Source organism: Hylobates moloch, unplaced genomic scaffold (genome assembly GCF_009828535.3).
Source record: "Hylobates moloch isolate HMO894 unplaced genomic scaffold, HMol_V3 SCAFFOLD_7, whole genome shotgun sequence".
Taxonomy (NCBI): domain Eukaryota; kingdom Metazoa; phylum Chordata; class Mammalia; order Primates; family Hylobatidae; genus Hylobates; species Hylobates moloch.
Genome location: NW_026652282.1, coordinates 101,647,991 through 101,720,079, shown reverse-complemented (window position 1 = coordinate 101,720,079; position 72,089 = coordinate 101,647,991). Strand labels below are relative to the sequence as shown.

General features: G+C 40.4%; 1 protein-coding gene across 3 annotated transcripts; it reads left to right on the top strand.

The window, feature by feature from the left end:
• Positions 1-26,220: 26,220 nt before the first annotated feature.
• LAMP2 (lysosomal associated membrane protein 2) lies at positions 26,221-69,481 on the top strand. 3 transcript variants are annotated; one of them, XM_032757544.2, is made up of 9 exons: positions 26,221-26,458; positions 39,191-39,309; positions 40,388-40,601; positions 46,527-46,685; positions 47,624-47,808; positions 49,215-49,337; positions 52,971-53,034; positions 53,740-53,904; positions 67,025-69,481. In XM_032757544.2, the coding sequence occupies exons 1-9, from the start codon at positions 26,395-26,397 to the stop codon at positions 67,165-67,167; spliced, it is 1,236 nt and encodes a 411-aa protein (XP_032613435.1). In that variant the 5' UTR covers positions 26,221-26,394; the 3' UTR covers positions 67,168-69,481. The 3 variants fall into 3 exon arrangements, with proteins under 3 accessions (XP_032613435.1, XP_032613436.1, XP_032613437.1); XM_032757545.2 differs by lacking the exon at positions 67,025-69,481 and adding an exon at positions 64,078-64,600 and having other exon boundaries at positions 26,258-26,458; XM_032757546.2 differs by lacking the exon at positions 67,025-69,481 and adding an exon at positions 56,347-58,220 and having other exon boundaries at positions 26,258-26,458.
• The last annotated feature ends 2,608 nt before the right edge of the window (positions 69,482-72,089 follow it).

Below are 72,089 nucleotides of genomic sequence, written 5' to 3'. Positions count from 1 at the left end.
ATCCCAAGGATATTTTTGCTCCATAAGTTTCTTAATTAAGAACATTATTTTTAACACATTCTTTCTCTGCTAAAATTTGTGTTCCTATTATCCCTGAAAAAAACCCAAGTCATTTTATATTCAGCATTAAACTTTGTTACTGAACTTACTGTTATCTTTAGAAAACACACAATTTATAAATTTAGAGGAGAGGAGACTTTATTTCTTATAAAAAGTTACAGCCTGCAAAATGGCCATCCCGCAGGCTGGAAAACACAGCTTCCAGCCAAGACCAGAGACAGGTAGTACTTGGAAGGAGGAAGGGTTGGGGTAGGAGCTTTACCTTAAAGAGGTTGGCAAAGTATCACGCCTGTAATCCCAGCACTTTGGGAGGCTGAGGCAGGTGGATCACGAGGTCAGGAGATCGAGACCATCCTGGCTGACATGGTGAAACCCCATCTCTACTAAAAATACAAAAAATTAGCCGGGCGTGTTGGCGGGCGCCTGTAGTCCTAGCTGCTCGGGAGGCTGAGGCAGGAGAATGGCGTGAACCCGGGAGGCTGAGCTTGAAGTGAGCCGAGATCGCGTCACTGCACTCCAGCCTGGGTGATAGAGCAAGACTCGGTCTAAAAAAAAAAAAAAAAAAAAAAAAAAAAAGAGGTTGGCAAAGTATATGTATTCAACAGGTTACAGGAGGAGCTATGAATATTCATGAAGGCGGTCTTGATGCATGCATATTGAACAAACATGCATATATGACCCATTTTCACTTTGGGGTGGAGACTTAACATTTATTTTATTTTATTTTGAGACAGAGTCTTGCTCTGTCGCCCAGGCTGGAGTGCAGTGGCGCAATCTCGGCTCACTGCAACCTCCGCCTCCTGGGTTCAAGTGATTCTCCTGCCTCAGCCTCCCAAATAGCTGAGATTACAGACATCTGTTACCATGCCTGGCTAAGTTTTGTATTTTTAGTAGAAACAGGGTTTCACCATGTTGGCCAGGCTGGTCTTGAACTCCTGACCTCAAGTAATCTGCCCGCCTTGACCTCCCAAAGTGCTGGGATTACAGGCGTGAGCCACCATGTTGCGCTGAGACTTAACATTTAAATGTATTACAATTAGGTCCTATACACAGAAGATCTTTTCAGGACACATAAGCATGCAAGTGCACAGCCTCTGTAAACCGGCCAGAACTCTCCCTTTCTCCTTTAAAACAAATGAAAGGAGGAGTAATGGGAGATACCCCATACTTTGAATATAAACCTGCAAGAAAACCATGCCCTAAAAATTTTGAGGGCCCATCTAAAACTTTAATTTAGGAAGATTGTGTTAACTCACATGCGGTAATATTAAAAAATGACTCATATAGTTTAGTAATAGACTAGGCACCAAAGGCTATTTAAAAAACAATTGCTCCTCTGGTGGACAAGAATGCCTGGAGGCTACTTATTTTATTTCTTATCAGGAGAAAGAGAATCATCATTCTACTTTGCATATGAGGATCAGCTCATTCTTTCCCTTAAAATAAGAAGATAAAGGCATTACCCCCCCTCCCCAGGCCTCATATGATACTCCCTATTCTGAGCCCAGAACACCCAGAACTTTAGAAATTGGCTATTGCCATGTCTGGGCTGCGAGTATAGGAAAGGAAAACTATTTTGACTGTTGTTCCCACTACAGTCCCACTCTCTCAGTATCAACGTAGACCCAGACATTCTGCTTTACTTACCTCCAACCTGACTGTTCCCATACAGAGTTGTGTTAAGCCTCCTTACATGCTATTAGTAGGAAATATCAGAATTTGGACGAATAATCAAACTGTCCAATGCATTGTCATCTATACGCTTGTATTAACTCCCATTTTAACTCCAAGAAAAGTGTAATGTTAGTTCGAGCTCAAGAAGAAATCTGGATTCCAGTAACTTTACCTAGACCTTAGGAATCCTCCCCCTCAATACATTTAATTAATGAAATGCTACAGCGAATTCTAAAAAGAGCTAAGAGATTTGTTTTCACTTTAATCGCTGTTATCATAGGCCTAATTACAGTCACTGCAATGGCCACGACTGCCAGAATAGCATTACACCAATCTATTCAAACAGCTCATTTTGTTAATGGTTGGCAAGCCAATTCCACCCAAATGTAGAATTCTCAACAAGGCATCGATCAGAAATTGGCAAATCAAATTAGTGATTTAAGACAGTCTGTTATTTAGCTTGGAGATCAGGTAGTGAGTCTCGAGCATCGCATGCATCGCATGCAAATGCAGTGCGATTAGAATACTTTGGATTTCGGCCGGGCGCAGTGGCTCACGCTTGTAATCCCAGCACTTTGGGAGGCCGAGGCGGGCGGATCACGAGGTCAGGAGATCGAGACCACGGTGAAACCCCGTCTCTACTAAAAATACAAAAAAAAAAAATTAGCCGGGCGTGGTGGCAGGCGCCTGTAGTCCCAGCTACTCGGAGAGGCTGAGGCAGGAGAATGGCGTGAACCCGGGAGGCGGAGCTTGCAGTGAGCCGAGATTGCGCCACTGCACTCCAGCCTGGGCGACAGAGTGAGACTTCGTCTCAAAAAAAAAAAAAAAAAAAAAAAGAATACTTTGGATTTCTGCATCACCCCATATTCCTATAACGAGACTGATCATTCATAAGAAATGGTCAAAGGACACCTTCTAGATAAAGAAGATAATTTATCATTAGACATAACTAAATTAAAGAAACAAATTTTTGAAGCCTCTCAAGCTCACTTATCCATCGTGCCTAGAGCTGAGGCGTTAGATCAAACCCCACGACTTAGATTAAGTCTATTAGAGGCTCCACTGTAGTAAATTTTGGAATTATGTTTCTCTGTTTAATCAGCTTGCTTTTAGTGTGCCGGACCAGTCAAAGAATCCTGCGTCAAAATCGAGAGAACGAACAAGCCTTCATCGCCATGGCACATTTATATAAAAAGAAAGGGAGAGATGTTGCGGGAAGTCAGGGACCCCAAACAGAGGGACCGGCTGAAGCCATGGCAGAAGAACGTGGATTGTGAAGATTTTATGGACGTTTATTAGTTCCCCAAATTAATACTTTTGTAATTTCTTACACCTGTCTTTACTCCAATCTCTAAACATAAACTGTGAAGATTTCATGGACACTTATCACTTCCCCAATCAATACCCTTGTGATTTCCTATGCCTGTCTTTACCTTAATCTCTTAATCCTGTTAGCTGAGGAGGATGTATATCGTTCCAGGACCCTGTAATAATTGTGTTAACTACAAAATTGTACAGCATGTGTGTTTGAGCAATATGAAATGTGGGCACCCTGAAAAAAGAACAGGATAACAGCAATTGTTCAGGGAATAAGAGAGATAACCTTAAACTCTGACTGCCGGTGAGCCGGGCAGAACAGAGCCATATTTCTCTTCTTTCAAAAGCAAATAGGAGAAATATTGCTGAATTCCTTTTCTCAGCATGGAATGTCCCTGAGAAAGAGAATGCGCACCTAGAGGTAAGTCTCTGAACTGGCCCCCCCGGGGCGTACCTGTCTCTTATGGTCGAGATTGCAGAGGTGAAATAAACTCCAGTCTCCCATAGCGCTCCCAGGCTTATTAGGAAGAGGAAATTCCCACCTAATAAATATTGGTCGGACCAGTTGATCTCAAAACCCTGTCTCCTGATAAGATGTTATCAATGGCAATGGTGCCCAAAACTTCATTAGCAATTTTAATTTCGCCTCAGTCCTGTGGTCCTGTGATCTCGCCCTGCCTCCACCTGCCTTGTGATATTCTATTACACTGTTAAGTACCTGATGTCTGTCACCCACACCTATTCGTGTACTCCCTCCCCTTTTAAAACTCCCTAATAAAAACTTGCTAGTTTTTGTGGCTTGTAAGGCATCGTAGATCCTACCAATGTGTGATGCCTCCCCTAGACGCCCAGCTTTAAAATTTCTGTCTTTTGTATTCTGTCCTTTTATTTCTCAAGCCAGCCGACGCTTAAGAAAATAGAAAAGAACCTACGTGATTATCAAGGCAAGTTCCCCGATAGATCTTATCAGGAGAAGGTTGCTAAAATCAGTCCGTTGTCCAATTAAAGCTGTAGTTACGGCTGGGGGAACAGAGGTTCAGTTAGTCAGGGTCTGTGAGCTAGATGAGTTGTAGTTGTTTTAATATTATCTCAAGACCAGTGCTTGTTTAGCTGCTAGAGAAGAAGCAAAACCTTGAGACAGAGCATAGTCATATATGCATGTTTGTTCAATATGCATGCGTCAAGACCACCTTCATGAATATTCATAATTCCTCCTGTAACCTGTTGCATACATATAACTTTAGCCAACCTCTGTAGCATAAAGCTCCTACCCCAACCCTTCCTCCTTAACCCTTGCATGGCATGGCCTTAGGTCCTGTTTATAATTTCATATCTTATTGCCACAGGGAGTGTATTCTGTCAGTCTTACAGTCTCTATTTTAACATTAGTGTTGGTTAGTTGTGTCTAAACCATATAAGGGAGAGGGTATAACAAAACGTGTCTGACCTATCATCCCATCATGGCCAGGAACTCAGTTTTAAGGTTTTTCTGGGGTCCTCTTGGCCAAGAAGGGGTCTGTTCATTTGGCAGGGGGCTTAGGATTTTATCTTAAGTTTATATTACAACAGCGTTTATGATGCTGTCAGATGTTTTGTCTTCATCAGAATTCAGTTCCAAAATTGTTATTTTGATTTCATACATTGGATGAAATAAATGTATCGCTATTAATTTAACTTCTCTCTGAAGCACCTGAGGACACCGATATAAGGTTGTCATCATTAAACTTTGGCTAATGCAGCCAACACCTTAATAGCTACAACTTCACTTTTTGTATGTGCACAAGGAAAGTTGGAATAAAAATTGAGCAAAATGAATTCAGAAGAACAGTCATTTGATCTACATGAGAATCACGTTGAATAGAGTTATATGTAAACCTGTGGTCCTTAAGCACATTCTTAAAATAACTACTGCCTTATGAGGTAGATGCTGATGCTTCCTCAACAGACCATTGCCTTCTGGGTTTTGTGTGGTCAGTTATATCACTGTGGCCCTCACAGTGGTAAACATCAATAGACATTTTGTGTGAGTTACATGTACATCACCAAATTTAGTACCTTTTTTTTTTTTTTTTAGAGATGGAGTCTTGCTCTGTTGCCCAGGCTGGGGTGCAGTGGTGCAATCATAGCTCACTGCAGCCTCAAACTCCTGGGTGCAAGCAAACCTCCAGCTTCAGCTTCCCAAAGCGCTGGGATTATAGGCATGAGCCACCATGCCCAGCCAGTACCTAAATTTTCAGTAAACATGTACTTTCATTTATTTGAGCTCATTACTGCTAAGAAGGTTTATAACAAAATAAAAAAGCATTATCAATCAATACATAGTTGTATATTTACACCATGCATAAATTATACAACCACTGTTGTGAGAATTTTCAGACTGCTCTCTATATCTTCTGTGGCTGGTCTGCTCAGCCTCAATTTCCTATGTCTATACAGGTGCAACTTACCTATAATTGCCCACATTTCCCATTGACCCTGCTAACTGGCAACCTGATGGCTTCTTTTCTTTCTTTTTTTTTTTAAACTTTAAGTTCTGGGATACATGTGCTGAACGTGCAGGTTTGTTACATAGGTATACATGTGTCATGGTGGTTTGCTGCACCTATCAACCCGTCATCTAGGTTTTAAGTCCCGCGTGCATTAGGTATTTGTCCTAATGCTATCCCTCCCCTTTCCCTCAACCGCTCAACAGGCCCCGGTGTGTGATGTTCCCCCCCCGTGTCCATGTGTTCTCATTGTTCAACTCACACTTATGAGTGAGAACATGTGGTGCATGGTTTTCTGTTCCTGTGTTAGTTTGCTGAGGATGATGGCTTCCAGCTTCATCCATGTCCCTGCAAAGGACATGATCTTATTCTTGTTTATGGCTGCATAGTATTCCATGGTGTATATGTGCCACATTTTCTTTATCTGGTCTATCATTGATGGGCATTTGGGTTGGTTCCAAGTCTGACCTGATGGCTTCTGAAACACACATGGAACTCACAGGCCAAAGAACCACTGGCCAGTACTCCAAGTGGCAGGCAGCTGAACAGTGTCAGATACTTCCTCCACCACTACATGAGATCTGAGGTTGTTAGCAGTCCCTAACTGCTGATGTCTGGGCATATTTCCTTTTATCAATGAGTTCTTCTGCCTGCTTTCCTTGATGGGGAGGTTAGTTATGTTATTTCTAGAAAGGGTAAGGAAAAGAGAGATTATCAGTGGTTGTTTTTCAGATTTAATCAGGTGAGAGCCAAAATGAGAACTCTGGGCTGGGCGCGGTGGCTCACGCTTGTAATCCCAGCACTTTGGGAGGCAGAGGCGGGCGGATCACGAGGTCAGGAGATCGAGACCACGGTGAAACCCCGTCTCTACTAAAAATACAAAAAAATTAGCCAGGCGTGGTGGCGGGTGCCTGTAGTCCCAGCTACTCGGAGAGGCTGAGGCAGGAGAACGGCGTGAACCCGGGAGGCGGAGCTTGCAGTGAGCCGAGACTGCGCCACTGCACTCCAGCCTGGGTGACAGAGCAAGACTCCGTCTCAAAAAAAAAAAAAAAAAAAAAAAAATGAGAACTCTGTAGAAACTGGACGTTCAAAGTGGAGATCTACTACACTCAAACCAAATTATTTTAGTGGAACTATTGAGAGTAATATTTAGTTCAAAAATGAAAAACATGTGAGACAAATGCTAAATTGGATGAGATGTGGGACAATGGATATAAACTGAGACTGTCCCACGCAAAATGAGAATGTAGTCATCCTGGTTATACTACTTCTCACTAGATTATCATTTCTTTTTGTTTGAGAAAAGGTCGTACTCTGTCACCCTGGCTTGAATGCAGTAGTAGGACCACGGCTCACTGCAGCCTCAACTTCCCAGGCTCAAGCCATCCTCTCACCTCAGCTTCCCCAGTAGCCGGGACTATAGATAGGCACATGCTACCATGGCTGGCTAGTTTTTATTTTATTTTTTGTAGAGATGGGGTCTCATTGTATTGTCCAGGCTGGTCTCGAAATCCTGGGCCCAAGCGATCCTCCCACCTCGGCCTCCCAAAGTACTGAGATTACAGGTGTGAGCCACCAGGCCCAGCCTATTATTTCTTAAACTGGGTCCCATTTAATAACTCCACATGGTCTTAACCAACATCCTAGAATAGTAATATCATGATGATGATGATGTGGATGATGAACTTTTGACCCAGTTGATTACACATCCTCCTTAAAATGTTCTTCCCTCTTTTCGCTTCTGGGGGGGCTTCATCCTTACTCTGATGTTCCTCCTCCTCTACCCAAGTCTAACTGTCAGGAGTGCTTCAAGGCTTGGATCCCGGGCCTGCCTCCCTTCTCTTCCTGCACTCACTCTTTTCTCTGTGGCAGCTGCTCTTACCGCACATGTACAGTTGTCTGGTACACAGACATTTCATCTCACTTTTCCTAATATCCTGTGTCAAGAGATGGCTGCTAGTCCTCCTCCTTACACGTTGAGATATAGTTGCAATTCACTGTTCAGGACATTCAACGGTTTGCCATGTGTTACTATACTGTTGGTTTGCCCCCGTTGTGGTGGACACAGGGAATATGCCATTCTGATCCCCCTGCAAAAAAGGACTTGCTGCTCAGCTGTGAAGGGTATGCTCAGAATCAGGCCCGGTGCGGTGGCTCACGCCTGTAATCCCAGCACTTTGGGAGGCCGAGGTGGGCGGAACAAAAGGTCAGGACTTCAAGACCAGCCTGGCCAATATGGTGAACCCTTGTCTCTACTAGAAATACAAAAACTAGCCGAGTGTGGTAGCATACGCCTGTAGTCCCAGCTACTCGGGAGGCTGAGGCAGAAGAATCACTTGAACCCGGAAGGAGGAGGTTGCAGTGAGCCAAGATCATGCCACTGCACTCCAGCCTGGGCAACAGCGCAAGACTCCGTCTCAAAAAATGAAAATAAAAAAGAATTAGCTGTCAGTGACTGCAGGGCCTGCCTCCACTTCAGGTCATTAGGTCATGCTCTCTCCAGGGCAGCCTGTGTCCAGTGATAGAGAGAGGGAGATGAAGGCCCAGCCTTATCAGCCCATTGTGGGACACTGATGGCAATAGTCACTCCAGACGTTCCTGTGGGGTTGGTCAAGGCTGTGTTGGGCTGGCATCCCGTTGTTGGGATGCATCCTGCCTCCCACCCCTTCCTTTCACAGGTATTGATTTCTAAATAAACATCTTTCACGTCAAATTCTACCTCAGTCTATTTTGGCAAAATCCAACCTGTGACACCCCACTTCCTTCCCTTATAGTAACTACAACTGAAGTGCACAAAGTCCAGGGCAACACGTCGGTGCAAGCTTAGATGCCTTCCTGCAGCTCAGTGCCAGCTGTGCCAACTCAGGTCTCCCACACTAGCCTGCACTTGGCAATGACGCTTCTCCCATCCAACCCCGTAGCCACAGGAAAGGCCACATGTGTTGACCTGGGAAATGTGAAGCAGGGAAAACTTCATGATGTAGGCTGAATTTGAGCTGAATGCTTCAAAGTAAGGGAGAGGGAAGTGGGAAGAAAATGAATACCGACTGAGCCTTATGTCTCAGGCTCTCTGCTAGGAACTCTACTTGCTTTTGTTCATTAATGCTCTGCTCACAATAATACTATCAGGTAGGTGGTTCGATCACCAATGAGAATAAAAAAAAAAATAAGTGCCATTGGTGGTGATTACACCACTGATGATAATGACAAAATAGAAATAAGTACCATTGATTACACAGTAGTATGTATCAGGTAGCGTTCTGGGCCTTCACATTCATTATTATCTCATTTAATCATTAAAAGTCCTCCAGGCCTGGGAAACTTTCAGTTTTTTGTTGTTTTTTTTTTTTTTTTTGAGATGGAGTTTCACTGTTGTTGCCAAGGCTGGAGTGCAATGGTGCGATCTCGGCTCACTGCAACCTCTGCCTCCCAGGTTCAAGTGATTCTCCTGCCTCAGCCTCCTGAGTAGCTGGGATGACAGGTGTGCACCACCATGCCTGACTACTTTGTGTATTATTAGTAGAGACAAGGTTTCACCATGTTGGCCAGGCTGGTCTCGAACTCCTGACCTCAGGTGATCCACCTGCCTCGGCCTCCCAAAGTGCTGAGATTACAGGCGTGAGCCACCATACTCGGCTGAAACTTTCAGATTTTAAGGACACTCACCGACCTCCTATTCTCTTACCTTCTAGTAGCAGGGCTGACAGATTTCACTTAGGATCAACTTTTGTGAGAATCATTCTCCCAGTAATTCCACACAAATTTATGATGAGACAGCAGCCCATATTTGAGGCCCACGTAGAGTTGAGCTTCCCCCCAAATTACTCTCCTTCTACTCCTCCCTTGCTGACCCTGATTCACTCAGGAACTCTGTGAGAAAGCCAGGGCTCAGAGAAAATGAGGAATTCAACTTAGCTCACACAGCTGGTATATGGTAGTTTCTGTTCAGACCGACGCTGGCCTGACCCCTTAGCCAGGGTTCCTGACCCCTGTGCCGGGCTATCTCCTATGGGGCTATGATCGTTTGTTTTCTTTCTTTTTTTCTTTTCTTTTTTGAAGAATAGTGGCTTTGTGTTTTCTTAGGTGTCAGGGCAATAGTAAATAAAATATTAATTAAATATCCTCAGGAAAAACTTTGCAAGTAAAACCACGTGCCTATATTTACAGAAATTAAAGGCTTTAAAATAAATGGCAGTTAAATTACGAAATTCGGCAATAGATGTGATTTTTTTTCTCTACTCGGTGATGTAGATAAAAGAAACACATTTTGTATTTTTATCAGTTACTTAATCTTAGTTATCATGTATTAATCTTCTGAATGTGCTTCTTTTAAACAACTTTATTGAGGCATAAGTGACATATAATAAGCTACATATATTTAAAGTGTACTATTTATTTGTTTTTAGGAAACTTCGCTAGCAGAAATAAAGTGTACAATTAATTAAATTTTGACAAGTGCATATGTGAAACAATTGTGTTTCTTTATGCCAATCAAAGTCATTTATAGCTACAGCGGCACCAACAGACATGCCAACCCAGGACAGGTACTAAGCCTAGTGGTTTTGGTGCAGGTTCATACTCGCATAAAGGCCACCAGGTGAGTAGGTTGGCTGAAGAAAGACTTGAAAGCACCTACTGCCAGCGAAGTCCGAAGCGCCACCTTTAGACATAAAGGGCAGCACTTCATCGGTCTTTTCGCGCAGAGGCCACAATTAACTGGCAAGTATTGCAAGCTACTCTTGGCGCCAAAGCCAAGAATAGAGCAGTATCCAACTGTAAAAACAAACTGCATTTAAAGCTGAGGCCTCCAGGGGGAGAAAGGTCCTGGAGGAATGCCTAGAAAGCTGCCAAGCTGCCGGAGTCACTAGCTCAAAGTACAATAGTGGCTTTGCTGAGCAAGGTCGCCTTGACCGCTGGCAGCGAGTGCGGCCTCTCACAGCTGCAGCCGGCCCCCAAAAGGTACCAAACGCAAGAGACACAAAAGGCCAATGTTTCGCCCAGATCGCTGTGTTCCTGGTCCGCAACCCAGACCCACGTGCCTAAAGGCGCGCCAGCCGGGTCCGGTTGCCCCTCCTTCCGCCACCATCTCAGTGCTCCGCCCAGTAGAGAAACCGAAGGATTGATTAAAACCGACGCTCCTCTTCCCTTTAACAAGGCCAAAAGTGGGTGGAGAGGGAAGGGAAGGCTAAACGCGTCTGATTAGTTTCGTTTCTATTAAAATCTTCACGTGATTGCCGTACTCTTGACTCAGCGATTTCTCCAAACGGCCTCCTTGAATTTATTGGTTTGTCATCACCGCCTTCATCTTTTCTTGTACAGTCTTACCTACCAGTTTTGAACATTTAAACGGAATTCCTCCATTCGATACAAAGAACAAATACATTTTAAACCTTTAAAAATGAAGATCAAGATTTGATTTCTAAAAATTCAATTTAGTCAATTCATTTAGCCAAATTTATTTCAAGCCCACAAATGACAAGATATGGGTTTTAAATAACCACTTGACATGAGGCTCCTCCCTCATTTCCCACAGAAGCAACTGCCACACATCTTGTTAAAAGGACCATCAGTTTTTCTCACTCTTCTACCTTGGTTCCCGAGCAGTGGGACCACAGGTATGCACCACCACGACCAGCTATTTTGTGCATTTTTTTTGTAGAGACGAGATTTTGCTATGTTTCCCACACTGGTCTTGAACTCCTGGGTTCATGCGATCCTACTGCCTTGGCCTCCCAAAGTGCTGGGATTACAGGCGTGAGCCACTGCGCCTGGCTACTTAGCAATTTTCAGTCCACAACATATTGTAATGAACTATAGTTACCATGTTGTATAATAGATCTTATAGATTCGTTCTTAAGCAAATGAGTGATTAGATTAGAAACTTGATAAACAGTTGTCCTGGAATTTTTTCTCCCTCAATAGTGACAACTCAATAGTCACCTCAATAGTGACAATTCTGGAAAGTTTTGTGCAAATCAAATTTTAAAAAATCAAACCTGGATTTTGTTTTTAAAGTTTACTTTAATCTTTTTTAAAATTTAATTTTATTATTTTGTTTCGAGACAGAGTCTCACTCGGTCACCCAGGTTGGAGTGCAGTGGTGCGATCTCGGCTCACTGCAACCTCTGCCTCCCGGGTTCGAGCGATTCTCCTGCCTCAGCCTCCGGAGTAGCTGGGATTACAGGCACACCACCACACCAGGTTATTTTCAGTAGAGATGGGTTTTCACCATGTTGGCCAGGCTGGTCTCCAACTCCTGACCTCAAATGATATTCCCCACCTTGGCCTCCAAAGTGCTGGGATTACAGGCATGAGCTACCGGGCCTGGCCATATATTAATCTTTAAAATAAAAATAATACACTCCCATTACAGAAAATGTAGACAGACAATTCAAAAGAATAAAAGGAAATTATTTACAATCTTTACACTCAGAAACAATCTGTTAATAATTTGGTGTCTTTCCTTCCAGTATTCTTATTATGGATTTTGTTTTTCCTTTTTTTTTAATAGCCCAATATACCAATTTAAGGTATATAATATTATGGATTTTTAAAAATAATTGTAATTATACAATTTGGTTTTCAACTTTCTCCCCCATTACAATATTAGCATTTTCCCATTTTATTAAGAACATAACTTTTAATGACTGTTTAGTAGTCCATTGTATGAATTGAACGTTGATCATTTAATCTCAGTTTCTCCATTGTAGGACATATGGGTTCAATTTTTTATTCAATTGAACGAACTATTTAAAATAACTGGCTGGGTGCAGTGGCTCACGCCTGTAATCCCAGCACTTTGGGAGGCCAAGGCGGGTGGATCATTTGAGGTCAGAAGTTCAAAACCAGCCTAACCAACATGGTGAAACCCTGTCTCTACTAAAAGTACAAAAAAATTAGCCAGGCGTGGTGGCACATGCCTGTAGTCCCAGCTACTCAAGAGGCTGAGGCAGGAGAATCGCTTGAACCTGGGAGGCGGAGGTTGCAGTGAGCTGAGATCCTGCCACTGCACTCCAGCCTGGGTGACAGAGTGAGACTCTGTCTCAAAAAAAAAAAAACAAAACAACAACAACAAAACCATGTAGTAAATTATTTATATGAAGTGAGGCATCCTTTGAAATGTGAAAATCTGCTCCCAGATCCAGTCTATTTTTATAAGTTTGAGTTCTCATTTACTGGAATTTGTTTAAGGCAAAAACACACCTGAACTTTTTTTTTTCTTTTTTTAAGTTTTGGAGTTGTTTGAGGTTTTCCTACACATTTATGTTTTAAAAATAAAAATCCCAAATTATTGTTCTAAGAATCATTTGTGTTTTTCTGAAGCGTTCCAACATCATATATATTGGTAAGTACCTAGATTTAGTGAAAAGAGTGATTTTACCCCCTTCCTACTTATTCCTCCCCACTGAAGAGAGAAGAGAAACCTGGAGAGAATGGGTGCCAGTAGAATAGCAATTAGGGTTGGGGCACTGGGCGCGGGGTGGGGAGAAAAGGGACTGAGTGAGCATTAGGGGAGTTGAGGCAAGTCAAAGGTAGTGTACCTGCCTCCAGATGTTTGCAGCCTAGCCAGCCAAAATGAAATCAAATAGGTGTATAATATTTGGAGAGGCAGATTCTAAGTCACACAATGTCTTATTCTCTTATAGCCCTACGCCAGGATCTGGCCTAGTAATAGGCACCAAGAAGATAATAAATTCATTAATTTGACAGTAGTATTTACTGAGTATCTACTATGTACCGGGCACTGTTCTTAGTGCTTAGGGATATATCAGTGAACAGAAAACACACCAATCCCCTCACTTTGTGGCATTAATATTTTAATGGGAGAAGACAGATAGTAAGTGCACGACATTAGTAATTAAATTCTATTTTGTGTTAGAGATAAGTGCTATGAAAAAATGGACAGGAAAAGGGAGTTTGAAAGTGCGTTGGTGGGGTGACATGGGTGGAAGGGGGGTCTCAGTGTTAAATAGCGTAGTCAGGATAGGCTTCATTGAAAAAGTGACAGTTAAGCAAAGACTTGAAGGAAATGAGAGAGTTACCCATCGGGATACCTGAGAGAAGAAAGTCCCAGGCACAGCAGCCAGTGTTGGGTCCCTGGAAGTGGGAGTGTACCTGAAGAACAGCCAGAAAGCCAGCGTGGATGGAGAGGAGCCAAGCTGATTGATTAAAGGAATAAATGGCTAGACACGTGATCACAAAGCAAAATGTTAGAAGTATGAAAAAAAATCCTACCTGTACCATACATTAAAGGGATGAGGGCTGGGTGTGGTGGCTCATGCCTGTAATCCCAACAATATTGGAAGGCTGAGGTGGGCAGATCACTTGAAGTCCAGGGCTCAAGACCAGCCTGGTCAACATGGTGAAATCCTATCTCTACTAAAAATACGCAAATTAGCTGGATGTGGTGGCGTGCGCCCGTAAGCCCAGCTACTCAGGAGGCTGAGGCAGGAGAATCGCTTGAACCCAGGAGGTGGAGGTTGCAGTGAGCCAAGATCGCACCACTGCACTCCAGCCTGAGTGACAGAGTGAAACTCTGTCTCAATAAATAAATAAATAAATAAAAAATAAAAATAAATAAATAAAGGTCTGAGTACTTGAGCAACTGCTGAGTTGGAAGGAAGTTATTGGGTAAAGACAGTTGTAGTTATGCTCCCTGAAACTTGAGTTGTAGAAGGGAGGGGAGTACGCAGAAGGGATATAAAACGGACCCAGGGCCTCAAACTGCCCCAAAATCATTGTCCAGACTTACAGGTTTCTGGAGGCTCTAGGGGAGAATCTGTTTCCTTGCCTTTTCTACTTTATGTAGGCTGCCTAAATTCCTTGTCTCATGGCCCCTTCCTCCATCGTCAAAGGGAACAATGGCTGGTTGAGTCTTTCTCACGTGGTATCACTGTGACCTCTGCTTCCATTGTCACATCTCTGTCTTTGACTGACTCTGCTGCCTCCTTCTTTCACTTATAAGCACTCTTGTGACTACATTGGGCCCACTGGATAACCTTGTATAAGTTCCCTACTTTAAAGTCAGATGATAGCAACCTTAATTCCATCTGACACCCAAATTCCCCATTTTTCTGAGGATTAGGATATGGACCCCTTTGTCAGGGGCACATTGTTCTGCCTATCAGATCAAGTAACTCTGGAATGGGGGTAAGGGGTCTCTCTCCACTAGCTGTTTTGTAATTAACAAAAAGTCAAAGGCTTTCTTCTGAAGTATTTGTGAAAGAAAGTTTGATGGCATTGAATGTGCCTTTCCTTTCATAATATCACTGTTGAATGCCTTTTGTATTTTCTGTTTTTTCTTCTTCTTTTTTTTTTTTTTTTTGAGACGGAGTCTCGCTCTGTCACCCAGGCTGGAGTGCAGTGGTGTAATCTCAGCTCACTGCAAGCTCCGCCTCCCAGGTTCATGCCATTCTCCTGCCTCAGCCTCCCTAGTAACTGGGACTACAGGCACCCGCAGCATGCCCAGCTAATTTTTTGTATTTTTAGTAGAGACGGGGTTTCACCGCAGTAGCCAGGATGGTCTCGATCTCCTGACCTCGTGATCCACCTGCCTTGGCCTCCCAAAGTGTTGGGATTACAGGCGTGAGCCACCGCACCCGGCCTTTTTTTTCTTTTTTTTTGAGATGGAATTTTGTTCTTGTTGCCTGGGCTGGAGTGCAATGGTGTGATCTTGGCTCACTGCAGCCTCTGCCTCCCGGGTTCAAGTGATTCTCCTGTTTCAGCCTCCTGAGTAGCTGGGATTACAGGCGTGTGCCACCACGCCCGGCTAATTTTTGTATTTTTAGTAGAGACGGGGTTTCACCATGTTGGCCAGGCTAGTTTCGAACTCCTGGCCTCAGGTGATCCTCCTGCCTCGACCTCCCAAAGTGCTGAGATTAGTGGCATGAGCCACTGCACCCAGCCATGTATTTCAATTTACTGTAAAATTTCTTCTCTAACTACTACTGAGGCACAAGAAATTTCAGAAAGCTGTGGGATTCAAGTTGGTAGAGTGTTTAGAGGCCATCGTATCTAACTTGTCTTCTGATACTGAAACTCATATTTTCTGGACAAATGCTCAATTCAGCTTCTCTTTAAACAACACTTCTGGTGTCTCAGAACGAATAATTATGAGTTACTACTTTTTAAGATTTCATTGTTAAAAACTTTCCCTTTCTACTAAACTGAACCCTGGCTGCTTTTAATGACAAACTATCCTTTTTACTTTGCTCTCTAGAGCTCTAGAAAATATCTTCTTCACTCTGCCCTGTATTCATCATACACAGGGCAGAAGGAAGAAGGTTTGAAGAAGAAAGGTTTGAAGACCTACCTTAGCTACCCTGCTAAGACAGATTCTGTTCTCCAGCCTGAGCATGTCCCCATGGGAAGATTTTCCAGAGCCTCCCCAGTTCTGGTCTCTCTATCCTGGAGGCTCTCTGGTATGTTAATGTCCTTCTGTAACTGTGGAACCCAGAACTGGATATATAACTCCATGGCAGAGTCCATTAGGATATCATCTCCCTTGACTTGCTTGCTTGAGCTTTCTACCTAAGTGGCCCAAGCTTGTACTTTTCACTTTTTTTTTTTTTTTTTTTGAGACAGAGTCTCACTCTGTTGCCCAGGATGGAGTGCAGTGGCACAATCCCGGCTCACTGCAACCTCTACCTCCTGTGTTCAAGCTATTCTCATGTCTCAGCCACCTGAGCGGCTGGGATTACAGGTGTGCACCACCACGCCTGGAGAATTTTTGTATTTTTAGTAGAGTTGGGGATTCGCCATATTGGACAGGCTGGTCTTGAACTCCTGTCCTCAAGCTATCCACCAACCTCAGCCTCCGAAAGTGCTGGAGACTATAGACGTGAGCCACCATGCCTGGCTCACTTTCATTTAAAAAAAAAAAAAAAGTCACACTGTTGATTCATAATTTGTCAGTAATATAATCCTGCAGATCTTTTTCCCATGAGTTTTTGCTAATATGGTCTCTTCCATCTTGTATTTGTGAGATAGATTTTTTTTTAAAGCTCCTAATACTAGATTTTATGTTTATCCCTGTTCACTTTCATCTCACTGGTTTGGGCCCACTGTTCCTGTTCCAGATAATTAGAAATCTTCATGCATTTGAATCTGAATCTGTGGACTAGCTTGCCCTCCTAAATTTGGATCATTTGCAAAATTTATGCTCACTTAATTTTCATGAAAATGTTTCTGTCATTTAAAATGTATTTTTTTTTCTTTTCCATACTTATACTCACTTCTAGCACACTGGAAATTAGCATTGTCCTTCAGTTTGAATCATCAGTTTAATCTAAACAAATCTTGTTTTTTTCCTTTCTGTAAGGCAGACAACCATAATTGCTTAAGCAAGTAAAAAATAGATTACAAAATTTTCTAAGTATAAGTGCATTTAGAACAGAGTTTCTCAAAGTGTGGCCCACATACCACATATATCTGTATCACCTGACTGTTTTTCTAAAAATACAGTCCCCTGGGTCCCACCCAGCCTTTAGACTCTCTGGTAGTGGGGTTCAGCAATCATCATTTTTGTATAAAACACAGGTGATACTTATGGACACCGGAGTTTAAGAACCCTGCCCTAGAACATCAACACAGTGATCTACAGCACTGGGTCTCAACCCTGGCTGTACATTAGAATCATCTGGCGCCCTCTTAAAAACTGCTGCCATTCAGGACACACCTTGTATTAATTAAGTCATTAGCTGGGCATGGTGGCGGGCACCTGTATTCCCAGCTACTCGAGAGGCTGAGGCAGGAGAATCACTTGAACCCGGGAGGCGGAGGTTGCAGTGAGTCAAGATCACGCCATTGCACTCCAGCCCGGGCAACGGAGCGAAACTTCATCTTAAAAATAAAATAAAATAAAATAATTAATTCATTAAGTCAGAGTCTCTGGCGGTGAGATCCTGGCATCTGTATGTTTAAAAGCATTACCCAGGTGATCCTAATGTGCAACCATTATTGAGAAGCACTGATTTATATGTTGCACAGTATAGATTTGAGGGTTTAATACTACTGAACAATTTGTCAAATCTCATAAAACCCTTTCAGCTCAAAAAATGTCATCTGTTTACTTTGGACTTCGAATTACATGTCCTAGAGTTAAAAGTTACTTACTGTGAGAATAGACCGAGGTGCCTCTTGTTTGGCACTCAAAATTCCAAGCAACTGCCACCATTATTCTTCAGACAAAGAAGGTTGAGAGACAGTAGCTGTGTGGCACAATGCTAGGCACTGCTGGCAGTACCAGAGGCAAACTACAGTAGTAGAAGGCATGGTTCTCAAGAAACTTAGCCCAGTTGAAGAGGCAAACCTGGGAGAAACCAGAGTGAAAAGTTCCACAAAAGCTTAATGTAATGAAGTACCAAGCTGCAGGACACCTGTTAAATATTAGTTCAGAAGTTCAGCAGAAGAGATCAGTGAGGTCTTCAGTGGTCAGGGGATAATTTGCCGGCAGGTAGGGTTTGAGCTGCTTCTTGAAAACATTTCGGTATTTAAATTGATGGTGGAACAAATGGACAGCTTCCTGGATGAAGAGTACAGTATTAGTTCAGATGACTTCAAATGCAAGTAACAAAATCCCCGAATTATCAGTGGCTTAAACTTTTACAGATATTTACTAGTCCACTTGTCTTAGTCTGCTCAGGCTCCTATAACAAAATACTATAGAATGGATGGTTTAAACAACAAACACTGATTTCTCACACTCTGGAGGCTGGAAGTCCAAGATCAAGGTGCCAGCACATCTAGTGTCTGGTGAAGGCACTCTTCTTGGTTTGTAGATGGCTGCTTTCTTGGCTTTATCCTCACATGTTGAAAAGAAAGAGGGCTATGGTCTCTTCCTCTTCTTATAAGGACACTAATCCCATCATGGGAGCCCACCCTCAGGACCTTGTCTAAACCTAATTACCTCCCAAAGGTCCCACCTCCAAATACCATTACATTGAAGATTAGGACTTCAACATATGAATTTTGGGAAATCACATTCAGTCCATAGCACCACTTCACGAGATATCGGGAGCTGGGCAGTCCCAGAGTTTGTGTAGCAAATCAACAATATCATCAGTATTTTTATCTTTTTGTTTTGACATCCTCATTGCAATGGCAATGTCTCCCCTCATGGTTCCAAGATGGTTGCCACAGCACCAAGCATCACATCCTAACTCTAGTAACTTAAGCAAGAGATTGATGGAGCTCTTTTCCATGATCATCTCTTTTTCAGAGAGGAAAAATCTTTCCCAGAAACTCCCTCAGAGTTCTCCTTATGTCTCATTAGCCAGAACTAAGTCACCTACTCACCCCTCTGTCCATCACTAGCAAAAATTTGCATGACCAGCTTGAAACAATTGTGATTCACCTCTTGGGGAACACACTGTCACCTGTAACATAATCAAGGTTCTGTTACTAAGGAAGGAGGGGGAATAACTGGTAGGCAACAAGCCATGTCTGCCACAGAGGTAATGTGAATGAAAACTTATGCAGCAGTAAGGAGGCCAGCCAAATTAGAGCAGAGAATGTGTAATGTGAAAAGATCAGCTTGGTAGGGAGGAACCAGACTGAAGCCCTCAAAAGCCAAGCAGAAGAATCTAGAGTTAATATAATAGGAGAGAGAGGGAGAGAGAGCTATCAAAAGATTTTAAATAGGAGGAGGATGCGGTAAAAGCATTATCTGAGGAAGATCATTGTGACACTGGTGTGTAAATGGTGTGTGAGCCACCTCACCTGGCCCCAACTAGTGTTTTAATTTCTAAGAAGCAACTTCCTGTTGTCAGCTATGTCTCTATTTCCTCCAAATTGGGGGGAGGGGGAGAGATGTGTGTCTTAATTTGTATGTGGAGAGGGAGATCAGATGCACGAAGGGGATGAAGTGACTTTCCTAAGATCGCATAATAATCTGATGGCTGGCCGGGCGCTGTCCATGCCTGTAATCCCAGCACTTTGGGAGGCCGAGACAGGCGGATTACCTGAGGTCAGGAGTTCAAGACCAGCCTGGCCAACATGGCAAAACCCCGTCTCTACTAAAAATACAGAAAAAATTAGCCAGGTGTGGCGGCATGTGCCTGTAATCCCAGCTACTCGGGAGGCTGAGGCAGAAGAATCGCTTGAACCTGGGAGGCAGAGGTTGCAGTGAGCTGAGATCACGTCGCTGCACTCCAGCCTGGGTGACAAGAGCGAAACTCCATCTTGAAAAATAAAAAATAAATAATAAATAATAATCTGATGGCTGAGTGGGTTCCAAAAATCTAGTTCAGCATCACAACTGCTGGCCAGATGAGCAGTGCTTATCTTGTGGCACGTTTCCAGTTTTCAAAACAGTGACATAAGTCTAAATGGTTTATTAAAATTCTCTAGAAAATAAAGTGGTGTTGTTCTATGATGCAATCCCTATACTGACCACATGGTGGTGCTGCAGACAGATCTAGAGATTTGAGGAGAAGGTGTTTAAGAATATTTTTTATGTTTCTAAATTATAGTACAGCTACACAAAGATTATGCAGGCTTTTAAAAGAATGAGGTAAAGCTACAGATTTGTAAGAATAATCTTCAAAATATGCCACTAAGTGAGAAAAGTAAGTCACTAAACAATACCATATTTGTCTATTTTTTTTAAAAAGAATGTAAATATATATGCTGGTACATATATGATTTTTCTCCACAGAGTAAAAAAAGAAAGACCAATAACAGTTGTTACTTTGGGCAATGGGACTGGGGTCCAAAAGAGGGGAAACGATGGCTTTTTGGATAACTTTGTTTTGGGGGGCAGGGTGGTTCAATGATTCCCCTGCCTCAGCCTCCCGAGTAGCTGGGATTACAGACAGGCATGCGCCACCACGCCTGGCTAATTTTTGTATTATTATTATTATTATTATTATTATTATTATTATTATTATTGTATTATTAGTAGAGACGGGGTTGCACCATGTTGGTCAGGCTGGTCTCAAACTCCTGACCTCAGGTGATCTGCCGGACTCGGCCTCCTAAAGTGCTGGGATTACAGGCATAAGCCACCACACCCGGCTCATAACATTTTAAATGATTTGATTTTTAATAATTTACATTAATTTAAAACTCATTATTGCAAAAAAAATCCATTCGTTGTACAACTTTACTGCAGAAGTTAATAAAAATCTCTTCTCCTTCATCTCTTTTTTTTTTTTTTGAGACGCAGTCTTGCTCTGTCTCCCAGGCTGGAGTGCAATGGCACAATCTCGGCTCACTGCAACCTCTGCCTCCCGGGTTCAAGCAATTCTCCTGCCTCAGCCTCCCAAGTAGCTGGGATTACAGGCACCTGCCACCACGCCTGGCTAATTTTTGTATTTTTGTTTTTTTTTAGTAGAGACGAGGTTTCGCCATGTTGGCCAGGCTGGTCTCGAACTCCTGATCTCAGGTGATCCACCCTCCTTGGCCTCCCAAAGTGCTGGGATTACAGGCGTAAGCCACCATGCCTAGCTCTCCTTCATCTCTTAATCCCATTCCCCAGAGGACAGGGAGCCCCTACTGAGAGTTTGAGATCTCATTACTCAGAATGTGGTCTCCAGACCAGCAGCATCAGATCACTAGGGAAGTTGCTAGAAATGCAGATTCTTGTGTCCTACCCCGGAGCTGTTGAACTTCACAGTGGGGCCTAGTAATCTGCGTTTTAATAAGCCCTCCAGTGGTTGTAATGCATAAACCATTTTGTTTTAGCAGATTAGATCAGATCTTTTGGCAGGGGAGGCTGAGAATACTACTGGCCAGGAGAACAAACAACTCAAAATGGCATGTTTCCATTTATCCAGAGAACTCTGGCTGAAGAGTTGGCAGCCCCTTGAGCCCACTGTGACCTCGCTGTGGGGTTGAGCGATGACCATACTGTCATCCAGACAGTAGATATTAAAGGTATTATCTAGAAAAAAAGGGAAATGCCAGAAGGAGAAAGGAAAAAGAGGGAGGGTAGGAGAAACTAAAAAAAGAATGAGTAGGGAAAGGAAAAACGGGGCAGAGAAAAGGATAATGCAAATTTAAAAAGTAAAGATTTTTGGTGGCAAATAGATGACACCAATACCTCAGGGCCACTCATTTATTTATTTTTATTTATTATTATTATTTTTTGAGACAGGGTCTCACTTTGTCACTGAGGCTGGAGGGCAGTGGTGCGATCTTGGCTCACTGCAAACTTCGCCTCCCCCGTTCAAGCAATTTTTGAACCTCAGCCTCCTGAGTAGCTGGGCTTAAAGGCATGTGCCACCACACCCAGATAATTTTTGTATTTTTTGGTAGAGATGGGGTTTCACCGTGTTGGCCAGGCTGGTCTTGAACTCCTGATCTCAAGTGATCCATCCCTCTTGGCCTCCCAAAGTGCTGGGATTACAGGCATGAGCCACCGTGCCCAGCCCATTTATTTAATAACTATTTATTATTCTTCCATTCTAAACTTCTGCACCTTTAAGTTCATTTCCTCCGCTCATCCCCACATTTCATTGTCTATCATTTACCAAATCTGATAGGGTCATCATTTCTTACACCATTCAGTATGTTGACATGTAGGGAAATGTTTGCCAATGATTTCCTGCTCTTTGGCCAAAAAGTCATGCACTCTCAAAGGTGCTGAAAAGAGTCTTAATCTACCTATGATGGTAGGGGACAGTGTGGGGGGACTGCTGAGGAGTTCGTGCACTGGGGTGGTATGAGGTATATTCAGGAGAGCACATAAAAGCACCCTAGATACAGCAGTATCAACAATCAAGTCAACCTATGTGAAGCTTAGATCAGAGGGGATCTCACAGATTTCCTCAAACACTAACCCCAGTCTCACGTATACATCTGCATCTACCACCGAAAGCCAAGGAAAAGCTCCTTCAATCTGGGGCAGGGTAATGGGAGACTGTATAAGAAAAGAGATCTTTCTCACAGTGTTTTTCGGAGAAAACATTAAACAATTCTGAGTATGGAAGCTCAGTGCAAACAAAGATTTGAGAATTTTTAGCCTATTTATTCTGACAAAATACCCAGCATGTAACTACAACTTTCAAAACATTGTTGTGTCTCACGACGATGCCTGTCCCAGTCAAGGAGCCAGCATTTGTATTTGCCTGAGGAAAAGGTTGTGATGGGGGTGAGGGTGGATTTCGCTTGTAAAGCTGCTCGTATTTCACTGTGTTTATTTTTTTAATTTGATGACACCTTCAAGAGATAAAGGGCGACAATTTATTACACCAGATATTTGACAAATTGGGACAGTATTTTATTTTAATTGTTAGAGACAGGGTCTCACTCATTTGCACAGGCTGGAGTACAGTGGCGCCATCGTAGAGCACTGCAGCCTCAACCTCCTGGGCTCAAGCGACCCTCTCATCTCAGCCTCCCTGGTATCTGGGACTACAGGTGTGCACCACCATGGCTGGCTATCCTTATATATAAATATAAATATATACATATATTTTCAGAGACAGGGTCTTGCTCTGTCACCCAGGCTGGAGTGCAGTGGTGCAAACATGGCTCACTGCAGCCTCCACCTCCTGGACTTGAACAATCCTCTTGCCTCAGCCCCCAAGTAGCTGGGACTACAGGTGCACGCCACCACCCCCAGCTAATTTTTAATTTTTTGTAGAGATGGGGTTTCACCATGTTGGCCAGGCTGGTCTCAAACTCCTGAGCTCAGGTAATCTGCCTGCTTTGGCTTCCCAAAGTGTTGGGATTACAGGTGTGAGCCACTGCACCTGGCCAATTTTAAATAAATGAGCATTTACTCACATAGAATCCTTGAATTATAAACCTGATGCCAACTTAGAGATCATCTGAGGCCCACCAATATTGTTTTGGGGAGTTTTGAGAAAAACACCATGCCCAGGTCTGACTTCAGACAAACTGAATCAGAATCTCAAGGGATGGGACCAAGGGGCATTTTCCACTTTTAAAGCTCCACAAGTGATTCTAACATGCAGCCAGGATCAAGAAACAGCTCTAGTCTCATTATTTCATTTTACCAATAAAGATATAGAAGTTCAAACAGATGAAGTGACCTGCCTAAGGTCACACTGCCAGTAAGTGGTGTCTCACAACCAACTCCTCTGACTGCCAACCCAACGTTCTTTCCACTATGTTCTTTTTTCTGTTTCTTCTTATAGAAAGAACTTAGGGTTTTACTGAACATTAAAGTTATGCGATTTACAATTGAGAGAGAAGAGCTAGAGTCCAGGAAATATTGGTGGGGCATCTTCAGAGGGCTCAACTCAATTGTGGGTTCTCTGAAGACCACTATGCCCAGGACATAGCTCCGGCCAAGTCTCACTGATGGCAGTCAAATGACATTTTGCTAAAGGCAATGACTAACACTGTATGCAGTGTTCATTAGTCTTGTGTTGGGTCACTTGTTCACAAATTAGTTTCACCTATGGTAGTAAACATTCATTGACAAATATTCTCACTTTCAGGAATTAATTACATTAAAGCAAACAATAGTGGGGCAGATCAGTGGTTCTTAATATTTGAATTAGGGTAGGGGTTAGGGCAAGGAGTCACAGGTCCCATTGGAGAACTAGTGAAAACTACAAACTTCCCCACAAAAATACACATACATAAATGTTGCATGTAATTTCTGAGGATTCACCGACACCTCTCCCATCCTGTCTAAACTCATACATAAACTCCAGATTAAAATCTCCTGGACTAGATGATTTTGAAACTCTCTTTCAGTGTTTCTCAAAGTGTGGTCCATGGACCACAGAATCAGAATCACTTGGGGTGTTTGTTAAAGAAGAGATTCATAAGACTGCCACAGACCTACTGTTTCAGAATCTCTGGGGAATGAGGTACAGGAATTTGTATGTTAAAAAAAAAAAAACCCAAAACCAGATGGTTCTTTTGGAAACTAACACTTGAGAATCAGTGCTTTATTCCAACTCGAGATTTTTAAATGCTTTCATCTGTTGAATATTTTAGGTTTTGTCTGTTCATCTATCAAGTATAGCAAATAGTATGCTTAGTATGAACTCGTTAAAGAATATTTGTGTGTATGTACATAGGAAAAACATCTGGAAGTATAGATGTGGGTGTGTGTATATATGTATGTAAATATATATAATAATGTTAATAGTGGGAATACAGATGATCTCTATTTTTCCCCTTTATCTTTCTGTTTTATTTCTCTCATTTTTTTTCTTCCTGTGTTTAAAAAAGATGCTTCTTGTTTCTGAGCTCAATTCCCCCACCTGAGAACAGGGTGCTGTAACTAGGTGAATTTCAAGATCATGTCTTGTTCTGATGGTCCGTGACTCCATACTACCCTCTAGGTTCCCTCGTCCATCTCACAGCATGAACTGCATTGGTAACAACAGTGTTCGGAGAATAAGCATGTATTATTTTTGTATGTATTACGTTTGAGATGCCTAGCAACCATTTTTGTGCCCGCAAAATTTTTCTCTTCTTTGTCAAGAAGCCAAAACGGAAATAGTCTACTATCTACGGCCCTCAAAAGTTCCTCCTCTCTCCTTAGCCTTAGAAAATACCGTCCGCCATAGGCATGGGCAAAGACTTCATGACTAAAACACCAAAAGCAATTGCAACAAAAGTCAAAATTGACAAATGGGATCTAATTAAAAGAACTTCTGCACAGCAAAAGAAATTAGCATTAGCGTGAACAGGCAACCTGCAGAATGGGAGAAAATTTTTGCAATCTACCCATCTGACAAAGGTCTAATATCCAGAATCTACAAGGAACTTAAACAAGTTTACAAGAAAAAAACAACCCCATCAAAAAGTGGGCAAAGGATATGAACAGACACTTCTCAAAAAAAGACATTTATGCGGCCAACAAACATGAAAAAAGGCTCATTATCACTGATCATTAGAGAAATGCAAATCAAAACCACAATGAGATACCATCTCATGCCAGTCAGAATGGCAATTATTAAAAAATCAGGAAACAATAGATGCTGGCGAGGCTGAGGAAAAATAGGAATGCTTTTACACTGTTGGTGGGAGTGTAAATTAGTTCAACTATTGTGGCAGACAGTGTGGCGATTCCTCAAAAATCTAGAACCAGAAATACCATTTGACGCATGCACACGTATGTTTATTGCAGCACTATTTACAATAGCAAAGACTTGGAACCAACCCAAATGCCCATCAGTGATAGACTAGATAAAGAAAACGTGGCACATATATGTCATGGAATACTATGCAGCCATTAAAAAAAATGAGATCGTGTCCTTTGCAGGGACATGGATGAAGCTGGAAGCCATCATCCTCAGCAAACTAACACAGGAACAGAAAACCAAACACTGCATGTTCTCACTCATAAGTGGGAGTTAAACAATGAGAACACATGGACACAGGGAGGGGAACAACACACACGGGGGCCTGTCAAGGGGTGGGGGCCAAGGGGAGGGAGAGCATTAGGAGAAATACCTAATGCATGTGGGGCTTAAAACCTAGATGACGGGTTGATAGGTGCAGCAAACCACCATGGCACATGTATACCCATGTAACAAAGCTGCACATTCTGCACATGTATCCCAGAACTTAAAGTAAAATAAAAAAAAAAAAAATTAAGAAAGAAAAAGAAAAAGAAAATGCCGTCCGCGCATATCTCTTAGGAGCATAGGAAGGGCTGTGAACCAAAAAGCCAGGGCGTGGTCGCCCCGCCCACCGGCCTCTACATCACCACCCCTCTCGCCGCTTTCAAGCGCGGAGATTGGCTGTAAGCAAGAAAGAGCCCCGCCCCTAGTCTTATGACTCGCACTGAAGCGCCGATTCCTGGCTTTTGCAAGGCTGTGGTCGGTGGTCATCCGTGCTCTTGACCCAGGTCCAGCGAGCCTTTTCTCTGGTGTTGCAGCTGTTGTTGTGCCGCCGCCGCCGTCGCCGCCTGCTCTGCGGGGTCATGGTGTGCTTCCGCCTCTTCCCGGTTCCGGGCTCAGGGCTCGTTCTGGTCTGCCTAGTCCTGGGTGAGTTGTCGGGCCCTCCCGATTAGTCTGTCCGCCTGGGCCCGGGGCGCCAGTTCAAAGCTACAACCTGAAAGACTGGTCCGAGGGGGAGGGGGTTGAGAGGCTCAGCAGCTGACACTGGGCGGCGGCGGTTGGCCCGGGGAGGCGAGCGGTGACCTAGAGAAGGCCTGACCGACGGATGGCGGGGAAGAAGGGCCCAGGAGAGTAAGAAGGGGCCGGTAACGGGGGGTGGACGCCGAGGGAGTAGGCTAGGAGGAGTGAAGCGTGGAGAGGGTCAGGGTGGAAAGAGTAACTTGGGGAAAACACTGAGGAGTGAGCGTAGGAGGGTGGTACATGCAGATTTTGGGCGCCAGAGACAATTAGGAAGAGTCTTGGTTTGCTGAGATCAGGGAAGAGTTTTGAAGATCGTGGAAAAACTATGGGGTGAGATAGGAAATTAAGAGAGGAGACCATGCCTGCCTGGAGTAGCTTGGGGGAAGTGTGCGGGTGGGGGACATATAGGACAGATAGGACAGTAGAGCCCGAGGGGCAGGGGCAGGGGCAGGGTTGGGCATTTTGAAGGTTGGAATTTGAGGCTGTGAAGAAAGGGTGATTCAAGAGATTCGGAATGATGCTGGGTTTGAGTTTGGTAGTCATAGTTTTAAGGGCGAAGGAACCTAAGGTAGCTGGGGCAATTTCCAGGAAAGAAAACTTGGACCCAACCTCTGGAGACTAAGGGGTTCGGTGGGAACTTTGATGGGGAGTGCACATCTGACTTGGAGGTATTGAGGATGTCAATTTTCTCCCAGTTTTGCTACTTCCTCCCAGCCAGACACTGACAAAAATATCCCCAGACGTTTCAGTTAGGAGGGCCTTCCAGATGTGAAGTTTTGGGGGTGGAGTATTTGAGTTTGGTAGACTACCTCTTTGCCTTCAGAGTCTCTTGTTTTCTTTCTTCCCCATCACACAGCTAGCCTATTACCTCATATTTTGGGGGTGCAGGGAGCAGGCAGACAACTTGCTAAGGATTGGGTTGTTACCAGGGCCTAAGAATGGCTGGATGGGGCCGGGCGCGGTGGCTCACGCCTGTAATCCCAGCATTTTGGGAGGCCGAGGCGGGTGGATCACCTGAGGTCAGGAATTCGAGACCAGCCTGGCCAACATGGTGAAACCCCATCTCTACTAAAAATACAAAAATTAGCCGGGCGTCGTGTCTCATGCCTGTAATCCCAGCTGCTTGGGAGGCTGAGGAAGGAGAATCACTTGAACCCAGAAGGCGGAGGTTGCAATGAGCAGAGATTGTGCCATTGCACTCCAGCCTGGGCGACAAGAGTGAAACTCTGTCTCAAAAAATAAAAATAAATAAATCAATAAATAAATGGCTGGGTGAATGTTCGCTGATTGTGTTGTGCCCTAATAGGCAGTGGGTCCCTAACAACTTTAATGCCTAAAGGTGAACTTTGACTAGAGTGTCTCTTCCTGACTTTGATTCATGCTGTGCTTGTTGCTACCCACCTGTTCTTGCTATTTGTGACTTAATAAAATAACATAAAGAACAGACCCAGATGGGAGTGGGGAAGAAATAGACATATTAGGGGTCTGAGAAAGCAGTGAGAGGTATACATTTTGTAAATCACATTTCAGCAGAATAAAATCAACACTCTGGAATAGTGATTCTCAACCAGGGGACATTTGGCAACATCTGGAGACATTTTTGGTTGTCACAACTGGGGGATTGCTTTTAGCATCTAGTGGGTAGAGGCCAAGGATGCTGCTAAACACCCTAACTAAGCACAGGGCAGCCCCTGACAACAAAGAATTATCTTCCTGAAAATGTCAATGGTGCCAACATTGATAAATCCTGCTCGAAAACCATAGTATCGGAAGGGTTCTTGATTATCTAATTCAGTGACTCTCGAGGACCTTTTCATGGGTCTGTGAAATCAAAACTTCAGAATAATGTTAAGAAGGTATTTGTCCTTTTCGGCTGGGCACAGTGGCTCACGCCTGTAATCCCAGCACTTTGGGAGCCTGAGGTGGGTGGATCACCTGAGATCAGGAGTTCAAGACCAGCCTGACCAACATGGTGAAACCCAGTCTCTACTAAAAACACAAAAATTAGCCGGGTGTCGTGGCACATGCCTGTAATCCCAGCTACTTGGGAGGCCGAGGCAGGAGAATCGCTTGAACCCAGGAGGCGGAGGTTGCGGTGAGCCAAGATTGTGCCACTGCACTCCAGCCTGGGCAACAAGAGTGAAACTCTGTCTCAAAAAAAAAAAAAAAAAAAAAGAAGGTGTTTGTCCTTTGTCCTTTTCACTCACATCCTCTCACCAGTGTACAGCAGAGTTTTCCAGTGGCTACATAACATGTGATGACCTCACCACTCTGATGTTCTTATATTTTATTCATTTTTCAGTTTTAATTTCTAATACTGTAAATACCAATACATATGACTCACATAAACCTCTGTGAAGTCCTCAGTGGATAAGAAAGTAAGGGGGTCCTGACACCAAAACGTTTGGGAATCCCTGATGTAGTCCCAACTGTTGACAGCGTGCAGGAAACTCTTCTGTAGCACTTTTGAAAGGCGGCCTTGAGGCAGGCTTTGCTTGAATACTTAATTCGAAGCCTTAACTGTACCTTGGAGCACTTACTGAGGGCCAACTGACCCTAAGAAAGGATTGTTTACGATGGAAAGTACCTTATCAGTGACTAGAACACATCTGACCAAGGCATCTGTTAATCAGTAGTTCCCTGCCAATTGAATCTCTGCACAAATACAACACTGTTATTGTTTTGGGAAAGTGAAAAAAATAATAGTTGTCCTACTTGTTGGCTTTCATGTCATTAAATTTTTTTTTGTTTTTTAATGAAAGCTTTTTTGTTTTGTTTTTACAAAAGCAATGCTTACTCATTGCAGAAAATAAACATGCAAAAAGAAGCACATAAAAGAACCCATCAGCTCATCTGCTAGTTTGCCATTTATTGATCAGGACTAACTAGATTCTTCCTCTTGGAAAATTTCCAAGATTGCCTCCAAGTTCAGAGCAGGATTTGGAAAAGTAAATATTAATAATATACCTAGATCTGATTTTTAAGAGGTTCCAGGATGAAATAGAAACCATTTTTCTATACAGCTGCATTTTCTGATGGCTCTTGGTTCAGTGTGGAGCCCAAAGTCCTCCCATATAGCTTTTTCTCTCAAGAATTTAGCAGTTGCTTGGTGGGTTTTGCCCAAGTTATTTTTCTATATCAAAATGGATATCAATAATAGGTTTTTGAAAACTCAGTAAATATTTGTAAAGTACCTACTATGTAGCTAGATCAATAAATATTTGTAAAGTACCTACTATGTAGCTAGAACTGTGCCTGGGTACTGTACAGAGTGCCAGTGAAGGAGGACCTGTCCTAAATTTATAGTCTTATTAGCATTAGTGCTCTAGCTGTGCCAGTTTGACTTTGTAACTTTATAACTCTATCCCAGCTTCACCCGTAACCTTTTAAAAACAGCGGCTTTAGAGTAAGTACAGAAAAGGATTCTTAGAGGCTATATATTCTTAGAGGCTATATATTTAATCTCTTTTTCATAGAGATTAAATTATGCTGGTGTTTATTTGGATGAATTGTAACTGACCAGATAACTTATAGAGAAGTTATATGATTTAGAGGTGTTTTAAAGTGGATAGTGGGTGAAAATCCTTTCTTTATATAATTGCCTAATTATGGTCCTTTTGTGACATCATAGATTTCAGGATTCTTCTGTGGTTATTGATTCTTGTAACTAGCTTGACTTCTGTTTTTTTGTTTTTTTTGTTTTTGTTTTTTTTTTTTAGGGTTCAGAATGGTTTTTTTTTTAGGTTTGTCTTTTCTGGGTGGGAAAAACCTCACAGAAATATTCTTAGTGTACGTCACTGGTAGGAGCCTCTCCCTTCCACACATGTTTACTGAATGCCTATTGTGTCCCAGCCACTATATTAGGTGAAAGGGACAGAGGAATGGATAAGACAGATGAGGTTCCTGCTCTCCTGGAGCTTACATTTTAGTGGGAGAAGAAAGCTCAACAGGTAAATAGTATAATGTCAGATAGTGATAAACACTATGAAGAGGCCGGGCGTGGTGGCTCACGCCTGTAATCCCAGCACTTTGAGAGGTCAAGGCGGGCAAATCACCTGAGGTCAGGAGTTCGAGACCAGCCTAGCCAACATGGTGAAACTCCATCTCTACTAAAAATACAAAAATTAGCTGGGCATGGTGGCCGGCACCTGCAGTCCCAGCTACTCGGGAGGCTGAGGCAGGAGAATTGCTTGAATCCAGGAGGTGGAAGTTGCAGTGAGCCGAGATCATGCCACTGTCCTCGAGCCTGGGGGACAAGAGCAAAACTCTGTCTCAAAACAAAACAAAACAAAAACACTATGAAGAAAATTACACAGGTATTGAGAAAGGAGAATGAGTAGATGATAGGAATGGGTGATGATGGATGATCCTTCTTTATATTATGTGGTCAGAGGGCCTTCCATTATTGGGTGACATTTGGGCAGAGACCTGGGTGTTGGCAGGAGGCCAGCCATGTGACCATCTGGGGAAATGGGAATAAGTCTTATCATTTCCAAAATCTTAGGTTACTAGCCTATTCTCCACTCTTTTTTGTTTCCTCCTAGTTTTAGTCAAGTCTCTCCTATGGTAGCAGTCTCCTAAGAGCAGCGACTATCTTATGTACTGTTACTTCCCATTGCCTACCTAGCATAGGGTCTGGTACATGGTTAACCCTTAGTGAATTTTTGTTGAAGATATTCATTGGTGGGCACTAGGGATATGGTGGTAAACTAGACTCATTTAGTTTCCTTTTTCTTCCATGAATTTTAAATGATGTTTTGCAAGAAGTTCTTTTGGATTGAAAACTTCAAGATCAGTGCTAAGCAGTACGGATAATTATACAGTAATTTACTAACGTATAATCCCATATAATAATGCTCGTCTCTTACCTGTACTCCTTCAGATATACCTCCATAGTCTTGAAGGGGGTAATATGGAGAATTAGGAGTTCCTTGGTGAGGAGAGTTAGGTTTTCACAAAGTTAGGTTTTCTCTGAGAGAAAACAAGCACTAAGATTTTTCTATAGGCTTAACACATTTCATTTAACTGATAACTTTGATTTCAAGGTTCTGCCAAATTATTCTAGTTATAATAGAGATACTGTAAAGGACTGAAAAATTCTGAACCCTAAAAAAAAAACAAAAACAAAAAAACAAAAAAACAGAAGTCAAGCTAGAAGATAAGAAAGGACAGGCTTGTCGTTAGTTTGTTAGTCATTGATTATCACATCTGATAGGGTTATGGATGTTCAAATATGTCCCAAATACCAGATTAGTTTGTTAGTCATTGATTATCGTATCTGATAGGGTTATAGATATTCAAATATGTCCCAAATATCAGATTATCACATCTGATAGGGTTATAGATACTCAAATATGTCCCAAAAGAACAGCTTTCTTCTATCTTTGGGTAGATTTTGTCTGTAACCAAGGATTATTTCGCAGCACTGGAGCTGATTTAAATGACCCTTGATGCAGGAAGGCTGCTCTTCTTTCTGTAGTGCAAAAGCATTCTGATCATAGTTTCTTATTAAAGTGATCAGAGATCGCCTCAGACCCAAAAGTATACTTTATAAGTACTTGTCGGTATCCTGCTGTGCATTGTGAAAGAATTCTGGAGGTGTGCCAAACACTGCACAACAATAAGCACTTTCCATTAGTTGAGTAGTGTTGAATCTTGTTTCCTTACCCACTCTCTGACCTTAACAAATTAAGTCATTTTATAGCTTAAAAACATATTTTTATTAACTTTTAATACTCTTTTTCATGTGTTCAACATTCTTACTTTAAAATCATATTGCTTTTCTGCTTTAAGAAACTTACCAAAAAGCAGGAGTATAAAGTAACTGAATGCAATGAGTGTGCCTATTATTAGGAATTATAAAGGAGAAACAGTTAATCTGACTTAAACTTGTAGGAAAACCATCACTCTGAATAGAAAACAAAGATAAATAGGTACTGTATGCCTCTGTGTCCTGTGTTTTAAAAAGACCTTTTGCTCAACATCATTCTAAATTCATGAGTTTGAGGACAAGAGTCCAGAATTTAATATGGTGAAAGTAAACATAAGGCTAAAACTTGGGAAGGTTCCCTTTAGGTGCTGTGTTTACTAAAAAGGAGACTTGTAAATTGGTATCTAACTTGTTTGGCAAATTTCTTTTAGCTCTGAAGGGTTTATATGCTTTCTTTTTTTTTTTTTTTTTTTTTTTTTTTTTTTTTTTTTTTTTTTTTTTGAGATGGAGTCTCGCTCTTTCACCCAGGCTGGAGTGCAGTGGCGCGATCTCGGCTCACTGCAGGCTCCGCCCCCCGGGGTTCACGCCATTCTCCTGCCTCAGCCTCCCTTGTAGCTGGGACTACAGGCGCCTGCCACCTCGCCCGGCTAATTTTTTTGTATTTTTAGTAGAGACGGGGTTTCACTGTGTTAGCCAGGATGGTCTCGATCTCCTGACCTCGTGATCCGCCCGCCTCGGCCTCCCAAAGTGCTGGGATTACAGGCGTGAGCCACGGCGCCCGGCCAAAAGAACCTATTGCAGAAATACGCATTATAATTCTAAACAAGGGTAACTTGCCCAAAGTCTCACAGCTAGGAAGTTGGACTGCCAGATTTGAATTCTGGCTCTTCCACTCCAGGAATGGGGACTCTTAATCACTTCATTATATAATCAATCCACTATATCTTGGATCATTGTTTGGTTTCTTTTTATTGGTTTTGTTTTATTGCTAATGTTATGTTCTTCCCCCACCCCAATTTTGTGTGTTTATATGTTTTCAGCTATACTTTGGGTCAAATAGACTTGCAAAAACCTAGCCACTTTTTGCATTGTCATACACTTGGGGAAGTAAGGTCTGTGTTCTCTGTGAGAGGTTTTGTTTTTTTTTTTTTTTTTTTTTTTGGACAGAGTCTTGTTCCATTCCCCCGGCTGGAGTGCAGTGGAGTGATCTTGGCTCACTGCAACCTCTGCCTCATGGGCTCAAGCGATCCTCCCACGTCAGCCTCCCAAGTAGCTGAGACCACAGGCATGCACCATCACACCCGGCTATTCTTTTGTATTTTTAGTACAGATGGGGTCTTGCCATGTTGCCCAGGCTGGTCTTGAACTCTTGAGCTCAAGTGATCTGACCCCCTTGGCCTCCCACAGTGCTAGGATTACAGGTGTGAGCTACTGCCCGGCGAAGGTCTGCATTCTAAAAGAATTTACAAATGACCTTTTTGGAAAACAGGATTGAGAGGATATTTGACTTTGAGAACGCTGATTTTGAGGCATACCTTTTTCTTTTATTTAGAGAATAAACTCTCAGCTCTAAAATTACACACTCTAGAATATATTCATCTATGGTTTTTTAATGTCATAAAGCCTTTTAAAAATTGGGTATTGTAAAATCAAACACAGTAAGGATGGAAATTGCTTGCTAGATACTTTTTAACAAAGTGTAAATATTTCAACTGTAAACTTACCTTTTGGGAAAAGCTCTGTTCCTAGCTTGAAATCCATGTCAAAATTTATTGAGGTGAAACCCAACATGGGGTTTGAGGGAATATCCAGAAGACTGATATGTTCAAAAAAAAAAAAAAAAAAAAAGATTTGGAAGAGCTAAAGGACTGGCCTCTCTGTAATTAGATTAAGCTATGTTTTGGGTCCCTATTGTAGTGTGTTTTCACCTTGATATAATTAATCAGTATTTATTGAAAATCTAATATGCATTCAGCACTACTTGGAATGATAGGAGATAGAGGAAAAGTAATACACATGGTGTCCCCTACTGTGACACCAATGATAGATGACATTCATATAAAAGACACACTGCTAGGGGTTGTGGCATAGATCAGATCATCTGATCAAGGGAGCATACTGTTCAAATGAGTGACAGAAATGTTATCTAAAGGGAATCTTGAATCTATCCATATGTATCATTCATTCAAGACTTGGTACTTTTTTTATTAGTAACAAATTACTTACTGTATACTATAATTTACCATGGCACACCAGTTTGTTATGAAGTGACAGTTGAAAACTGCTGTGTTGGAGCTTATGACAGTAGGAGGGACAGGATTTACTGCTATAAAATAACTGAATAATTCAGGATAATATAAAATATACTGAAATGGGATATGCATTATTACTGCTCTTTGAGGGCTTTTATAGTCAGAGAAAGCTTTGTGGAGAAAATGGCTACTGAAAAAACAGATAGCATATCAGCCCAGGTTCTTAATTGCAAGGAAGAGAAATACAATCTGATTGATTTTAAGCAGAAAATAATGTATTAAAAAGAACTGGGATATAATGCATACCCTTTGGCCCCACAGTTTCATTCCTAGATATACAGCCAACATACACACATACATGTGTTTACTAATATGTGCAAGAATGTTTGCAGCAGTGTTTATAATAGAATCAAACTGGAAACTATCTAAATGCCCATTAGAAGTGGCATAGATAAGTAGTTTTTTTTTTGTTTTTTTTTTGAGACAGAGTTTCATTCTTGTTGCCCAGGCTGGTGGAGTGCACTGGTGTGATCTTGGCTCACTGCAACCTCTGCCTCCCGGGTTCAAGCGATTCTCCTGTATCAGCCTCCTGAGTAGCTGAGATTACAGGCATGTGCCACCATGCCCAGCTAATTTTTATATTTTCAGTAGAGGCAGGATTTGGCCATGGTGGCCAGGCTGGTCTCGAACTCCTGACCTCAAGTGATCCGCCCTCCTCGGCCTCCCAAAGTGCTGGGATTACAGGCGTGAGCCACCCTACCTGGCCTGTATTCACCTGATCATAGAAGGTTATACAGCAGTGAGCACAGACTGCAATTGTGCATAACATGGGTGAATCTCACAAAACCTAAAATTGAGGAAAGAAAGCAGACACAAAAGAGAGCATAGTGAATGATTTTATTTATATCAAGTTGAAAAATGGATAAAATTAATCTATAGTGTTAGAAATCAGAATAATGGTTACCCTTGGGAAGGGAGTAGTAACCCTTGGGAAGGGAAAGGGAAATAAGGAGGGCTTTGGAAGTGTAGTTGACCCTGGAACAACACAAGTTTGAACTGTGTGTGGATCTACTTATACATGAGTTTTATTTCACCTCTACCACCCTTAAGACAGCAAGACCAACCCCTCCTCTTCCTCCTCCTCCTTATGATTTTTTTTTTTTTTTAGGGACGGAGTCTGTATCTGTTGCCCAGGCTGGAGTGCAGTGGCGCGATCTCGGCTCACTGCAACCTCCACCTCACAGGTTCAAGCGATTCTCCTGCCTCAGCCTCCCAAGTAGCTAGGATTATAGGTGCCCATCACCAAGCCCAGCAAATTTTTAGTGGAGATGGGGTTTCACCATGTTGGCCAGGCTGGTCTCGAACTCCTGACCTCAAGTGATCCGCCTGCCTCAGCCTCCCAAAGTGCTGGGATTATAGGTGTGAGCCACCGTGCCCAGCCCTCCTTATGATTTTCTTAACATTTTCTTTTCTGTACCTTTATTTTCAAAACATAGTATGTAATACATATATAACATGCAAAATATGTGTGAATCGACTGTTTATGTTGTTGGTAATGCTTCCAGTCAACGGTAGGATATTAGTAGTTAAGTTTTGGGGGAGTCAAAAATAATATGCAGATTTTCAACTGTGCAGTGGGTCAGCACCTGTTCTGTTAATGGTCTGTTTCTTAACACAAGTGGTTTTGATTTGTGAAATTATTTGAGCTGTGGACTTAATGTTATGTGCACTTTTCCCTTACATCTGTTATACTGTGCCTGCTTCTGTACATATGTTACATATCAAATGTTTATTAAAGGGATATATTGGGTAACTCAGAATTTCTGGTGCTCCTGGCTATATATACCAAATCCCAGTTCAGGATTCAACAACCCAGATCATGCCGCTGAACTGCACTACCACTGCCAAGTGTGAAACTGAAGCTTGCTCTGCTGGCCTTGTTGCCTGGGAGCTTGATCCTGCTTCTGCTACTCCACACCTGCCTCCCTCCCTGTTCCATTCCTGGCTCCATTTGCAGCCCTCCTTTCAAAGTGTGGGATGGATACTTTTGTTAGGCAGAGCCTAGCACGAGTGGTCCTCCTTACGGCAAGGGAGTCTGGGAAAGCAAGTATCCAGTGTTTTCAGCTTTTATAGTGGGTGGTGATTTCTGCCAGAAATTGTAACAAGGGGACAAGGGGTGTTTCAGATTTGGGGCAGCCAAAAAGTGAGGAAAATCCATCTTTGAGGTGAGCATTTAGGCCAATAGAAGAAAGTAGATTTCAAGTGTTAGGAACAATAGAAGCCCAGGGTAGAGGTTGAATAGAGTATGGCATTTTTGAGCCCAGTGGAAACAAGTTTAACTGGATTAAAGGGTGTGATCTGGGGAAATAGTTTGAGAAAAGTTGAAGGAATAGGATGGGACAAGATTAAAGATTACTTTGAAAGTCAGGCAGAGGAATTTAAATTTCATATGGGAATGTTGGAGCCACTAAAAGTTTTTGAACAAGAAAGTATCCTAAAAGGAAATGGTACTTAAGGATTGTTAATCTGGCAGCACTTCTAGGAGTATCTAGGCATTTTCTGTCATAATTTAGGTGTGGGGTGATAGATTGGGAGTAGAAATAAAAGGCAAAGATTGTATTTAAGAGAAGATTTGAAGGGAAAAAATCAATAGGACTTCTTGAAGAGAAAGAAGTAGAGGCTATTTCTGAAACTGAGCTCGAGTGACTGGTCCCACTCTTCATTTAGAGCTAGCAAAGCTGAGGAGGGACCCAGTTTGGAGGAAGCAGAAGAATGAATTTTAGTTTGGGAATTGCTGAGTTTGAGGTGAGAGATATGGAGTAAAAGTGGTCCCTGTGCAGTTAGAGTTGGAGACCAAGAAGTGGAAAGAATTGCACTCCCAGGCAGAAAGGCTGTGACGGGAATGGAACAGAGTGTGCCAGAATCTTCGGGGTGTTTCTCAGCTCTTGTTTACGGGCCACCAGGTATACTATCTTGAATTTGATTTTAAGTGATACGTTTGAACTACAACCTCTACCTTCTGTTTCATAAAACGTCAGTTCTCACACCCTAAGACACATTAATGCTATTACTATTTTACATGGTCTTCTTCCTGTTATTCTAACATATTTGGAAAGAAAATGATTAATACATGTGAGGCTTTTCTTGGTTATTTTCAATACTTTTGAATGCTTTGAATACAAGGAGAATAATATACTAAAGCTAGAGACCTTAAACAAGACCGAGAAAAGACTGCATATAAAAAGCAAACCTCCAGTTCATTAAAATTGTAAGTTGGAGCTCTTGGCTCCACGGCAGGGAGCCTTGGATCGGTAAGTATGACAGCTCCCTTCTGTATTGTACTTAGAAAAGAATGATCATAAAACCTACTTAGGCCTCACAAGGTCTTTTTGAGCCTTAGCCAATGCATTTAGTCACTGTCAGTAACCACAAGCTTTAGTATAATATTCTGGCTTGCAAAGCAGCCAGATCTCCAGAGCATGATGATAGGCTCTTCTATACAACTTGAAAGCTGTTGCTGAGGCACACCTTCTTGATATTCCTCTTAGCCCTTTTCTCTAGTCTATAGCAAGTCTGTACCTGTAGATGACAGTGGATTGCTCAGATATTATTAAAGAGTATGCAAGTATCTTAACAGGAAACAGCTTACCCTTTGGGTAATGTGTGATACAGTGAAGAAAATCCCTTAAATAGTTGCCCAATATTGATGCTGCTGGCATGTTTGCTGGGATATTTTTTCTCCTCTGAATTAGTATTTTTAGTCCTTGGGCTCTTCAGTTTAATAGATAATGTTTCTATGTTTAAGTGTAGAAGATCAACCGTGTTAGCTGAAAAGTTCCAAGGCTTTTCTGTCTCTGTAACATTTCTCTGCCTAAAGAGGTAGCAGGTTGAAAATTTAGGAGATAACTTTGCGTCAAAAAATTCATCAGCCTTTCTATCAATTAGATTTTAAAGGGAAACAGTGATGAACTTTGCATTTATCAGAATTCATGTTTTTCTTATGGATTTAACAGCCCTTTGCAACTCTGCTTCCTTGGTTACATGATACTCAGAAAGAGTATCTGATCACCTCAGAATAAAATCATTTGGGAAGACATCCATGTGTCATAGGTTATGTAGCTTGCAACAGGATTTAAAGCAAAAAGATGATAGAATATCAGATCTATCATTATTTTTGCAGTGAATGTTTCACCAGCTGGTTTGAGAGAAGTTTTACACCCCTACCAGGCTTCCTCTTACCTCATTTACCGCAAAAATCGCAAGTCCTAACAAGCAAACTGCAATTGCCTAAAACAAAACTAGTAAGGTATAAATGCATGTGGAAATGATTATTTGAAGGCAAAAGGCAAATAAATGTCACCAGTCTGAGCCATGACCTAAGCATCCTAGGTCTACTAACCATTCTTTTGGTAAGGGATAATGCCAACTTTTTTATCAATAGGATTCTGTTAAAAATACAAAGAAAAACAGTCAGCAGGATACTATATATATATACATACACGTATGTATATACACATACGTGTATGTATATATATGTATATATGTGTATATATAGATATAAAATACTTTTGTTTCATTTTAGAGCTGGTTGAACTTCAGTAGTGGATAGAGCTTGTTTTTAATTTATCTAATTTTTGTAGTACAATTTTAAAATCTTATTTTTTAAAATAAATCCAGGAGCTGTGCAGTCTTATGCATTGGAACTTAATTTGACAGATTCAGAAAAAGCCACTTGCCTTTATGCAAAATGGCAGATGAATTTCACAGTACGCTATGAAACTACAAATAAAACTTATGTAAGTATATATTTTAATGTTTCTTTGAGTTTTATAGTAGGAATTTAATTGACTTTATCCTTTAGATACATGTATACAAATGAAATTCCACGTTGACTGACTTAATGCTGAAACTCTGGGATTTTTTTTTAGCATACACACTCGGAAGTTATTCTGTTTAGTGTTAGAATGAATATTTCTTCTGATTCATTGGTTCTTGGGAGTTTTTGTAGGACTTGATTAAGGGCAAATGATCTGAAGACGACTATATGGTGTTCAGGTCTAACTATTTCTGTAAAGTGTTTAAAATGTACTAGCACCAAAGCTTGCCCTTTTAAAAAGTAGCTTCCCATCTGGGCGTGGTGGCTCATGCCTGTGATCCCAGCATTTTGGTAGGCCAAAGCAGGAGGATTGCTTGATCCCAGCCCGAGCAGCATAGTGAGACCTCATCTCTACAAAAAGCTTTTAAAAATTAGCCAGGCATGGTGGCACACACATGTACCTCCAGCCACTTGCTGGGCCGAGGCGGGAGGATTGCTTGAGCTCAGGAGGTTGAGTCTGCAGTGAGCCATGATTATGCTACTGCACTCCAGCCTGGGCAACAGAGCGAGACTCTACCTCAAAAAAAAAAAAATCGCTTGCTTAGGTTGGTACAAAAGTAATTGCCATTAAAGGAACAAACCACAATTACCTTTGCACCAACCTAACTAAGCGATTTTTTTTTTTTTGGCACAAACTGCAATTACTTTTGCACCAACCTAACACTAAAATCTCCCCCTTTTTGACATCTCCTCTTAATTCCTTTGCCTTATTTTCTTTTTGTTAAGGTCCTCACTACTTACAACCTAATTTTTAAAAAAATCAGTTTAAGAACAGCAGCTCAAGCCAATTTTCCTTTTCTTTTTAGACATACACGAATTTACCCAGAGGAGTGGTATGTAGCTGAAGAATCAGGGACTGGTTTACACAGCAAACCAGGCAAAGGGCTACCTGGCCACGGAGAATGTATGATTTAGGCTGAAGTGGCATGCCCTACATAAATGCTTGGTGTTCCTTGCTGCCTGTTTGTTTCTCACCCCCAAACTTCTGTTTCTTTTAGAAAACTGTAACCATTTCAGACCGTGGCACTGTGACATATAATGGAAGCATTTGTGGGGATGATCAGAATGGTCCCAAAATAGCAGTGCAGTTTGGACCTGGCTTTTCCTGGACTGCGAATTTTACCAAGGCGGCATCTACTTATTCAATTGACAGCATCTCATTTTCCTACAACACTGGTGATAACACAACATTTCCTGATGCTGAAGATAAAGGTAACCTTAAGAATGGATTTGTGTTATGTTCTCTTGCTTTTTATTAATGATAAAAATGTAAACAATTTAAGAACTGTTATGAATGTCTGTCTTCCTAACTAGCATGGAAACTTCATGTCTTTATACCCCTCCCACTGACCCCATGCATAGCACATATGATACCATCCAACATACTGATGATATTTGCTGTCATTGCTTGAGTGACTTACTGTATACCAGGTATTATCCAAGGTGTGTTACCTGCAGCATCCCTCTTAACAGCAACCCTGGGAAGTAGATGTTGTTTCATTTTTACAGGTAAAGGAAATGAGGCTTGATAAGATTAAATGACTTTTCCAAACATCACACAATCTAGTAAGTGGGCGAGCTGGTGTTTGAAGCAGTCTATTGACCTGCAGAATTCATATACTTAACTATTATTGATTTCATTCAGTAGTGTGCATGAAACAAAGGTTTGATGAATGAGAAAATGCTTTACTCATAGCTACTTTATTTTCAAGATCAGGGCGGGGGGGGGTCTCACTATGTTGCCTAGGCTGGTTTTGAACTCCTGGGTTCAAGCGATCCTCGTGCCTCACAGCCTCCTGAATAGCTGGGACTACAGGCATGCACCACTGCGCCTGGCTACTAATAGCTATTTTAAATGTGTAAAAGTTAAGTAACCTGAGACTAGGAGAAATGCCTCTTGTTCAAATCTTTTTATCATTTAGGTTGGATTTTGATTGAAAAGTAAATGATGATTAGTTAAAGGTGTAGTAGTCCCTCATTACACTCAGGGGGTATCATTCTAAGATCTCCAGTAGATGCCTAAAACTGCAATTAGTACTGAACCCTATACAGGAAATGCGATGTTTTTTCTTATCTGATAACCGAGATGGCTACTAAGTGACTAACGGATGGATAGTGTAGACAACGTTGATATACTGGACAAAGGGATGATTCATGTTCCTGGTTGCACAGAGCGGGACAGCAAGAGATTTAATCATGCACTCAGAATGGCGTACATTTTAAAACATATGAATTGATTACTTTTGGAATTCTCCATTGAATATTTTCAGAGCTCAATTGACCATGGGTAACTGAAACCAGGGAAAGCAAAAACCGTGGATAAAGGGAGACTAAAGTCAACATTTGCTGTTATTTTAAGACAGTTTCAGGTCAAAGTGAACTTGGGAAGCATTGGCAGGTCATTCTAGTAATTCCCAGAACTGAAATGCATGTTAAAATATTTTGAAGATATAGAGTGTAGAGATTTTATTTTATTTTATTTTTTTGAGCTGGAGTCTCGCTCTGTCACCCAGGCTGGAGTGCAGTGGCCTGATCTCCGCTCACTGCAACCTCCGCCTCCCAGGTTCAAGCAATTCTCCTGCCTCAGCCTCCTGAGTAACTGAGATTATAGGTGCGTGCCACCACGCCCAGCTAATCTTTGTATTTTTAGTAGAGACAAAAATACAATGTTGGCCGGGATGGTCTCGAAATCCCGACCTCATGATCCACCCACCTCAGCCTCCCAAAGTGCTAGGATTACAGGCGTGAGCCACCGCACCCGGTCAAGATTTTAATTTTGTTAGGGATATAATTCTCTTCTTTCTCCCCCTGCCCATTGAGATTGAGTTAATGTGGTATTTGTAGTAGCTTAGCTCTTTGCAGATAGTGTTTCATTCTGATCCCAGAAACACAGGTAGATGGGCTTTAGTTGCCTAGACCTGGGGATTAATAACTCATTTGGACTTAAGGATATCAAAAGATCCTGTTCGAAAGAACCAGAAGTAAATAAGCTCATGTAAAACTTGGGAGGTATTGCAGAATGAGACTTGGAAATCAAATCCTAGTGCTCTGTTTACTAATCTCTTAGTTTTAGAGTATAACTAAAGCAAATGGTTATTGGCTCTCTTAGTTTATCTTTGTGCCCTGTTTTGCCTTTCAGAGCTAGTATAAGATATGCCCCCTCACTTTCGAATAACCTAAGAATGAGCTGGGGAGACAAAGCTAAATGCTATTCCTGAGTTACATGGAAAAATTGGAAAACATCGAGCTCAGTCTGATTTTGTTGTTGTTGTTTGCGTTTTTGTTTGAGGGAGTAGAGTGTTCATCTCTTCTGACAGTGTGAGGAAAGCTTTAGACTCCCTCTCAAGAAAGAAAAAGTACACAGTAAACTTTGCATATGGAACATAGTCCCTGAACCCATATGTAGATCCCTGTGGTTAAGAGTGCCTGATTTAGGTCGAGAATGGTAGCTCATGCCTGTAATCCCAGCACTTTGGGTGGCCAAGGCAGGCTGATCACTTGAGCCAGGGAGTTCAAGACTAGCCTGGGCGACATATTAAGACTTTGTCTCTACAAAAAAAAAAAAAAAAAGCCAGGTGTGGTGGTGTGTGCCTGTGGTCCCAGCTACCTGGGTGGCTGGGGTGGAGGATCGCTTGAGCCCAGGAGGTTGAGGCTCCAGTGAGCTGTGATCGCACCACTACACTCAGCCTGTGTGACAGAGAGAGACCCTGTCTCAAAAAAAAAAAAAAAGACTGGCTGATTTAAAAGTGTTCCCGTGTTCCCACAAGTGGTCCTGATTGGGAGGAGTGATAAAGGAAGGCTCAGTGTGTGTTAGAGTAGTGAGAAAGCTTGGTAGAGAAGTAGGACCTGAGCTGAAACTCAGCTAATGGTAGAATTTGAGTAAGCGGAGGATTTTGAGCAGGATGTTTCCAGCAGGGGGAAGCATAGCATATGCGGCAGTAATTGGAGAGCTGCCTGATTAAATCAGAGGCTGTGTGTGTAGCAGAAGGAAAATAAAGTTGGCTAAATGCAGTGGGCCTAAATTATAGGGGGCCTTGGAAGCCAAGGAAAGACATTTAGCTTGATGGGGTAGGCACTGGGGAATCATCTTAGGTTTTTAAAGCAGGAGAATGATATAACAAAAGCAGAAACAGTAGCTTATAAAGAATATTCTGCAGGATTAGTTGAGAAGTGAGGAGGCTACAGGCAGAGATGCCGGCTTAAGAAGCTGTTATAGTAATCAAGGGCTGATGTAATAAATGCCTGGACTACGGGGGCAGCAGTTGTTAGCAGTTATTAGGAGGAGGTGTTTAATCTGACATATTTGGATAGAAAAACTATGGACCCTGAAATGTTAACACTTCTCTCTTTCCCCTTTTATTTAAAACAAAGGGAGGATTACTGTTTAAATTACTACCTTCTATATAATAATATTTGAAACTATTTGGAATGTTAAATGGCTTCCTGAAGTGGACTATTGATAATTGTTTTTGATATAGTTCAGTGTTTCAAGAATACTAATTTATGGCCGGGCACAGTGGCTCATGCCTGTAATCCCAGCACTTTGGGAGGCTGAGGCTGGTGGATCCTTTGAGGTCAGGAGATTGAGACCAGCCTGGCCAACATGGTGAAACCCTGTCTCTACTAAAAATACAAAAATTAGCTGGGTGGTAGTGGTGCCTGCCTGTAATCCCAGCTACTCGGGAGGCTAAAGCAGGAGAACTGCTTGAACCTGGCAGGCGGAGGCTGCGGTGAGCCAAGATGACGCCACTGCACTCTAGCCTGGGCGACAGAGGGAGACCCTTCCCTACCCCATCCAACAACAAAAAAATACTAATTTAGGTCAGGTGCAGTGACTGAACGCCTGTAATCCCAACACTTTGGAAGGCCAGGCAGATCACTTGAGCTCAGGAGTGTGAGACTAGCCTGGGTAACATAGCGACATTCTGTCTCAAAAAATAAAAATCAAAAACTACTAATTTATTTTTAGGCATCTGATAATTGAAGTAACATTGAAGCTGCTTTTTTCTTTTTTAAATTTTTTTCATGATTAAAATATAGAAATGTACTGGCCAGGTGTGGTGGCTCGTGCCTGTAATCCCAGCACTTTGGGAGGCCGAGGCAGGCAGATCACCTGAGGTCAGAAGTTCGAGACCAACATGGTGAAACTCCATCTCTACTAAAAATACGAAAATTAGCTGGGTGTGGTGGCACGCACCTGTAATTCCAGCTACTTGGGAGGTTGAGGCATGAGAATCATTTGAACCTAGGAGGTGGAGGTTGCAGTGAGCTCGTATCATGCCACTGCACTCCAACCTGGGCAACAGAGCAGGACTCCATCTCAAAAAAAATTATATATATATAGAAGTTACATATATAATAAGGGTTTTTTAAAAGGCTCTACATATACATATATATAAAGATTATATATCTATAAAGATTATGTATGTATACAGAGAATAATATAGCAGACCCATATGTACCCATTATCCAGAATTAATAAATGCTGTTTTTTTAATGTTTGTGTCACTTTTTGATTAAAAAGGTAAAACGTTGATGATACAGTGGATATTTCCTTTGTCTTCACTCCCCAGACCCATTTTCCTCCTTGCCTGCTAAGAGGCAAACACTTTCACGAATTTGGGGTATAACCTTCCTGTCTTTATGTTTGTTTTTTACTATATAAGTACATGTTCATAAACAATACATAGTTTAAAAAAAGCTATTCATAGTATAATTCCAATATGTCTGCAAGTTGTTTTTTCACTGACTTATTTTTGGAGTCGGTCTATATACAGCCAGTCACATATCTATTCATTTTTGTTAACGGTGAGAAGCAATTCTGGGAAAAATGTTCTTGTTCATTGGTTTTTTGTTTTTTGTTTTGTTTTGTTTTGTTTTTTAATTCCTATGGCCATTAGGGGGTGCCAAGGCAGCATTGTGTGGCTGCTTGCTACATGATGGAGAGGCACAGAAGGCAGCCTATATTAAGGACCTTGGATACTTTCCTTTCTTGCTACTTCTCCAAAAGAAGCCAAACCACTTGGGTGATCATAGTCTTTTGAAGTTTCAATCTACGCAGGCTAATAAAAACTATATGAAATGGCTGTAACTTACTGCTTTCATATTCTGAAGATTCCCTGAAATGGAATCATCTTTAAATTTAATCCAGGAAGAGGTTCTGTAAGCTCATTGGAGTTAATATAACTTACTTGGGACTAGTAAAACAAAAATAAGGATTTACTATACAAATGTATGATTAATCCATCTCTCTTGCGTCCTTAGTTATAGTCAATAAGTCCTGTTGATTCTACCATAGATAAGTGTTTTCAGTTTGGCTTCTTTGCTCTCTTTCTACTGCCCCACACCATCTTAGTTTAGGCAACCCTCCCTTACCCTTCACCTTAACCAGACCATCACCCTCTGGTTTCCCTCTTAAGTGGCTTCCCTGAAAAGCTTTTCCCCCTGCCTATCCCCTACAAATTTGCTATCTTCCTTAAAATAAATTATATATGTGTTATTTTCTGCTTTAAAAACTGAGGCTAGCCCTCGACTGCTAAAAAGAAAAGCCCAAACTGGCCTTAGATCATAGAAGATGCTTCAAAGTATGATCACCTGCAACTTGTCTTTCCTTCTTAACCCCCATTTCTTTTTCTTTTTTCTTTTTTTCTTGAGAGAGAGTTTTGCTCTTGTCATCCAGGCTGTAGTGCAATGGGCGATCTCGGCTCATTGCAACCTCCACCTCCCAGGTTCAAGGGATTCTCCTGCCTTAGCCTCCCAAGTAACTGGGATTACAGGCACCTGCCACCACGCCCAGCTAATTATTATCTTTTTAGTAGAGACGAGATTTCACCATGTTGGTCAGGCTGGTCTCAAACTCCTGACCTCAGGTGACCCACCCACCTTGGCCTCCCAAAGTGCTGGGATTACAGGCATGGGCCACCGTGCCCAGCCCCTAACCCCCATTTCTTCTTCCCCCTTACTCCTTATGTTTTAGCCACAGTGAACTGATCATGCCCTTGAGCATGCTATACGCTTTGTCACTTTGGGCCTGGGGTAGGGCAGGCAGAGAGAAGAAGAAAGCCCATACAAATATATTTATATTATTACTTTTCTCCTACCTTCTTGGAAACAGCCATTGTTAATCTTGTTTTATAGGAATTCTTACTGTTGATGAACTTTTGGCCATCAAAATTCCATTGAATGACCTTTTTAGATGCAATAGTTTATCAACTTTGGAAAAGAATGATGTTGTCCAACACTATTGGGATGTTCTTGTACAAGCTTTTGTCCAAAATGGCACAGTGAGCACAAATGGTGAGTAAAGTATATATTTCTCTACTTGGATCCTAATTTAAGAGTAGGTAGCTTTCATTGAAGTCATTATCTGAAAGCATTTATATATTAAGGTTTATTCATAGCTTTTACTAGGCTATAAAGTTTTTGTAAATAATAGCAATTCTTATTTTTGTGGCTCTTACAATTTAAAGTTTTTGATGCACATGTTGTGGAATGGTCTTTTAAAAGACACTACCTATACTGTTCTCAGCTGATAAAACCTGACCATTGTTTGAACAGATCCTCAGATAGCTTGATTATCAGCTTTTTTAGCAGTTCCAAGACCAAAGCTTAGAAATCAGATTCATGTTCTAATCTTGAATTTTTAAAGTTGATTTTATAATTTTTATGTAGCTTTATGGAAAGGTAATAATTTCTCATTCACCAGTTCTGGAAAACTACTAACACTTCCTAAGAAGAGTTTGAAATGCCTATGATTTGCCATAGGGCTAATGCAAATAAATTGTTCATTTGTATTTAAGTCCTTTGATGATGTCTAAGCTTTTTTCTAGTAAACAGTATCCTTCCTTATGGTGGTTGTATGTGGGAATAAAAAACCAAAAATTTAAGACTTAACTCTCTGAATTTCATATCAGAGGCAGGCAAAGTTCTCTGGGAATAAAAAGATTTAAGGGTCTGAAAAAGACGAGTATGTGGCCATGTGTGAGTGGATAAAACATAGGGATGTGTCCTGAGTTTGTCTGCTGTGTCATAACTCATGTAGATATTCTGTATATGAAGCAGCAGTTTAAGAACCTCTGCCTAATTTTGTTTCAGATATACTAACAAGATATTCTCTTCCCCTAATATAACCCTTTTGGACTTCTATTATGAGAAATTTTTTTTTATTTTCCCTGGCCTTATGAATTAAGAAAATGTCCGCTTTGGTTTCTTTTGTCCCTTTTTGCCTGTTTTAGAGTTCCTGTGTGATAAAGACAAAACTTCAACAGTGGCACCCACCGTACACACCACTGTGCCATCTCCTACTACAACACCTATTCCAAAGGAAAAACCAGAAGCTGGAACCTATTCAGTTAATAATGGCAATGATACTTGTCTGCTGGCTACCATGGGGCTGCAGCTGAACATCACTCAGGATAAGGTATAGGTGTCTATTTTTTATCAATACATCCTTTTTGCATTTCATTTCAAATATTGCGTATCCTACCTTCAGCCCAAAGGTAGTGTTACTAGAATGATTCCATTTTTTGTTTGTTTCTTTGTTTGAGATGGAGTCTCTCTCTGTCCCCCAGGCTGGAGTGCAGTGGTGTGATCTCGGCTCACTGCAAACTCCGCCTCCCAGGTTCATGCCATTCTCCTGCCTCAGCCTCCCGAGTTGCTGGGACTACAGGCACCCGCCACCATGCCCGGCTAATTTTTTGTATTTTTTTAGTAGCGATGGGGTTTCACTGTGTTAGCCAGGACGGTCTCGATCTCCTGACCTCGTGCTCCGCCCGTCTCGGCCCCCCAAAGTGCTGGGATTACAGGCATGAGCCACCACGTCCAGCTTTTTCTTTTTTTTTTTTTTTTGAGACGGAGTCTCACACTGTCGCCCAGGCTGGAGTGCAGTGGCATGATCTTGGCTCACTGCAACCTCCGCCTCCAGAGTTTAAGTGATTCTCCTGCCTCAGCCTCCCGAGTAGCTGGGATTACAGGCATGCACTGCCACGCACAACTAATTTTTTTTGTATTTTTAGTAGAAATGGGGTTTTACCATGTTGGCCAGGCTGGTCTTGAACTCCTGACCTCAAGTGATCCACCCGCCTCAGCCTCCCAAAGTGCTGGAATTACAGGCGTGAGCCACCGCGCCCAGCCCGATTCAGTTTTAAATGGAGATTTCATGTTGGCTTGTTGAGCTTTGATTAGTTAGGAGTTACTATAACCATGAAGTGTTAATGTCACTTTCAGGTGTTGTGTTGGCTGGCAGAAAACCTAGCAGTTTAAAGTACTCTTTGGGGTTAGATTCTATTTGCCATCAGTGGATCAGAGTACAAACAATTGGCCTTTATTTCGGTCAGTTTAAAATATAACTCCTTCACACTTTGATCTGAAATGCAGTGTAGGTTGGCGTACGGGAATGGCACAGCTATTCGTTTCTCCAGCTATTTGATGACTCGGATCATGTAGACGTGCCCAAGTACATGATGGCACTTCTAGTTGCAATGTTCCACTCAGGCTATAGAGGGAGTGCCAAGAAACAAATCCGATTTCCAGGATCCTGTGACTTAAACAAGCGAGACAGGTGGCTCTTGTGCTCCATAAAAATGTGTGTTTTCATTTGGCTCATTACTGTAGAAGCTTCCCTCTTGTTTTTTTTTTTTTTAAGTTGTCTGAGTCACAGCTTGAGGACCCATGCCAACTTTGTTTGAAAGTTAAGACACCATGAATTTAAGTATCCAGACAAAAGATTTTTTGTTTTATGCTGAAGTTGGTTTTGGTAGAGTATAAGGCTTTGCTGGCCACTTTTATAGCTAACCTGTACCTTTTCCCTTTCTTCTTCTCCTGAAGGTTGCTTCAGTTATTAACATCAACCCCAATACAACTCACTCCACAGGCAGCTGCCGTTCTCATACTGCTCTACTTAGACTCAATAGCAGCACCATTAAGTATCTTGACTTTGTCTTTGCTGTGGTGAGTAACAGATTTTTTAAAGTTAGGTTCATTCTCTTAGAAACACATCTGAAAGTCTAAATAGTTGCATGGGGGGAGGGGGATATTTAGCTTTATTTTCCAGTTCTACAGTACTCAATTATAAAGTGTAGTCCATTCATCCCTGTTCATCCCTCAGAGTCTGTGCAATGGTCTGTGGACTGGACTCTTGCATTAATGTTCACCAAGAGTGGCCATTTTGCCATTAGACAGACTCTAGGATAGAAGCAAGAATTAACTCACATAAAAAAAAAACCACAATTGTCTAATCTATCCATACATAAGTAATTTCCGTGATAATTTTTTCTCAGTTATTGGTTAGGTAGTGCTCATGTTTTTCTATGATACTATTTGAAGCCATTTGGAGGCTATATTATTTGTAATAGTGTCAGTAATAAAAATAGGTAACATCTATTGAGTACTTACTATGTACCAAGCTCTGTGTTAAGTGTGTATATGAATTCATTAAATCAGGACAATTTATAATGGCAGCATTCAGGTTTTTATTGTTGATCAAGAGCTGAAACCTAAACAGAAGGTTTTGGGTTGAGCATACCTGTTCTACTTCTTGCTAGCATAAATTAATCATCGGGGACCTTTATTTCCACCTTCTCAGAAGCAATTATTCCCATAATTTCTGTGAAGGGATGTATGTGTGAACGTGTTGTGGTAAATGAGACTGGTGCAATAGAAGATAGCTATAAGTAAGGGAAAATGTTGAACCACCAACTATTCTCAAACTAAAAATATTGTGTAATTAGATAAAAACCAGTTCTGTTTTTAAATCAGATTACTGTGGGGATGGGGAAATAATCTCAACATCTGATATATAAAAAGTAGGTATGTTGTTATTTCATATGTGGTCTTGGTATTTTGAGTCTAAATTTTGAGCACATTTTTCTCTTTAGAATATATGCCGAGTAATTGAGGATTACATTAGGCACTTATATTTTGGAAAGGTTTCCAAAAATGTTCCTTTTTCCAGCATTCAAATAATTCCTCTGTTAAAGTACCATGTGACCAGTGAATTACTATTGAAAATGTCTCATTAAATTTGTCCTCTCCAGTATGGTAAAAGCAAGCCTCAGGCACATTCTCTTTTAAAGTTACCTAATAGGGGTTATGGTCAATAAGAACGAGGAAAGTAGTATTTTGGGTTTATTCCCTTTCAAGTGATTGAGTTTGATCTTTCTAGCTGTGGTAGACTCCTAAGAGGAACATGATTTCTCTTGACTCTCATATAGCAATGTTTAGTATTTAAGAATTACAATATTTAATTTACCCAGCAGGCTATTTTAAAACGTAATCCAAAATAGTGACATTTTAATCATGCTACAGGCACTCTGAAAAATCAAGAGATACCCTGCAATGTCCCCAGAGTTCAGTGGGGCCCATTATTGCCTTCAACCCTGTCATGATAGATGCTCCTTAGGAGAATTTATAGAATTTGAGTGCGTTATGTGCAGGCTGCTATGGTGGGTTATGAAGAAGAAAGCCAGTATTCTTAAAGTGCCCACAGTTTAGTGGTAATGGGAGAAATCTGCAGATAATTGCCATTTTTGTGAAAGGCCTACATGCCATGCCAAGGCTTTTGAACTCGATTCTGTAGGCAGTAGAGTACTGTGGAAGGTTTATATGAAATGGGATGAGTGCCAGACCAGAGAATAGTACAAAGTGCTGCAGGAGAATGGAGGAGAGAGAGGTTAATTCTGGCTGGAGGAGAGTCAGGAAGGTTTAATGGCAGAGATGGCATTTGAGCTGGGCCTTCAAGGATGGGTCTGGTTTGTATTGGTAGGGAGATAAGGAGAGTAAGTGGGAAAGTGCAGGTTATCCCTGGGTAAAGGGCATAATCAAGACCAGCTGGGAGAATGAGGAGTGTTATATGTTTAGTGAAAATATGGAAAAGTCATTGGGACAAATTGTGGAGTCTTGAATGCAAAGCCAAGATGTAGCCTAAGTCGAGGAGGGATGTGATGAAGGTGTGAAGTCCTCCATTATGCTTCTTCCTGAAATTTCTCTGAAGTCTGTCCCCTAGCTTTTACTCCCCATTGCTTTTGCTCTGGGTCCAGTCCACATTACCTCTTGCCTGGACCATTCAAACAGCTCCTGCCTGATTGCTCCTCTTCCTCACCTTCTCCATTGTTCTACATCAACTTAACCTTCCTAAAGCACATCTCTCCATCAGTGTTTTTCTTTCTCTTTCCTTTCTTTTCTTTCTTTCTTTCTTTCTTTCTTTCTTTTCTTTTCTTTCTTTTCTTTTTCCTTCCTCTCCTCTCCTTTCCTTTCCTTCCTTCTTCTTTTCCTTCTTTTCTTTTCTTTTCTTTCTTTGACAGAGTCTTGCTCTGTCGCCCAGGCTGGAGTGCAGTAGCGAGACCTCAGCTCACTACAACCTCCGCCTCCCGGATTCAAGTGATTCTCCTGCCTCAGCTTCCCAAATAGCTGGGACTACAGGCACGTGCCACCACACCTGGCTAATTTTTTGTATTTTTAATAGAGATGGGATTTCACCATGTTAGCCAGGACGGTCTCGATCTCCTGACCTCGTGGTCTGCCCGCCTTGCAATGTTTCTCTTTTGCCAGCAAGGTAACATCTAAAGTCCATGGCTGGGTAGTTCAAGCCTTCTTTTCTCCCATGCAATGCAGCCTGCATTTTCAGCCTTCACTCCCTCTTTATGAACCTTATGTTTCCTTCAGTTCCTTCAGGGTGCTTCCCTCATCCTGTCCTCTATGCACTTCTTATGAGGTAGGAGAACATAGTAATAATAATTACATAGATTCTGCAGCCATACTCCCAAAATGGGGATGATAACAGCACCTATTGCATAGGAGTGTTGTACTTACTCAGCGAAGCATCATATGTAAAGTTTTAAGAACAGTGCTGGGCACTTAGTAAGTGCTCAAATGCTAGCATAAAAATTTGAGATTATGCTTATTTTCTAACTACCATTATTTATACTCTTGCTCTCTCAAATACCCCTTTTCCCGCTTGTTTCCTAAGAGAATCCTGCCCGGTTCAAAATGCCCCATCCCTAAGCTGGCATTACTTTTTCTCCTCCCTTATTTGGAAGTGATTTCTCTCCTATTTTCATGACTTCTCACTTTCTTTTTTGTGATATGGTAGTTTATGTGTTTATCTTACCTTCCCTGGCAGATTGCAAACAGGGTGAAGGCAGGATTGAAGTGTGGTTCATTTTGGTAGCTCCTGGAGTACTTGCACTCTGAAATTATTAGAATGACTGGCTGATCAGATGAGTACTTCAGAAAGATAATAGCAGTGAAAAGGAAAGATTAGGGCTGGAGGGGCTGAAAGGCAGGGAGCCCTCTTAAGAGGCTGCTGTGATCCAGGCTAGAGGTGGTGAGGGCTCAGCAAGTGACAGGAGGAATAAAATTGAGGCCATAAATCTTCAAGTGTCTGAGATCCACATGACTACACCTGTGCTCCAAAAGTTGGAAACAAAATACAGAGGAAAGGGGTTTCTGTCAGATTATGAGTTCTCTTTTACTTAGTTGCAGTTTATTCTGCTGCATGGTTTCTTCTTCTGTGGATATTAACCGTATCTGTTATCTGTAGACAGTTGTGATATGTTAATTAACTAGAAGCTCTTTTTCAAACAGAAAAATGAAAACCGATTTTATCTGAAGGAAGTGAACATCAGCATGTATTTGGTTAATGGCTCTGGTAAGCGAAGCATTGGCCTGGGGAAAAAGACTGTGGGTTACCCTGAAGAATTAGAAATTACAATGGTCTTATTACCAAATAGTGCCTTATTTAATGAAACAGAAGATGCTATGTAAAAAGTGTACCTTGATCATACCTTAAAATCAGTAACTTAGAACTATGATGTTCTGTCTTTTTCTGTATCCCATCTTTTCAAAGTAGGGTAGATAATAATTAAGGTTGTGACTGATTTTTAGACTATAGAAACATCTATAGAAAGATAAGGGAACCTAGTTATGGTAAGAATTGCTTTTTGTGGGTTGATCTTGTCCCCCAGGCTCCCATACTTCACTGAAAAACCCTGAGGATTGTTCCTTTTTTTTTTTTTTTTTTTAGACAGGGTCTCGCTCTATGCCCAGGCTAGATTGCAGGGGCGTGACCACAGCTCAGTCCCAGGTTCAAGCCAACCACCCACCTCAGCCTCCTAGGTAGCTGGGACTACAGGTGTGCACCATCATGCCCAGCTAATTTTTTTGGTATTTTTTGTAGAGACAGGGTTTCGCCATGTTGCCCAGGCTGGTCTTGATCTCCTGGGCTCACGCGATCTGCCCACCTTGGCTTCCCAAAGTGCTGGAATTACAGGCGTGAGCCACTGTGCCTGGCCAACTTTCCCATTTTTGATGTTGATAGGATAAGAAGTTACTAACCTGTTTCTTTTCTTTGAAGTTTTCAGCATTGCAAATAACAATCTCAGCTACTGGGATGCCCCCCTGGGAAGTTCTTATATGTGCAACAAAGAGCAGACTGTTTCAGTGTCTGGAGCATTTCAGATAAATACCTTTGATCTAAGGGTTCAGCCTTTCAACGTGACACAAGGAAAGTATTCCACAGGTAAGAATCAAGCAAACTTCATTAATAATTTATGTTCTTATGTTGACTGATAGGTGGCTTTTCCTTTGAATCATAGACATTTAAACGTTGAAATAGAGGAATATGAATTCATAGCCTTGAGCGAATTGTGCAACTCTATATTTGGCTCATCATTTTGCTCAACCGAGATGTTTTTGTGATCTTAAAATCATTTGCAAAAAAAGTTCTTAAAGCTAGAACTGATAGAAGCTTTAAGTGAGCTTTATTTGAGGTACGGGTTTTAGTTTGTAGGGAAGATGGCACTTGGGAGGGGCAGCTTTGAGCATCTTGCATCTGCTTCCTGAGGCCGTCTTCTCACTGGAAACATTTTCATACCTGAATGAAAGCAGTTTGGGCCGATTTTGTTAAGACAAAAGATAAAGAGCGGTAGCAAAGCCTCAAATATCATGAACTATGTTTTTACCAGCCAAAACGATCTGGAGAGTTTTCAAAGCATGTGCCAGTGTAAATGAGGCTTTTTGAAGATCACTCAGGGATAATGGTGGTATTTGTTAGATTTTTAATGAAACCCTTGTGAAGGGCTCATTATAATGTGTTCATATGAATATGAAAGACATATTTGGCATTACAAGATTAAAATTTGCATGAAGAAAAAAGGCACATAAAATTCCTTAATTGACTTGTCCTTTTAAGCCTATTACCTAAAATTGGGGGTTTGTGGATCACAACTCTGTTGAGCAGAGCTATTCCAGGCATCCACATCCTTTTCAACCATTCTATGGTTTGGAAGGAAATGTGGAAGCTGTGTTTAAAAGCGAAAATACTGTGAGCCATTCGACTACTTTTGCAGTGGTGTTGAATACCTAGTCTGACTCGGTTAGGCCACAATAAATTGGGCTCTCCACCCTACCATTCTTGCGATTAAAGATGTTAGTTACACTTTAAAAATATTTACAAGAATTCATTTTCCCTTTTGCCTGTTTTGCTTATGTACTTCAATTATTTTGATCCTTTAGTAGCTTTATTTTTGGACGTTTTATCTGGCTCCCCTTCATTATTCCCCTAATTTTAAGTCCAGATTTGTGTTTACAATTTAAAATCATTTGCAGTATTAGTATCATCACTTCAAGACTGTTTATCTAGTCACCTGTAATAGAGATGAGCTGTGCTCTTTCTCTTACTTTGAAACTTTGGTTTTTATGTACATAGAATTAAAAATATCACCCAAAGAGATATACAACATTTAATACTGATATTGAATGTATAATCTATTTGTGAAACTAGGTTCTTGGCTGTGGGTACCTATAAATACAACACATAGGTAATATTTGACTGTATGGGGAAAGAAATAGAATTGCAATAAGGCAGAAGAGTGTTGATTAGATTTTACTGGATCAGACCACTTTCTAGAAATAGAAAAAAATAGCCCCCTTAGGCTGCCAACCCTGACCAGATAAGAAATGCAGTAAGCACACTCAAATTAGTAAGAGGTCCCAGTTTCTTGACTTTGCAGCCACTAAAATTGTATGTACTAAGTCACGATCTGCAAACTTTAAAGTTCCAAACAGTAAGTGTTTTTAGGCTTTGGGGCCATATGGTCTCTGTCACAACTATTCAACCCTGCTATTGTAGCACGAAAACAGCAACACATAAACAGATGACTGTGGCTGGGTTCCAATAAAACCTTATTTATGGACACTGGAATTTGAATTTTATATGCTCTCATGTGTCACAAAATATTTTTTTCAACCATTTAAAAATGTAAAGGCCATTTTTAGCTCTTGGACCAGATCTGGCCCATGGGCTATACAGCTTGCTGACCCTTGACCCTAAAGAGCCTTCAGAGCCAGCCTGGCTATTCTCATCACATGATACCTTCCTGATCCTGTTTCCACTTTCCCCAAAGACATTCACGCTACCACTGAGAGTCTAATCTGGCTATGTAAAAGTGGGCTAGATTAGCTCCCTTTATTTCTGATAAAGAAAGTAATATGCCTATTTTGGAAAGGACTTGGAATATAAACAAACATATACATGCATATATATATGTATATGCACACATTATATATATCACATATATATCAAATATATATCATATAATGTGTGCATCGTATATCATATATAATGTGCATGTATTATATATATGCACACATATAATGTACATATAATATATGCACATTACAATATGAGCTGTTTATAGATGTAAATGAATATACATGTATTCATAGATATGAATATCTGCATATATACACATAAACAAATGAAAGGACAAAGAAAGTCTCAGAATTTTAATTCTAGAACAGTTCTCCATTTTCTATAGCTTTATCTAAAAATATACCTGTCTTAGTTACTTGAAGTTGATCTTGTAAGAACATTTCTGACTTTTAAATCAATATCTTTGACTTCGGGACATTCTTTTGTGATTATACTCATTATTTGTTACACACTTTTTCTCACCTACAGCCCAAGAGTGTTCGCTGGATGATGACACCATTCTAATCCCAATTATAGTTGGTGCTGGTCTTTCAGGCTTGATTATCGTTATAGTGATTGCTTACGTAATTGGCAGAAGAAAAAGTTATGCTGGATATCAGACTCTGTAACACTAATCAATACGTGATCTCTGTTACAAAAGAAAAAAGCAAGTACAAGTTCCAACATGCAATACTGGTCAACTTAAGGTATATTTAGTTGCAGTCCAGCTCTTTAGAATGGGTGGTATGGGGGATTTCAAACTTAAACAAAAAACTATCAACTACAAGTTAGTTGCCTGACTTTGGTTTTTCCAACCAAGGAATTTAAAACTGTTATTTTTACAGCAAAAGATGTGCAAAATCACTGGATTATAAGTTCTACTTTATTGTCTTGAATTAATATTTCAGTGTTTTCATTTTAGACATTCAGACTAAAAATACACAGTTTAGAAAAAACAATTTTTGAAAAAGAGATTTTTTTTCCCTGCAAGTAGTTGAGTTGGAACAACATGTTCTACAGTGGATTTGTACTTGCTCCTTTTGCTCTGTATGTGTGTGTGTGTGTGTGTGTGTGTGTGTGTGTGTGTGTGTGTGTGTGTGATTTTTGTTTGCAGGTTAACTTAGCTACTTTGGCATTGCTGCATATTTGACCTTTGAGAGATATAATAGTAGATTTGAACAGGGGCTGGTATTATTATGTTCTTAGCAATAAATGCTTTTCTAATGCTTTTTGAATACATTTGTATTTATGTGGCTGTAATGACAAAAGATACAAAAGCTTTTTAAAATTTAGAGTAGGTATTAATCTTATTGTTTAATCTTTTTTTAAAAAAACTGGATATTTCAATCTTTTAAATTGCAAGATATGAGACTGTTCCAACTGGGCATTTCAATCCATTTTTTAGGTGCTTTAGAGATAATTGCTTGCCAGTGCCAATTGAGGGCATTAGTACTTTGTGCTCATAAATTGGCCGCTGTATGCAGTACTAAAATTAATGCAGATTTCTCTTTAGCCTTCCAATATTTCTTGTTGGTAGTGATGTATTTTATTATTTTCTTTTTCTTAAGAAATGCCAGTGTGTCCTAGAACCTAGATAACAAAGTGCACTTACACTTATAAAATAACTTGCATCTAGGCTGGGCGTGGCGGCTCACGCCTGTAATCCCAGCACTTTGGGAGGCCGAGGTGGGTGGATCACTTGAGGCCAGGAGTTTGACACCAGCCTGGCCAACATGGTGAAACCCCATCTCTATTAGAAATACAAAAAATTAGCTGGGCGTGGTGGTGGGCGCCTGTAATCCCAGTTACTCGGGAGGCTGAGGCAGGAGAATCACTTGAACCCGGGAGGCAGAGGTTGCGGTAAGCCGAGAGCGCACCGTTGTACTCCAGCCTGGGCAACAAAAATGAAACTCCGTCTCAAAACAAAACAAAACAAAACAAACAAACAAAACTTGCATCTAACCCAGAAGTCTTGGTCTTATCTTAACCCATTAAAAAGTTGTTCTTTGTTTCCAGCTTGCATTGATTGCTACAACATTACTAATTTGGCTTTCACATTTAAATGGTTCTGTGCTAATCAAAACTTTCCTTGTTATTATTCGTTATGGTAGAATCATTATTAATTCATGTGCTTTGTGTTCAGTTTTGTGCTCTGAGAGATGCACCAATTGTCAAATTACCGTGCACCACCTAATGTTTATAGGAGAAAGCAACATACATCAGCTTGATAGTTAACACATCAAATATTTCTTGCTGCTTCTAGGAGAACTTTTTTGGTGTGTGTTGGAATGGCTGAGCAAATATCAAAATTGTTAATATGCAGCCATATATGGAAGGTTCCTGTGGGGTTGTTTAGTGGGGTTTTATGTGATCCCTTCATTTCATAGAAAATGAGAAAATGTCTGGTTCCAAAATTTGATTTGAATGGATCAATACACACACACATGCTAGCATGTGTATTTTTATAACAATATAACTGAGTTATATTGGAATTATAAATATTTTCCGTCACTTAAATTTGCTCTTTGTTTAGCCTGAAAACCTTTATGGCTCAAGATCAGATCCTGACTAACCTCTCTCTTAGAGCTACAGTGAGCTGCATTACCAGCTTAAAACACTTCTTAAAGATTAAATATAGATGTGATTTTTCAAAATCATTTTTAATTTAAACTGTGTTTTAGTGTAAAATTGTTAACCTTATAAGATGGATAATGTGTATAAGAATGTAGGCCTTAACTATTTCACAAGTCAAAACAAAGCAGCTTTAAAAAAATAATTGGAAGCACAAGTGTGTGGCACTGACTGAATGCTGTTAATATTTCTAAAAGTTTCTACATTCAGATTATATGCCTGATTCATAGTAAAATACCTCTAATAAACACTGTTTTATAGAAAACCTGACTTCAGTGAATATTTTTGTATTTTACGTGGGCCAGTTTATATACTGCTATTTACACTATTATTTCCTATAGCTACATGTTCTTTGTACCTTTTGTAGTTTTATTTGTATTACTTGATTCATACTTGATGGTAACCCTCTATTTGGTTTTAGGTGTTTTTCATGTTTTAGCATTTGTATAAAGAAACTGGTCCATGTAAATACTTTCCACGTTTTTTCTTCAAATGTTTAAACCAGTAGTTGATGTATCGTATCTTTAGATATTTGCCTGTCTGTTTACTCAAAATCGCTTCTAAAACAATAAAGATTCTTTTATTTCTTAAGGCAATTTGCTCACATTTTTTCCCATTGGTTAAAGTCAAGATTTTGTATACCACATAATGGCAATTTCTTTCAAATGGAAAAACTTTAGAAATGTTTAGAAGTAGGATTAAATTATTTGCAAAATGTTCTGATGTTCTGTCTGTATATTACTATCTGGAAGAATAGCCCCATACATAGGCCTCGATTGATGATAGGCAGGCTACAGAATAAGATTCACCTGGGAAGCGTTTTATAAAAATAGATTCCAGGCTCCATCCTTAGAGGATTTAACGTAGTAGGTCTAATGAGGAGACAGAGAGAGAGAGAGAGAGAGAGAGAGAGAGAGTGTGTGTGTGTGTGTGTGTGTGTGTGTGTGTGTGTGTGTGTAAGCTCCCCTGCTGAACCTGATGCATAGTCAGTTAGGGAACCATAAAAGCTTCAGAGTATCTCTTTGTACACTTTTCTAAATTCCTAAATATCTCTACATAGTAGCTTTACATTGCAGCCATACATATTGAGCTATTGATCTGAACCAACGTAGGATTGTGTGCAGTCTCTGTCTTACTTAGATCACCCTAAAATACTTGAGCCTTCCAATTTCCATATACAGATAGTTACCTAGTCACCTTACTATATCACATAAGAAAACTTAGCAATGTAGCTGGTAACTTTTCTCTGAATTACCCAGTTAAGCCATGTGAATGCCAGTTAGTCATCACGGCTGCAAACTCTGCAGTTAACTACCATTGTCTTTGGCCAAGTTGTTTAACTTCTAGTGTCTCAATTTCTTCATCCAGTGGGTGGGGGCTTTAAAATCCTGCTACTCATTTCTTTGAGTGATAATTTGCATTTCAGAGGAATGCATCTTAGTATTTCATACATCTTAGTACTTTAGAAGGAATCTGATAAGAAGCTACTTGTTACGTATCAAGAACATACTGTAAGTTCTGTGTAAAATGTACCACTTAAGTTTCCTGCAGTTTTCAGGAGGAATTCTTATAAGACTCGGACATTTTTAAGATGATAGTATTTCATCTGTTTATTTAGGTAGATAATGTTAAATTGTCTTGGGCTCATCTTCCACCCATCTCCTTTTCTTTTACCCTGGTAGCTAACTTTCTGCGTTAATAATCACCATTTCTTGTCTTTGAAACTGGTATAGATATTCATGAATGATACCGAGTAGCTTCACGAATCTTTTCAGATGCATGTGATTTACTTAACACAGTTTGATTATAGATATAAAATGTATATAACCAATAAGATATCACCTAAGAATGTGCTTCTTAATGTTGATCCTTCCAAAAAGAAGTTTTGACTCCATTGTTTGTTTGTTTGTTTTGTTTTGTTTGAGATGGAGTCTCGCTCTGTTGCCCAGGCTGGAGTGTGTATAGTGGTGCAATCTCAGCTCACTGCAACCTCCGCCTCCTAGGTTCAAGCAATTCTTATGCCTCAGCCTCCCAAGTAGCAGGGATTACAGACGAGTGTCACCACACCTGGCTACCTTTTTATTTTTTTAGTAGAGATGGGGTTTTGCCATGTTGGCCAGGCTGGTCTCAAATTCCTGACCTCAAGTGATCTGCCTGCCTCGACCTCCTGAACTGCTGTTATGATAGGCATGAGCCACTGTGCCTGGCCTCAACTGGTTTTTAAGAGAAGTTTTATTAGTTTTTGTTGTAAATGTATACCTCAGCTTTCCAGTTCTTGTGTTGAAAATTGTATTTGAAAAATGTCTGAACTGGCAGAAAATTGAAGATTAACAGCATTTTTAATCTACATGAAACTTCTTAGTGAAATTTTAGTGGCCATGGAATTTGTTAATCTTTAAAAATCTTTATTGCTTCTGTGGCTATTAAATTCTTCTGCAAATACACTTTTCCCCAGAAGCATTTTCAATACAGCGTTAAGTATACATTAGGCAAGTAGATCAGATCAAAATGACTTATAGGATGAGATTTTCTTTTCTTCAGAATGTGATCCCATTAAAGTTACTGTTTTACCACAATTTTTTCCATTAACTAAATAATTTTTAAAGGTTCAATTCATACAATCAATAGTTATTATAAATTAATATTTCACATACTAATTGAGAGCATTTTAAGTAAGTGACAGTATCTAGAAAGATCTTTGTATTAGCGGAATTGCCTTTTTGAGCTACTCTGGGAATATTTGTCTTACATGAAAGCCTTATTGGCAGTATTTATGAAAGTCGTTTCAGTACTAGGTCAAATACCCAATTTGGGAAAGAGAGAACTATGAGTCTGTTGCCAGAATAAGAAATTAATCTACTAATGAATTTTTAAAAAACCAAGTTATATTAAACCCACGGCATAATACTTTATCGTACATGTCACCTAATAGTTTATGGGCTGGGTGGTAATTTGGGAAATTGTAGGGGAGGTGCTAACTGGGGACTCTTAACACCATCTATTCACAGGTCACATCTGGCAACCTCAGCTCTCTGGATTCTTAACAGAACCAAGAAGCAAGTTAAAAAAATAATTGAACTGGCAGCCAAAGTCAATGTCAGAAAAGTTCATAAGCTCCAGGGTTGCATTTAGTTCCTAGTTGTTGCCCCAGAGGCTAGTGGGGGCGGCAGGGAAAGCTTGGCACATTTCTTGAATGCAAGCACAATCAGAATTGCCATGCTGCCTATTTGTCCTATCTTTGATACAATTCTAATAAGCTTAGTTATCTGATTTATCAGTCCCTGGTAGACTGCAAGCTAGGCAGAGAACTAGGGCAACAAGACACAGGAAATGGGAAATAGAAATAGCAGTTAACTTCCTTCCTGCAAGTGTATCCATCTGTACCATTCCTTCCTCCTCTCCAGTCTCAGAGTAGGTTTTCTTTTCCTCGTTAAACTGAGGCAAACAGTTATGTCATCAAGGCCCATTTATATCTCTTTTCCCATTACTAAGTGACCCCAGATTGTTATGTATTGAGTCTTATGTCTTATGCTTTTGGAATCCAATTTCTCTTAACTTGTAGGAGAACTTGTACCATTCAGCATCTTCTGTCAATTGCTAATGGCTCTTTCCCTCATCCTATTTAAGTTCTTCTAACCTGAAGCTATCCTTTCTTGTCCCTATGTCCCCCTTCTAATTACCTCCCTTTTGTCCTGCCTTAATCATTCTAAACTTCTCAAAATGAGTATTGTATTTGTTACCCTGCCCAAGTTCTTGATGTCCTAACCAATCACTTCCCATTCCCTCTTAAACCTGCAGCAATTTTACTCATATCTCCCACCCTTCATATTGCTAGAGGCAATGGACATGTTTCAAAGCTTTCTAATATTATTTGCTGTCTTTCCACCCTAATTGAAACTTTCCATCCTTAGCTTCTCTGGCGCCATTTTCTATCTGCCCTTTTACATCTTTTTCCTACTCCATTGTCTATCCCACAGGTATTGGTGTTCCCAAGGGTTTTTGTCTCTGATCCTCTTTTTATTCTACTTCCCCTTACTGAGAAATGTTCTTGCCCATGTTTTAACTACCACTTATGTTCATATAGCCACTTGGTTAGGACATAGTCATTTTTTTTTTTTTTGAGATGGGTTCTCAATACGCTGCCCAGGCTGGTTTTGAACTCCTGGGCTCAAACAGTTCTCCCATCTCAGCTTCCCAAGTAGCTAGGACTACAGGCGTAAGCCACCATGCTCAACTAAGGACACAGGTATCTTAAACTCACATATCCAAAACTGAGCATCTCTCTCTTCCACGTATCCTTTTTACCCCCTGTTCCATATAAATACAAAAAACTGAAATGCATATATTCTTCCTCTTTTATAGAATGGCACCAGCATCTACATAATCAGTCAAGTGTGGAATTGGAAACCATTCTATTATCTCCTCCTCCTACACCCCCTACATCCATTTGGTCAATTTTGCCTTCTAATTTGATCTCCAGTCTGTGCCTTCTGCTTTTCTTCTGCACTTCATTAATCCAGCTCAGGACAATATTATTGGTTACCTGGACTCTAGTGATAAAGATGCCTCCTACCTTACTACCTCCATCTGCCATAACTTCTGAAATGAAATCCTGCTTAATATCCTGCTGCTGAAATTTTTTTCATCAGGATAAGGCCAGACTACCTAAGAGCATATAGTACCTTTGTGACCTGGGTCCCTGTACGCTTTTTCTGCCTTCTGTCCAGCCGAAAATACTTTTTGATCCATTGTTCTAGCTATGCCAACCTGCTTGCGTTTCCCTTGAAGTGCTGTGTCTTTTTACTCTCCATATTTTTGTCTGTGCTATTTCTTATACCTGGAATGCCCTTCCCCCATTACTTGCATCGTTAATTCCTATTCATCCTTAAAATCTCAGCTCAAGTGTCACCTTTTCAAAGTGTGTCTTATGTAATAAGGCTAAACTTGAGTGTGCCTCTGAAATTTTTCCATGGCACTTTGTGTTGCCTGCTCCTACCACAACACATTTTGAAATTATAACCACTGATTTTTCTTGTCTGACTCTCACACTAGACTGAGCATCTTGAGGCAAACAGTTATGTCATCAGGGCCTGCTTATATCTCTTATATCTCTTTTCCCATTAGTAAATGACCCCAGATTGTAATGTATTGAGTTCTTATGTCCTCTTTGTATAGTTGTTCATGCAGTGAGTTAATACTTAACAATCTGCAATATTTGAAGCACTGTGCTTCTTCGACATCATAACAGTTTGCCTCTGAAAGCTCACGGCCTGATCATCAAGGCAAGGCTAATTATATTTGTTCATTATGTTCTGTTTAAGAAATCTGGGAAGTATGTGACCATGTTATACATTTTTCATCCAAAACGACTGCATTTTTACTTGGTACTTAAAAGTGTATTATTTGGTTATTTGGAAAATCACTTTTGTGGAACATCTCATTTGCTGATAATGAAATGCCAATGACTCGTTACCTTGGTATAAAAAACCAAAATGTGCGTGTTAGGAAGTGCTGTCATTTTACTCAAAATACACAGATTTGAAAGTTTGTCACTGTTTCTGTTCTCAATTGTCCTTTCTCCACATCTAGCTCAAGACTGCAGTGCAGATGACGACAACTTCCTTGTGCCCATAGCGGTGGGAGCAGCCTTGGCAGGAGTACTTATTCTAGTGTTGCTGGCTTATTTTATTGGTCTCAAGCGCCATCATGCTGGATATGAGCAATTTTAGAATCTGCAACCTGATTGATTATATAAAAATACATGCAAATAACATGGTTTTCTTACCTCTCAGTTGTTGAAACACTTTACTTCTTAAAATTGATATGTTGAAACTTTAATTCTTTTATCAATCCCAGCATTTTGAGATCAGTCTTTATTAATAAAACCTGTTCTCATTAATCAGTTTAAAATCCAAAGTGTCATATTTACTGGTCCTGGAGACAAACTTGTTCAAAAGAACATCAACATGCAGTGTTTTAAGCTCTGTCTTAAGAAGCCCTGGCCAAATTTTGATCCTAACCTTGAAGTATGCCTTGAACTTATTAACATGGCCATTATAAGAATAAAATATGTAGTTGTGTCTTAATGGAATTAATAAATATCATTTCACTACTGGTGTTCTGTTTCAGTGTATAAGGACTATAGTGATTTAAACTCATCAATGTGCCTTTGCATAAAGTTCATTAAATAAATATTGATGTAGTATAAATGCCCATCAGATATGCTTAAACTTGGTTTTCAGTTGAATGAAGTAGAGAATGTTCTCAGGACCATCAGCATTTTAAAGGTTATGTGACTTTTGCTGATTTCTCTGAGTTCAAGTTAAGCATGAAGTTAGTACCTCAAGCCTGTGATTTTTCCCTAGGGATGATACAGACCCAAGAGGCTACAACAGAACTTAAACTGGCTTCGTAATTAGAGTTTTTAAGATAATTGTTTGTTTTTCAGCAGTATAGACTGAAAAGATTCAAGCATATTTAGCCACTTGCTTTTTTGTTTCTTGTTTTGTTCTTCTTTGGATGCCTGATTAGTATTGAAAGATAGAAATATTCTGTGAACTAATTAGGACAGATTGCGTTGTGTTTCTCTACCTCATCTTGTTGATCTCTGGAGCATTAAAATCTATTTAGTGTTGTCATCAGTGTGGTACTTATGAAATGTAAGCTAACAGCAATCTCAGAAGGGAGGCAGTGAAGCATAGCAACTAGGCTCTTGTTTCTTCAAGATGGCCCCTGTGGGGCAGTGCATAGATGGGGGTGTAAAGAGAAGCTGTTGGCATTAAGATGAGCTAGATAATCAGCCCTTGTTGAAGCATATTCCATGGTATAAGAGTAGCACAGACATGAAACATAAAGAAGGAAGGCTAATAGACTAGAAGACTTCCGCGTTGAAGTATTATTAACCCATTGTATGTATATATGGGCATGATCAGAGTTTCTATAACTTCCTGATTAATAATACAGTGTATCTTGTTACCCAGCTCTCAGTCCTTGAGAGCTTTCAGTAAAATATAGTAAATTCTTTCAACATAGCCTAACGTGTGGTTACTGAGATGAGTGTTATGTACTCAGAACCGCAGCAACATTTTTATGAATGGTAAAAGTACAAGAGGAGGAAAAGTTAAAATTAGAAGAAAAGTACAAGTTATTGCTTAATCATAAATCACACCAGATAACACATTTTGTTAATTTCATTAGCTATTACTGGAAAGGACCTTAACGATTATTTACGGAAAGGGGAGTGAAATTCATTGAGGTTCCATATCAAGTAGGCAACAAAACTATTATTAGCATTTTGATGAAAATTGCCCCTAATGAAATCTAGTCACTCAACAGTAAAACAACAGCTGGTTTACACTTGAAATTATGAGATCAGAATTGGGCACTTTGGGCTTCCATACTATGTTTTGCTTAAGTTTTTTTTTTTTTTAATACTAATATGGGCTTTTTCAGTAGTAATATACCAAAACACTCCTATTTTAATCTGTTTGCTACTTCAAAACCTAATCCTCCTCAGATGGGATCATGAGCATAAGAGGAAAAGACAAGAGAATGAACACTTGTTGACCTGATGTGTATCAGATGCTTAGAAACATAATTGTATTTAATCCTCAAATACCTTATAGGTATTATTATCCCCTTCTTACAGATGAGGAAAGTGAGGCCCAGTTTAAATAACTTGCCCAAGGTCCTTTGGCTAGTACTGGAAGGAGTCAAGATTTAAACTCAGTTCTGTCTGAATCCAGAGCTCAAAATCTACATTGCACATGTTGCTTTCCTGGTGGTTCGGTGGAATGGACTGCAGTGCATTAGATACTGCTGTTTTTCTTCCAGGCCACTGCTCAGCTAAAAATAATTGTGCGTGTGTGTGTGTGTGTGTGTATATATATATACACATACGTATATATATGTATATATTCACACCTATATATACGTATATATATGTATATATACACACCTATATACACATATATACGTATATATACACACATGTATATGTATATATACACACATATATACGTATATATACACACATATATACGTATATATACACACATATATACGTATATATATACACATATATATACGTGTATATACATATATATACTGCATTCTTGATCCTGTCTTTTTTAACTTAAATTTCATTACTTATACAGAATTCTTATTTATACTTTAATTATAGGTGTGACAAAGGAGAGAGTAGGGAAATACACAGGCAATGGTTTTAAGTGTAGATGGCTCCTTAACCCAGTGTCATTAGATAATCAAACCTAAAGTCTTCCCATATTAGGCAAGCACAATTCTCTATTTTGGACCCTTCCCATTCTTCCCTTACCTTCTGCTTTTCGTACTGAGGAATTTCGTGTGATTTTAGATAAAGTGATAATGAGATATTGAGCAAATAAGAAAATAGAGGTAATGCTATAAAAGACTATGCTATGTACACTTTCAAAATGCTTGTTTCTTGCATGCTTTTTACTACTTAATTGCATTCTTTACTAATTTCCTTTCCTTGCTGTCTGTTCTTTTCTAACAGCTGAAGAATGTTCTGCTGACTCTGACCTCAACTTTCTTATTCCTGTTGCAGTGGGTGTGGCCTTGGGCTTCCTTATAATTGTTGTCTTTATCTCTTATATGATTGGAAGAAGGAAAAGTCGTACTGGTTATCAGTCTGTGTAATCAATTAAATCTAGTGTTTTTGTTTGTTTGTTTTTGTTTTCAATTAGAAGTTACATTTCCATTGGCTAAAAGCCAGGACATGCTGTGCAATAGATTGTTTAAGATATGCAGACTAACTTCAGTGAGTTCCTAGCTAACTTGGGCATGAGTACACTTATTTAAGACAAAATATATTAGGACCAATTTTTTTCTGTTTTTTCTTCCTTTGTTAAAGTATAATTAAAAGAAAAAATCAGCTTAGAATTTTTTAAGTAAATAATGATTTTAAGCCCCTGGATCCAATTATGAAAGCGTTTTTACTGATGTGTAATTTTATATGTTACAGTTACTTATATTTTACTACTTTGATGTTATTTGCAAAATCAAAGGTGTTAAAGAATTTAACTTGCTTCAGGAAATAAATTCAAGAACATAATGGATTCATTTTTGTTGGTGGCAGACACGAAATTTGGTTCATGACCACCTTCTGATCAGCATTATTTAACTCTGTATTTTTCTGTTAGTTAAGAAAGAAATGGCTTCATGATATTGTATTTAACATCAAAAGTTTGGCTGTCTTCTTCATTACTGTTAATAGCTACTATATTTTAACAAGGAGATTTCTCTTTTTGTTGTTGTTCTAGAGTTTGGAATATACTGATTATCTCAGACTTGACATTTATACTGAAGGATGAAGTAAGACCTCCAGCTTTTTTTTTTTTTTAAAGGTGGAACACCTGTATGGGCTATGGTTTATTAAGGTTATGGTTTAGAAAGTTTTTTTCCCTCAGAGCCTTAACTTGTTAAGAAGGTTCATTTATCCTGTACTGAAAACAAAAACTCTATATACTTTGTTTGTGTGCCTCCTGCACTCTCCCATTCCCTACGTGAATATGCTCTAGTTGATATTTTTAATATATTGATTTCTTTTTTCTCACAGCAACAAGTGCTTACTCTAGAGGTTAGTGGGCCCTGATATGTCATCAGTCAGATGCCTGCCTAGCCAAAGCTGGACCCAGATTATTCTGTACATTTGTTGATCTTGATATAGACTTACATCCCTGTAGGGACCGCTAATGGCTCTGGCTTCTGGTGTAAGGTACTGGAGACCACTCATCCCTGTGTCTGCTTGATTGGTTCAGCTGTTGAATTGCCCTTTTATTTGGAAGCAGTGTTGAAGTTGTCTAGGGTTCAAATGGCTGCTTTGTACACCTGTCATTAGTGTAAGGCAGATGTTTATTTTATCAAGCTATTTTATCTCTACATTTAACTAAAAACAAAAGTTCCCAAAGATCTGCCTTCACTTCAGAAATTTTTTTTGATTAAAAAAATTAAGCCTGAACCTTAAATAAAGTGAGTTGGTTATTCATTCCAAGGATTAAGTCCCAATCTACCTCTCAGCACAATGCAGAAGCTCACCACTGTATTGCTGCCATTAACTCATGCCAGAACCCTTTGCCAATAACCGGAATTACAAATGTTTGTTAAATTTACCAAGATCTTTCTTTACTGCCTTCTCTATATGTACATCTCAAAAACATGTACATCTCAAAAACTGGAGTAGAAAGTTAGATTGCTCAACTACAACTCCTCTAGAACTCTATAGCTCTGACATGCAAATTCACACTCTCCTCTAATTGCTAAGTATGTAAAGAATGTTTTCTTTTAAAATGTTCTCTTTTGAGAACAACTGCTTATTTGTTATAAAAGCATTTGGTTAAAACGATGGCATCATAAAGAACAGTGGCTTCATTTCAATACATATTTTTGAGATGATTGTCTAGAAGCCAGATTAATTAAATCAGCTTGTGACCTTGCTAAGCATATAAATTGGAAATTCAGATACATTCAAAATTATGGGTTCATTTAAAAGTGTTCTACCTTTTGGGTATGAGACTAATATCACTAATTCCTCAATAGTTATCATGGCTCTATCTTAATTAATTAGAAAATATATGTGTTTAATTCTTTGAGAATTAAAATACAGAATATTAACAGAGGGTTAAAAACTGCTTCAACTCCAATAAGATAAAGGAAGTTCAAAATCTATGAGCCGAGTGTTCAATTAGCTTTGCCTACTGAGTTCAATTTTATGTCAATACAACAGTGGATCAGACAGTACGACTTTGAACTGGTGAATGTAAAGAATTGTTTTTCACCTAAGCTGCTTTGGAAGAACTGATGCTTGCTGCTAACTAAAGTTTTGGATGTATCAATTTAGAGAACCAATTAATACCTGCAAAATAAAGCATACTGTGGTACTTCTGTTTGATCTAGTATGTGTGATTTTAGATTGATGGATTAAAAATTAATAAAGATCATACATTCCATGCCACTATGGATAACCTCATTTTTATTCCATATGCTCAGCCTTAAGAGCTTAGACTTAATTGTATAATCTAAGTTTCTTAAATTCTAGTCTCTTGGATTGTCAACAGGAATCATAGGATCTCATAGATCTGCAACTTAACCAAGTCCCGTCATTAGGAAGGCACTACTACAGAACCTTTAGTACAGACACCTCGAATAGGGGGACCTACGTAGTCATGGAAATTACAAGAAAACATCAAAAACAAAATATGGAAATCTAACAAATGTAAGAACATCTTAACAAATGAACTTTCCACGTATGTCTGTCTGCATTGATGAACTATACTAATTGTTGAAGTTCATTTCATTCTGAGTGAGATATACCTCAGGGATATGGTGGGGCAAGGGGAGGAGCTATCCATTTTCTGAATTTCCTTTAAATTCCTTACAATCCAGTCTAATGCTCAATTTTTATATAATTGGATAAAACAACAACACATACATAAACATACTCCTTTTTACATAAGAGGTATTTTTGGTGGGAGAAGGAATTAGACATTGGCTCCCTCCATAGTTCCAGAATAGGGTTTCATTTTCTGAAAGACGTTTAATAGCTTGTAATTAAGTCAAAAAATGGCCTTCATAACTGCCACCTCACGAGGCCTCTGAAAGAAGCACTTTAAGTTGACTGATAATCAGGAAGAGTGGTTCGATATATGTTGCTGTGAGGGTTACAGTGTATCTAAAAAGTCAACTTGGAGGGTCATCTTTTTAACTTCAATGTGTATACTTTTTGAATGCCAGAACTGCCTTTAGAATTCTGATGAAATGTTTTTCCTTTCCTTTGTTTTTACTGTCTGCATGTATTTTGATAGCACTGTAAGTTTGGGTCCCTTTAATTTCAAGAGGTATGCGTAATGAACAGGAGAAATCTTGCCATACAATGCATCTTTAGTAGGAAAAATTCCATAATTTTATTGAGCAGTTACAGTGCTGTGCACTTTAAACACGTTATTTCATTTAATACACCAACTCTCTGAGGTTGGGGGTATCATTTCCAGTTTACAGATGGGATAACTGAGGCTTGAGTTGGTTACTTAACCAAAGTCACACAGGATTAAGTGGCAAAATGGACATTTGAACCCAGTTCTGTTTGCCCGCCAAAGACCATGCAGTTAACCACTATACATCTGCCTTTTGCAGAAGCAATAGATTTTTTTTAAAGCACATGCCTTACATTAAATGGTTACAGAAATCTGACTTCTGTACTCTTCTATCTTGTATGTAGTTGCCTTATAAATATTCTTCAATATCCTTAAAATAACTTGAGTTTTATCCAGCCCACTTTTGGGGCAGATGGATGTTGTAGCAGCATGCCTTTTGGAAGATCAAAACCAAGGCCAGTTTGCACTGTACCTCATCAGTAATATTAAGCCCCGAATGTCACTTTTTTCGGGTAGCCTCATCTAGTTATTCTGATCACATATCATTGTCATTCTGCCCTCAAACTCTTCTGCACCATGAATCATTTTGACTGTGCATTAGTGTGTTTAAGAAACTAAATGGAACTGTCTCTCTTCTCACTTCCCTTAATACCATTCATACCCCTTCCCCTCGTCCCTCAGCTTTAAGTGCATTGTAGCCATGACACTCAACTATCTTTGCCAGGTGGTTCTGAACCCTATTAATACACAGTTCCTATTCCTCAATCTAAGGCCTTTTGGGAAGGGTTTCAAGAATTTTTTTTTTTTTTTTTTTTTTTTGAGACAGAATCTCACTCTGTTGCACAGGCTGGAGTGCGGGGGCGCGATCTCGGCTCACTGCAACCTCTGCCTCCCGGATTCAAGCAATTCTTCATACCTCAGCCTCCCGAGTAGCTCCCAAGTAGCTGGGATAGCCACCATGCCAGGCTAATTGTTGTATTTTTAGTAGAGACGGGATTTTACCGTGTTGGCCAGGCTGGCCTCGAACTCCTGACCTCAGGTGATCCACCTGCCTTGGCCTCCCAAAGTGCCGGGATTACAGATGTGAGCCACTGTGTGCATAGCCAATTTCAAGAAATCTTTACCTGCAAAGTTTCCAGCCATAATCTGAGAAAGCCCCATGCCCCTCCCTCCTTATCTACTACTTTCCCGTATTCACTTCATCCATACTGACCCTCTTGCTACACCTGGCTAATTTTTGTTTATTTTTGTATCTTTAGTAGAGACAAGGTTTCACCATGTTGGCCAGGCTGGTCTCGAACTCCTGACCTCAAGTGATCTGCCAGCCTCAGCCTCCCAAAGTGCTGGGATTATAGGCGTGAGCAACCACACCCAGCCAATGTTAGCTTTTTATTTATATCAATCTGGACTTCTTTCTAAAGATGACAGATGCCAGCTGTTTAGATAAGATCATAGAAAGAGGAAGTGGAGAGAGAGAATAAGGTGAGATAAAACCTTAAGGAACAGAAATCAACTCAGACTGGGTTAAAAAGAAAAAAAGAGGCCGGGCGCAGTGGCTCACTCCTGTAATCCCAGCACTTTGGAAGGCTGAGGCAGGCAGATCACGAGGTCAGGAGATCAAGACCATCCTGGCTAACACGGTGAAACCCCGCCTCTACTAAAAATACAAAAAATTAGCCAAGTGTGGTG

Coding starts and splice junctions, on each gene's coding strand:
- LAMP2 (XM_032757544.2), top strand. CDS start 26,395: ATGGTGTGCTTCCGCCTCTTCCCGGTTCCGGGCTCAGGGCTCGTTCTG. Junction 49,338..52,970: donor TTGACTTTGTCTTTGCTGTG/GTGAGTAACAGA, acceptor TTTTTCAAACAG/AAAAATGAAAACCGATTTTA. Junction 53,035..53,739: donor GTATTTGGTTAATGGCTCTG/GTAAGCGAAGCA, acceptor TTTTCTTTGAAG/TTTTCAGCATTGCAAATAAC.